The sequence below is a fragment of the Ostrinia furnacalis genome, unplaced genomic scaffold (assembly GCF_004193835.3).
Source record: "Ostrinia furnacalis isolate ACB-3 unplaced genomic scaffold, ASM419383v2 OfSCF0267, whole genome shotgun sequence".
In the NCBI taxonomy this organism is placed as follows: Eukaryota; Metazoa; Arthropoda; class Insecta; order Lepidoptera; family Crambidae; genus Ostrinia; species Ostrinia furnacalis.
In genome coordinates, this window is record NW_021130506.1 from 548,510 (window position 1) to 620,598 (window position 72,089).

General features: G+C 38.0%; 1 protein-coding gene across 3 annotated transcripts; it reads right to left on the bottom strand.

Moving 5' to 3' along the window:
• Window positions 1-32,001: 32,001 nt before the first annotated feature.
• On the bottom strand, window positions 32,002-49,354 carry sty (sprouty signaling antagonist). 3 transcript variants are annotated; one of them, XM_028311886.1, is made up of 2 exons: window positions 49,252-49,354; window positions 32,002-33,129 (listed from the first exon to the last, which is right to left on the bottom strand). In XM_028311886.1, exon 2 carries the CDS (start codon window positions 33,070-33,072, stop codon window positions 32,440-32,442), a length of 633 nt encoding a protein of 210 aa, XP_028167687.1. In that variant the 5' UTR covers window positions 33,073-33,129; window positions 49,252-49,354; the 3' UTR covers window positions 32,002-32,439. The 3 variants fall into 3 exon arrangements, with proteins under 3 accessions (XP_028167687.1, XP_028167679.1, XP_028167694.1); XM_028311878.1 differs by lacking the exon at window positions 49,252-49,354 and adding an exon at window positions 36,440-36,723; XM_028311893.1 differs by lacking the exon at window positions 49,252-49,354 and adding an exon at window positions 36,115-36,429.
• Between the last annotated feature and the right edge of the window lie 22,735 nt (window positions 49,355-72,089).

Genomic DNA, 72,089 nt, shown 5'->3' on the forward strand with positions numbered 1-72,089 from the left:
AATATTCACCAATATTTTTCCGTCTTGAAACGTTTTCCAATCTGTAACCATTTCGGAATTTATCGAGGATCTCTAAATCTCTCTGGTGGTTCGATTTCTTCATTCGCGCGTGCGTGGGCGCAGGTCGCGACCGGAAGCTGGACACATGGCATTATCTGCCAGTCAACCACAGGTCGAGCAGAGAGACTAAGGCGGTGTAATAAATATGACGTTTAATGAATATACTTACATAGCATTAGATAAAATAAATAACATACGAATACATATTAATATAATAGACATACACCTAGATACATAAACATAATAATAATATTGGCGTACACATAACACCTGTCAGACATAAGAGAAAAAAAAAAAAGATTTAGTCTTTGAAATAGTTGCGCAGAGCCTTTTTGAATGTAAATTTGGAGGTTGCTTTTCGCAAACTCGCCGGAAGGCCGTACTGCTGAGACTGAGAAGGAGTTAGACATGAAGCCGGTGGTGTGGCGAGGGGTGACAAGCTGAAGAGTCTGATTAGAGCGAAGATTTCTATTGTGAGTAGAATGAAGGTACTGGAACATCTCTTTTAGATAAGGTGGAGAGTCAGGATTGAAGAGAATCGAGTGAAGCATACAGAGAGAACGAATGTTTCTACGCTGTCTAATGGGAAGCCATCCAAGCTGTGAGCGAAAAGACGAGATGTGGTCAAACTTACGGAGGCCGAAAATAAATCTGATGCAGTTGTTCAGGAGGCGGTCCAACTTGTTCAGAAGTTCCTGTGAGATGTCCGTACAACATATATCACCATAATCAAGAATAGGCAGGATCAGGGACCGCACAAGCAAGGTCTTTGTGCTGGAGGGTAGAAAGTTTTTGAAGCGGTACAGTGCCCGCAGTGTGCCAATCACCTTTCTGCTGGTTTCCTTGACATGCTGAGACCAACTCAGAGTGCTATCAATGACGAGTCCAAGATTTTTCACATACGGAGAATAGTTAACAACAACTCCGTCAAAGACAACACTGGGAGCCGATCCCAGATCCAATTTAGCCAGTTGCCTAGAGCCCCCCAGCACTATCGCCTGACACTTACCGGGATTGACCCTTACTCCGAACCTACCCGACCAATCTGCAATACTGCGAAGGTCTGAATTTAGCTGCGAGACTGCATCAGAAATATTAGAGGGGTCAGCTTGTACGTAGAGTTGGAGGTCGTCAGCGTAGAGATGAAAGGATGAAGAAAGGTGAGAAGTTAGGATGTTAATGAAGACAGAAAAAAGGATGGGTGAGAGTATACCTCCTTGAGGCACGCCGGTTGCAAGATCTCTCCATTCCGAGCATGTTCGACCGACTCGCACCGCCTGTCTCCGACCGCAGAGATAAGATGAGAACCATTCCGCAGCCGATGGAGAGACTCCAAGGTGGGATAGAATGGCAAGAAGGATGTCATGGTCCACCGTGTTGAAAGCGTTTGAGAAGTCTATTAAGACTAGTACAGTAACCCGTGACTCCTCCATGCCAGCTCTGACATCATCCACTATTTTTAGGAGCGCAGTTGTAGTGCTATGTCCTGGGCGGAAGCCAGACTGAAATTGGCTAAGGAGACGGTTTTCGAGTACAAATTTTGAAAATTGTTTGTGAGCTGCCGCTTCAAGAACTTTAGAAAGAAAGGGTAGAATGGAGATAGGACGAAATTGGTTTAAGGTGGTAGGGTTGGAGAGTTTGGGCAACGGAATGACATGAGCCAGACGCCAAGCGGAAGGGAAACACCCACTGTCAAAGGAGGAGTTAATGACATGGGTGATGACAGGAAGTAAGTTATCCAGGATCATGAGTATCATCGCTCTACTAACCTCATCCGGGCCAACAGCTTTCGATTTAATAGAGAGGATGATCTTTTTGGTCTCATCGACGGTGACAGGGGAGAATGAAAAGGAGATATGTGTGGAAATAGGAAGAGAGTTTAAATAGGAGATCGTAGAGAGCTTAGTAGTGACGTCCAAAAGAGTGGCCGAAGAAAAGTGTATATTCAGCTCGTTGGGAGTGAAGGATGAGGAAGGGGTAATACAAGATGCCTTGCCAAGACCAAGTGATTTTAAAAATTTCCAGACATCAGAACTAGAAGAGGAGAGCATGAAATGAAAATGTATTTGTACCTTGTATCAATGATACAAGGTACAAATACATTTTGTACCTAATATTAGTTCAGCAATACTTACCTTTCTTCCAAAACAATACCTCTTTATAGCCTAGCTAACAGTGTACAGCCACCTTAAACCGATTAATTTTCTCCCATCAACTCCATATCTCACGTTGATTAACATATTGTCTACTTTTTACTATGTTCATAACGTTTCAAATAAATATCTACTTTGTTGTGACAGTTTCATTATAATATACTCCTGGGCAATGTTCGAACCGTGGAATTTAAAACTGTTTTCGGTCGTTGTCGACATATACTAGTAATGTATGTTATTTTTATGTTAAAGTCCGACTTTGAATATGAAATTATGTCAATTTGCGACGTTTAATATGAATTTATGTATTTATTAGGGAGTTCTGTTGGGTATTATGTTTTAAAGTGTCAATATTATTAGATTGGATATCGTGAGTTTTATATTAAACTGTGGTTTAATAAACTCTAGTAAGAATTACGTTTGTAATACGTTTGACAGCTGCGTTAACTTTTTACTATAAATATTTCTATCCAATTAAGCATTGCGTTTGATGTTTGTCTAATTAATCGTTAATTATCTCATAATTAATCGTTAATAATAAGTACAAATGTACTAGATCAAACATTCGTGCAACTTACATTGTTTTGTTGAGTAAGTACTTTTAATTTTAAAAGTGAATAGTAGTCGATTTGTAATTTAAGTTATTGGCAGAATCGATTATAAAAATGCGATTTACTATAAAAGTATTTAATTAAACCCATTGCTGTAAAGCCTTCGTTATCGGCGGGCACATTGACGGACAATAGCGCATTATGACGTCACTACGCGTGTCGGCTTATCAGCGACATGCAGTCGTGACGTCATCATGTCGCTGTGAATGCGCTGTTCTGGGATTCTGTGGACATATTTATAATTGTACCAAGGCTTTATTATAAGTTACAGCTTCTCTTCTAAGCTGTCGTTGTGAACATAGTTCAATTATTAGATAGTTACCAGGGTACGTTCCATTTGTTACCTTGTCTTTAGCTATGTCATACTGTCTGAAAACTCGGTCTTGTAGTTTTGAACCTCCTGGAGGTTCTGCACTTGGTTGACATCGGTATCATCATCATCTCAGCCATAGGACGTCTATTGCTGAACATTGGTATAATTGTGACTAAACAACTAATGTCTGTCTGATGCCTGGATGCGAGCGGCGCAGGATCGTTCTTTGTGGAAATTCTTGGGGGAGGCCTTTGTCCAGCAGTGGACGTCTTTCGGCTGAAACGAACGAACTACTTACTTATTGTAAAGAGCTTTTTGGTGTGATTAGAGCTTACTTAATTAAACGTCTCCCATTGACCTTATAAAGTATGGCACACGATATTCTGCATGAAATACTGAAAGCGATTAAAAGCTATACATGCTTCGTAAAAATACAATAATAAAATGTCTTTTCGATCACTAGCTGTTGGAAATAAGATTTGATAAAACGCCTCTCTAATTGATAGACAGTGGCGTGGGATATGCAAGGAACAAACATAAGTATAGATAGTATTTTTTGTTATTGCCTTCACTCACCCAAGTCGCCAATCTTCCCAACTCCCAAGGGCCACTCCAAATTATCCATTTATACGTGCCCTAATGAGATTTCTGCGTCCTAATTACTAGCCATCCATTGCGCGGCCTCAGAGGCCCCTGACATGTGTATTATCCTGTCAACACGCAATAGATATCTACTAATGTGGATATGTCATGTCATCTATTGGTTCGTGATTGGAGTAGGTACGATAATAATGTGTCGAGGACACTATAATATGTATAATATCGGGTTAAACTATATTATATGCTTAATCAATCTCTCAATTAACTCTACCTTGATCCTAGGGCTTCGCGAAAAAATCAAATACCATTGACGCCTAGACAACTAACTTGTACTGTGTTTTAAACCCTATTTATACGAAAACCAAGAAATATAACTTTTAAATAATTTTATTATAACTAAGACACTTACCTAACATAAACAGAAATATCTTGTTAATTTGTTTGGTTGCCATTTACAAACAGGAGCTTAATCATAATATATTTATTCAAATGCAAAATCATGTTTGAGACTATGGTATTATTGTGTATGCAAAAGAAGGTTCATTTGTGAAAATACAATGGTATCTTTCATAGAAGAAACTGTAGTTTTATTAAATGCGATTCTTAAAGAATTTCCATAGTTTTCTACTAAGAAAAGGATCATGGTGATGATATTCGCGATCTTCAAAAGAGATCATTACGTGTATAATTCATATCCAACATCATGTCGTGTGACGTACCAAGGCTTTATGGTATCAAGGAGCGTTTACGCAGTCCACTGGTCATGACAGAAATATGTATGGTACAAACTATGGGATATAAGCGGTCAAACTCTTGCAATGTTTTTCCCGCAAAGACAAAAACTTCATTTCATAACTTCCCTTCTCAATGGGCTTATCAAAAATACGGAAATTACATTTTCAAATGACAGGTTTTTTTATGCATTCCTCTTCCATTTTGGTCTTCTAGGAATATTCGTTTTAGCTTAGTTTGTCTCTTATTAAAATAATACAATATATTTTTATTTTATTTTATTTTATTTGTTTATGTAATTTGATTTGGCTATTCTAGAGTTGGTTAATAATAACTGTGGGTTAGACAAATAGGCAAAAAGAAAATAACTATGGCCTTTTTTGAAAACAGTGGTGAAAGTTGATAACAATTTCGATGTTATCGATTTACTGTGTCACAGTTCTGTGGGTTGATTTATTTTTGTTAATTACTTTACATTCTTTAGTGTGGGAAGGTCTCGCACTAGGTGAACCGACGACCAGGTGAAGATCATGGGAAATACCTGGATGCGGGACCGGTCGTTGTAGAAATCCTTGAGGGAGGCCTTTGTCCAGAAATTGACGTCATTTTGCTGAAACGAAAGAACGAAGAATATTTACTCCGACTCAGCTCAGTATGCGCATCTGGAAAATCCTTTGTCCTGCAGTGGACGTCATTTTGCTGCAACGAAAGAACGAAGAATTTTCCCCGCTTCAGCTCATGACTTAGGCCACGCGTCAAGTCGGAGACAATTGGCACGTCACCGGCAGAGCGCGCCGCTCCGACCACAAATCACCGCCTCTGGTCAAGCCCCGGCTGCTTGTGCGACTCCGAGACTAAGGTGTAGGTCGCTGTCTTGTGTACTGCGTAAAGGATCTAGAAGGTTTTAGGGCGAATATTATGAGTCTAGAACTAACTAACTTCTAACTAAGTCAATCAAATAAAGTTTTTGTTTAATATTACATTTCTTTAAGTTCATACATACAGTACAGATGTATCACATAAAGTAGGTAGATTAAGTTCGGAATTAACACATTTTTTAAAAAAAAAAACAGCTCCAAGGCTATGTTCTGACGAAACCTTTTAAATGATTGTTATTCCCGGCCCGGCATAAATTGAAATGATGAATTTTAATTTCTGTGATGGGTCTTCTGGGTGTATGTATGTATGTATTTAAAAAGTATATATTGTAGTTTATCCTTTAAGCTAGCACCCATAACACAATCATATATTAATTGCTTTCTTTGGGACTAGATAGCGCAGTGTGAAATTGTCCAAAGATTGTTATGTATGTACTTTCAGGACATTTTTTTTGGGTTTTTCACGAATTTCGTGCGAAAAGAGTACTAAACTTTTTTTTTATTAAGGCAAACATTATTTACATTTTACTGAAGGCATATAAATACATATACTCTTATTAAACTCTTACAGATCCCGCAATATTTCCAGATTGATGATCTGACTCCCAGTCTAGCTAGACCTCATAATAGTCCCCAGTCTCCAGCCAGCTCGATCACACGTCTCATTACAGCACACAGTCGCCTATTATTCAGTTTCGCGCCATCAGACTTTAATCTGCGTTTGACGATCGCAGTTGCTAGTCTGCGGGCGCCCTTACGTCATTTTACTGAGACTCTTTGTCTTCAAACCGCACTCTCCCATTTTCCAGTGCATCTGATAGGGAATTTATAAGAAATCTGGTGCATTTTGTTTTGGTAGAATAACTTTAGCAACAAAATTAGGCTCATGATCGTGTAATGGACTTACACAGTCTTGGTGTCGGAGGCTTTATTTCAAGACATGTCAAAAGTCGACAACTCATGGCGGATTTGGTGTGAGCATTAAGATAACTTTTAGCGCGATAAAAAGGTACGGGACTCTACATAAATACTACAACAGTATAACCTTAAATCAAGCTCTTTTCACTAAAAATAATACTTTAGCGTACACCAGACCAAACACAGCAACTCTGAAATCCAATTAACCACCCCTGAAATAAATAAAAAGGCCAATTAAAGCGACCCCTTTCGGAGCCTCACTGACTGGTTGTGTAAATCTTTGGGGGAAGCCTTTGTCCAGCAGTGGACGTCTTTTGTTTGAAACCTAACAATATCATACCAGCTTAGTATGCTCCACACTTTTGGTCTCAAGCTTCCTCTTTCCGAATATCGTCATGCAGTTTAGCAGAATGCCGCTCTAGCAAGGCCAGCGAATCACTGGTTGAATGTGGATATCCTTGGGGAAAGCCTTTGTACAGCAGTGGATGTCTTTTGGTTGAAACGATACACAAAAATATCATACCAGCTTAGTATGCTCCACACTCTTGGTCTCCAGCTCCCTCGCGAGGCGCCGGCCGCATATCATCATGCAGTTTAGCAGAATGCCGCTCAAGCAAGGACAGCGTATGACTGGTTGTGGAAATCCTTGGGAAGCCTTTGTCCAGCAGTGGACCTCTTTTGGTTGAAACGATACGTTAACAACATCATACCAGCTTAGTATGCTCCACACTCTTTGTCTCAAGCTCCCTCGCGAGGCGCCGCATATCATCATGCAGTTTAGCAGAATGCCGCTCTAGTAAGGCCAGCGAGTGACCGGTAGTGTAAATCTTTGGGGAAAGTCTTTGTACAGCAGTGGATGTCTTTTGGTTGAAACGATACACAACAATATCATACCAGCTTAGTATGCTCCACACTCTTTGTCTCAAGCTCCCTCGCGAGGCGCCGCATAATTCATCATGCAGTTTAGCAGAATGCCGCTCTAGTAAGGCCAGCGAGTGACCGGTAGTGTAAATCTTTGGGGAAAGCCTTTGTACTGCAGTGGATGCCTTGAGATAAAACGATACACAACAATATCCTACCAGCTTAGTATGCTCCACACTCTTGGTCTCCAGCTCCCTCGCGAGGCGCCGCATATCGTCATGCAGTTTAGCAGGATGCCGCTCTAGCAAGGCCAGCGTATGACTGGTTGAGGAAATCCTTGGGAAGCCTTTGTACAGCAGTGGCTGCCTTTTGGATAAAACGATACACAACAATATCCTACCAGCTTAGTATGCTCCACACTCTTGGTCTCCAGCTCCCTCGCGAGGCGCCGCATATCGTCATGCAGTTTAGCAGAATGCCGCTCTAGTAAGGCCACGCGCGCCGCGTGCCGAGCGCACACGTCCTTCAATCTGCAAGGAAGTAAAGCTGTTTGCAAGTACATACGTACAGTCACAGAATGAAAAGGTTCGTCACCTTAGTGTCGGTTTTCGCTTGCACTAGGTAGGTCATGGACCTATAAAAAAAGTCGGACGGATTCTCATCAACAAAATACTGTGACATTAGGATACACCAGCTTGCCTGTACGTACAGGCCGGCACGCACACNAGAGAGTTTGAAATCACTGAAGCATATCTCCTACAATATAATGTTTTTACTTATAATAACTATTAAGAGCTTTAGAACCCGTATCAGTAAAGATTATACTTGCCCATTGATGAAACTTGAAAGAGTTTCTAAGCTTCCACCACTCAATTAAGTTCTATTCGTATTTCGTATTTTATGAAGCGTGTATTAAATAACCCAAAATATAAGTTATAATAGATACTACACATAAGTATTTGTTTAACACCAGCTTAATACCGAACTTTTAAGGAAGTTCGACAATCTCGCGGCACCACTTTCACAATCAATTGTTTTGATTGCAGCGCGGATCGCGAATACTATCCTTCTCTCTCTCACCACGGCAGAGGGGGGCGAGTAACAAGGACGGCTAGCGGAAGTGTTAAGAATGGAGCCGGGGTTCATTCATTGATGTTGTGTCCGCCATCGAAACAATTTCGTGACTCGGCTCGTTATAACGAAACTTCTGCTATTCTTGGATTTGACGTCACTACAACACGTAATACTAATATCGCACAACAGCTATACCGATCGCAGTTTTTCTGCTTAGTCACACAATTTATTATTTTCTCGAAGGTTAGGACTCTACGTTTTCTTTTTAATCACAGAGAAACTTACAACCTGTTTTATTCAAATTAACCATTAAGTAATCGCTGAATGTTACACAAAAGGGAAGCTCAAAGCAGTTATGCTATTAGGTACCCATTAGACCTACCATTAGCCGGTATAAATAAGTAAAAGCAATTTATTCGGTTCTCCAACTTGAAATTGTTTTCTCAAACATCAAATGCCTCTTAATATCATTAATGACATCCTCTATAAATTGCCCTACCCACTTACCCGAGATTTTATTAAAGGAAAGCGTCTAAAAATAAACCTATCCGAGCTGAACTGTAGCTATCCTTCAAATATGTCTCTTTTGTCTAAGGTCGAAGTTAACTTTGCCACAACTCGAAGTGTGTTAATAAGTTTTTGCGGTGCGATTATCGCTCTTGTTCACACGTGATAAGGCATGATAGTTAGCGATAGTTGGCAAGCTTGTGTTGGCGGGGTGTGACGTAATATCGTCCCGACTTTCATTGAGATGTCGTAGCCCCAGGGTTGTCGACTAAAGCAATTTCTCCTTTTAAGTTCAAGCAAAATTGTTATACCTTCGTATTTCCTCATTTTTCTTCATATGAAAAAGTTGGTGTTAGTGGAGAAAATAAACTAATCGCCGAGGTACCTAAGCATACATTTTGTGAAAAGTAGAGTTAGGAGTATGTATGTGTTGAGGTTGGATGGAGTTTGTAAAGTCTCTTTTTTCACGATTTCGGAGTCTCCTGCCTGATACACAATTTCAGTTTGGCAAATATTCATCAAAATTACCTAAATGAATCGTTAGTTTTTTCAGGTATCGGAGCATAGCAGTTATGTACTGTGAAACGTCTACTGCAGTGGTTCCCAAACTTATTTAGTCTACTGCCCACTTTGAGAATAAATTATTTTTTAGCGCCCTCCATTTTTGTAGTCAATAGTCGAGCTCAGTCGATGTCTAAGAGTCGTCCTAGTAGATGACGCCTCCCAAGCCTCTACACAACGTCCCGATTTTTTTTTCTGGGTCTCTTACCGCCCCCCTTTAAGCCTGCAGCGCCCACAAGGGGGCGTTATCGCCCACTTTGGGAAAGACTGGTCTACTGTGTGGCTTTGGTTTAAATTTTTTGATAATATTGTAAACCTGCATTGATCCAGCAGTTGGCATCCCTAGAGGCCCCCTTGCCCCTCCTTTATCTGGTTAATAGCCCCCTCGCCTACAACTCGTGTGACGTCACAGCAGTTTGTAACGGCAAATAAAATAGCGCTTCTGAACTAACTCGCTTATTCCATCTTCATTAGGGCGACGAGATAGGAGATAATGCATTTTAATTCAATTTCTTTTACTGTCATAAACGAGTTTATCGAGTTATTTTCAGAATGTAGAGTCCTTGTGTTGTTATTAACGCTCCGAGGGATGCTTCAGCTTAGTAATAGCATTTTTCATTCCATTATAAAAGCGAAATAGCGAAAATTACCTTTTCTATAAATAGTGTTTGCACGTTCGGTATTAAAAGGTCTTGGTTCGTAGATATTGATGACGTAGGCTGATGGCGTATCAGTATTTAAGAGCACATTATCAGATGATCCAAAAGCGTAAACAATGGAAGTCCATTATGTAGTTTATTAATAGATTATTAATATCAAATCAAAGGTATATTATGGAACTTTTTCACCACTGACACCGTGACATAGCTGATATCTGGCAAAGTAGACTTTATTAACTGGTGGTCAGCAATATTTGTTTGTCAGATAGTAGGTATACCAACATCCTGCTAATATTATAAATGCGAAAGTTTGTGTGGATGTTTGTTACTCTTTCACACAAAAACTACTGAACGGATTTTGATGAAACTTTACAGTATTATTGTTTATAACCCAGAATAACATATAGGCTTTAATTTATGACGACCTGTGACAAAGTAAATTTCACGCGGGTGAAGCCGCGGGCAAAAGCTAGTTAACCTGATAATATTTCAAGAATCGATGAAGCTGAAACCAAACGCATGACATAAAGGATTACTGACGATTTACCACAGAGCTAGCTCGTCACATCACAGGGCAAAGCATGACGTGTCTAGACGAATTGATAATAGCTCGTCGCTAAGTAATGCAATTAACTTATAAAATTGAAACCTGGTTACAGTCAGTTCGTCAGTAAAGCATGTGTCAGCACGCATCGTTAGCTGTAAGTCACTCAGCTGACGCCAACACAACCTTTGTTTTGGTAACGCCAGCTTCCGGACAAAGTTCAAACTGTCCGCTGATAATGATTGGGATTACATAACAGTACCTATTACATATTAAGCGATGTTTCACTATGATTGATGATGAGTGATAAATAAGGCTGCATGTAGGTAGCGCGTTTTGAAACAGCGTTAGGCGTTTTATTGACAGACAATATTAAATATCATCAGGCGTTCTGCTCTCTTCCTCCCATATTGCTTATTCTTGTCTCTGTCAATATTGCGCTGCACTACCACGCATTGTGTGGGCATGCCGCAATAAAGTGCAATGTAGGTACCTAACCTATTAGATAATACTTTTATGAAAATGGTTTCCATTGAAGTTCTTAAAGATAAGGCATGTTGCTGGTGTTATCATTTCTTTTCGAAAGCTCAATAATACATACATAATTCCATTTGTTTATTGATATTCAAGATAGGAAGTGAGAACTTTAAAGAATTATCAAAGTTTAACCGATTCACAAACGCAGCAGACTGCAACATTTGTGAATGAACGTTGTAATCGCCTCGTTTTCCTCAAGCGACGCTCGTCACTCATCAACCCATTCAACGCACCGTAACCCTAAAACACCATGATTTTCCTTGCATTAGCTCAAAGAGTTGTGAATGAAACAGTGCGCGTCCGGCGAGAGGCGAGCGCGAATGGGAGCGGAAGCGCGCGGTTAGTCCACTTCCTGTTTCCCGCCGTGCGCGAGCGCAGCCGGCCGCTGCCGAGCGCGCCCGATGACGCCCGACCGCTGCCGACGGCGCCCGAGAGGTGCCGGTTTCACTAGCACAGTGTTGCCAGAAGGTTACTTTTGTAACCTTTTTGGTTACTTTTAGGTTACACTAATGAAAAGGTTACTTTTAGGTGATTTTTCAGAAATTGTAGAATTAACTTTACAGGTTATTCAGTAAAAAAATATTAATAGTGACAATTTAAAAATTATGTCATAAAGTGCATTTAAACTTGAATTTGATTTATTANTTTTTTTTATATATCTGGTAATTTCTGACTAGACCCGACTGGCAACACTGCACTAGCATGGAAAATGCTGATCTGCGATGATACTGGACTAGCCCTAGATATACGATAGCTAGTTCAACAGAAGCTGAGAAATATCTACGCGTATGCAGCTAGATTTAATTTATTTGAAGATTATAAGGCTCTACCTGCAATATTGAGCGCACGCAAAGCCTATTGAGAGCTTTTTCTTGTTGGCGATTAAATTGAATATGCTAAATTCAAAACGAATAATATCTGCTTGGTTTTGGCCCGTTTTGATTGTATGCTTATTAGGGTATATGGGTACGCATCACTTCACATGCATACTTAATAGGCAAAATAGATTTACAATCTCACGTAACAATCAGGATTTCGTGCGCCTTGTTAAAGCGTATATTATTAGCAAAGGTCATGGAGCAGACAATGTAATAGATTTTATATCAACCAAACGGACCTTCTAATGCTGTTCAAATGCGCGTTAATGTTGAAATGTTCGTTAGCGAGAGCCGTTAGAAAGAGTGGTGACGTCACGGCCATCGGCACACGCACATTAATTGCCGAAATGCGAAAACATTCGCTTATTTTGTAGATATAGCCGGTCGCCCACGCGGCCGCCCACGCGTCGCCCACGCGCTCCCTCGCGCCGAGCGGCGTAGTAGTAGCGTAGGCTCGCGGGCTACAGATTAGTTACCTCCTAGAGCAGAATACACAATGACAACCAACTAACAATATAATATAGGTATCACTCCGACTCCAACCTAGCTAAAGTAAGCTTATTTATTTATAGCCAGCACTATCTACAGAAGACAATGATATGATTATGTCCCAATCATGCAATATATGTAGATTTCAATATTATACATATATGTAGAAGTACAAGACCAATTATTTTGTGTGCAATCACAAATTATAAGCAATTTCGTGTTCGGTAGAGTCTGCCTCTCTCTGACAAGCCAGTTGCAGCCTTTTAAATGGAAAATGAATTCTCGTTCCAACTGAAACTAAATGAAGAATTTAAGTACCCGTGATAATAAACTCTGCTGAAAGTGTCAGAGATATCTCTGACGCTAGTTGTAGAAGATAGTCGTTGGACTACGAATACTACTACGACAAAATTGTAAATGTAAGTATGTATTTATCTCGTGCTTGGGACAATTTACCAGATTTGGTGAAAATTGAGATTTTAATTATTAATTATAGCGGCCGCCCGCGACTTCGTACGCGTGGACCTCGTTTTACTCCATTAGGGGTGGAGTTTCGTAAAATCCGCTCTTAGCATCTATAGCGCATACATTTTAAATTTCAACTCTCTTACTTTAAACACATAGGACTTTCATAATATAAACTTCCAACCCTCCTTTTATCTCCTTAGGCCCAGTAGTTGATTTCTAATGATACATTTTCACTATACATATGTACCACCACCACCACCATCATTTTAGCCATAGGACGTCCACTGCTGAAAATAGGCCTCCCCCAATGCTTTCTATGTTGATCGATTGGAAGCGGCCTGCGTCCAGCGCTTCCCTGCTACCTTTACGATGTCGTCGGTCCACCTTGTAGGTGGAAGTTCCACGCTACGTTTTCCGGTACGCGGCCTCCATTCCAGAACCATTCTGCCCCATCGGCCATCAGTTCTGCGTACTATGAGCCCTGCCCATTGCCACTTCAGCTTGCTAATCCGTCGCTATGTCAGCGACTTTGGTTCGTTTACGGATCTCCTCATTTCTGATTCGATCTCGCAAAGAAACACCAAGCATAGCCCTTTCCATAGCACGCTGTGGAACTGAGCTTCTGTATAAGGTGAGAGTGAGAGGCCACGTTTCCGAGCCATAAGTTATCACTGGTAACACACATTGGTTATACACTCTAGTCTTCAGGCATTGAGGTATTTTGGACGATAAGATGTTGCGTAGTTTCCCGAACGCTGCCTAGCCGAGTTGGATTCGACGATTGACCTCCTTCTCGAAATTGGACCTACCTAGCTGGATCGTTTGTCCGAGGTAGACATACCTACTTGTCGACAATCTCGAGAATTGAGCTTCCAACTGAAACTGGTTAGGGCGCAACATGGACATTCGACATAAGCTTCGTTTTGTCCATGTTCATCCTCAGGCCTACCTGTTGGGAAAATCGATTAAAGTCTTCGAGCATTGTGCCAAGATCTTCCAACGATTCTGCCATGACCACAATATCGTCGGCAAACCGATGTGTACACAGTACCACGATGTACCGAACATTTAAACTTTCAAGTCTCTTACTTTAAAAACCGAGGACTGCAATACAAACTTCTGACCCCCTTTTTAACTCCCATAAGGTTTGAATTTTGCAAAATTTCGTTTTAGTGACTACCTACGTTCTACAGCGACAATTTAGTGTCCTTTGAATTCATTCTGTGCCTTTGATCACCCACGGATACCATGTCCTAGGTGAGCCAAGTGGACTCNATTTATTAAATTTTCAAAATTAGGTATTTACGAACAGCGCTATTCATAGCATGTAATATTTAGTTACTAATTTACTAATGATGTCGATAGATGGCGTTTGACAGCTTTGCCTTCATGAATATTTACGTACCTCAAAAATGTTTGTCAGGCGCAAGAAGATTTTAACCAATGACGATAGATGGCGCTTTTCCACGTCTTATGAAAATCCCAAATATTTTACGGGACCCTATTTTTTTCCAAAATAAAATTAGGCCTATGTTACTCGTGAGTTATGTAGCTTTCGAATGGTGAAAGAATTTTTAAAATCGGTCCAGTAGTTTTTGAGCCTATCCATTACAACTAAACAAACAAACAAACAAACAAACAAACAAACAAAGTTTTCCTCTTTATAATATTAGTGTAGACAAAACACAAACCCTGAGCTGCACCATTTTAGTTTAACTATAACAAACATCTAAAATCTGTTTAGCTGAATTGCACAACCTAACTTTAACTGTAACTCTAACGATAACCGGTGTTTTTGTATGGAGTTTGACAGATTTTTGACGTTTGTTATAGTTAAAGTAATATGATGCAACCCAGCCTCAAACTTCATTCAAAAACGACGGTTAAAATTGAGGTGATACAATTCAGTCTAAAAGGACGAGCTCTGTGTGTCGACTCTACATAAATTATTCTTTGCCACTATCCTGAGAGCGGGCTCCTCGTCAATTGCGCCAACGCGAGTTGTTTTCAGTCTCAAACGCAGCACTAATTAAATTGTAGAACGCTCTTATTATGCTCCTAGGCTCATCTGATGAAGTTCTGTTGACACACTTGCTGATTGTCGTGACTGCAGGCTAATGGCTTATGACATGATGCTCAATCATAGATATTAGAGATCTTTTTTCCGCAATGTCTTTAATAATATGAGTAGACGTAATCAAATGTCATAAATGTTCACATTTGAACTGAACTTTTTGGTAAGGATTCGAGGGTCCCCTAAGCTTGGGGGTCCCGGGGCATTGCCCCACCTTGCCCCTTAGTAGCTACGCTCCTGTCGATGCGACTCTACTGTCAAGAATACATACTTATTTAATGTGTCCTTTTCATACGCACCGAAAACTCGGGCTTAGTTTTTCTCTACTATCTTATGTTGCCTTACCTCTGTGAATAGATACCAAGTCCTCCGAGGAGGCAGTCCATTTTCACCATCAATCCCTAATTTTTAAGTGATCCCTATGACAACAAAATGTGTGTTATGTGTTACCATAGGGGTCACTTAAAAATTTGGGATTGATAGTGAAAACGGGCATTACTCTCTCTAAGAGTACTTAGCGTACGTGGAAGTATCCACGTTATTTCTATATCGAATAAACTCGTACCTTTCAATTTATGGGGAAGAAAGTGAATACACAATAATATTACCAATATTCATGTTGCTACAACCTTGCACCTGCCCAGGCAGTGTGCGTACCATCTGATGAATGAATTACCATAAGTCAAATACCATTAAGAGATAACATATTGTAACACAATGGGTTCTATAATGCTTACCTCAGAACATGTGTTTTTCCACTGTTCAATAATTCCGGGCTGGGCCGTGCGTTTATTCCACGAAGTGCACCAGCGCTCACGAGGTTGATGCTCGCTAGCCTGATACCTGCGCTGCGCGTGCGCACGTAAGCCCATGTTTTATGTAACAGTAATTTGCAGATGTCAAACACTTCCTGTGGAAAACGGTGACGTTTACCTCTGTATAATAAATTATATTACATTTTCATCTGTCTTGGCAGTTGTAGAGTCAGAAAATTACTATAGTATTTCGGATGATCAATAAGAGCGTATAGTTAGTACGAGTATCATATTTTCTTTTGGTGTTGGGAACAAGCGATATTTTCAGGAATTTTCCCTTGAATATTATTCTTGAAACCAAATTGTACACAGTAGGCTGACTTACTTGACTTATGGTCCTATGTCCCCTAGATGGGGCAGACAGAGGGCGTCCCACAGTAGGCTGCATGATTCGTATTTTTATTTTTATTAGTAAATTGATAAATTCAGGCAAAAAGTAAGTTATTTTTTCATTGAAATAAACGTTATATAAGCTAAAACCTCGGTCACAACTTCTCAATTGAATTTTCTTATTAATGGAATCCCCATAAAGTAGAGCTGCACCATCATTCACGTTACGAAATCGTGGCAAGCTTCCACGACCTAGGTCTTGACCGGAGGAGGGGGCAGGGGGTCGGTTGACGTACACCACCCCCTCCTCCCATTCACAGGGTCGCATCGGGAGCACGATTACGTTATGAGCCACTATTTGCATAATCGGATTCAAAAACCACAGTCGCAGCTGAAATCCTGGGGACAAATTATTCAGGCTTGTTTTGCGACGTTCATATTGTTGGGTAACAAAAAATACTGTGTTTTCCGACGAAAATAACGATGTTTAGTTCAACCTTGAATCTGCAAGTTTAATTCTAAGCACATTATTACAAATCTAAACGTGAAAACAATCTTTATTTTTTAACCCTTTCACGCATATGGGACACATTTGTCCCCGCATAGTTTTTACGATTTACAGTAATACTAGTTAAGTTAAGCCCTTTGTAGTTTAATATTCTTTAATTTTATTATTATCTTTTATGTTTATGCGCTATAAATAATAAAAAACGCGATTCCTTGTGTAAAAAAATACTGGCACAAAATGTGAAAAAAAAAATCGTTACACGTCAAAATTAAAAAATATTTTAATATTACTTAGCAGCTTTTTGGCCATTATTTTTCTTCCGATTTACATTCACTAATAAGTATAATTATCGTTTTGTTACATATTTTCGATTTTCTTCGTATGTATAATGAATATTATGTAAAAATCTGTATTGGGACACGGGTGTCCCTATGTGCGTCAAAGGCAACTTGGTTCTTACTAGGGATATTGTTTACCTCAGTATAATTTGTATGTTTATATTGATGTTTTATTTATAATTCATACGTATTTTTGTACATAATTTGTCTTCAAATCGGCTTGAAGAAATTTCGCTCAGGAAAAACGAAATTGAGAAGTCATGATGACTGACAATAGTGACAACGAGGATGGTTTCCTCCTTGATGAAAGGGTGTCTACTGCTGGACAGAGGCTTCCCTGAGGATTTTTACACCAATCGTTCTTGTGCTGTTCGTATACATGAATGTATATGAGCCGCACAGGAACATGAGGCCTGCCACACCACGTCTTCCTATCCGTGGGGGCCATTAGAGAAATTTTCTGCCCTAACGGCCATCTCTTCTGCGAGCTATGTCCCCTGCCCATTGCCGCGAAAGTCTGGTAATTATGCGGGCTATGTCTGTTACTTTGAGCCTCCTGCGGACTTCCTCATCACCCTTTTGGTAACTTTAAGCCTTCTCATAAGGCTCATAGTAGTAAGGAACACGTCTCCGTTCCGTGCGTCATCGCCGCCAAGCCAACACACATTGGTCAAAGACTGTCAGTCAAAGGTCTGACTTTCAGACACTGCGGTATTTTGGATAAGAAGATGTGGCAAAGCCTCTCGTATGCTGTCCCCCAAGTAAGATTCAACGATTGTAGTCACGGCACGGCTGAGACCTTGGAAGACCTAGAATCAATGCTCTATGGCCTCAGCAGAGGCTCTCAATAAATGGGATTCAAAATAAACATGGACAAGACGAAAAAATTATGTCAAATATCCGTGTTACACGCACCCCTCTAAATGCTGGAGACTCTACACTCAAAGTTGTTCTTGAAACTAACAGTCTAGTTAGGTAGTTCTAACTTCAAGAAAGAGGTCTATGATGAGATGAGGATCAAATACAAAAATACGTAAGATATGATGCTATCTATTTTAAATTTCTTATTATAAATATTAAAAATAAGCTTATTGATTAAATTTGATGTGTATTTTTAGTGTGATTTGTATTTATTTTGCAATAAAAGCGTTGAAGTATTTATTTTCAATATATGAGGCAATGTATACCTTAACGCATATAGGGACATATGTGTCCCCGACTGAAAAACACTGAAATACATAGCACTTAAACTTTCTGTACTACTTTTATCTTAAATTAGGCTAAAATAAATAGATATAACCAAAGAAAAAATAATTTTATGGTTTGGAATAGTTATAAGCGTGTAAGGGTTAAGTAAATGAGCAATTTTTTTCTCGCGCCGAAATATACAAAATAATGTGAGTCGATTTAAAGTTATCTATATTAACTTTTGAGAGCTTGCTCTGTGACTTACCTATTAGGAAAGCTTCATAGTACACTTATAATTTAATGTAGATCCTGACTACATAGGACTTCACAGGAGTTAGAGCAGTTGTAATGAGTGGTTCCCATAGTCTCGTTATCAATTCTTCTTTTCTTTCTTTCTCAAAAACTTTTCTCGAGCATTGCAAAAGCGACCTTACTGCAAGTCACTTGCTTTTTACGGCCTGAGAAGTCCTAGAAACACAAGGAGCTGGGGACAGGGGTGGCGTGGGCGTATGAATGAATCGACACGTCACCACCCGCCGGTCGGCGCGAGTTTCAACATCATTGATCAATAACGTAGTAGAAAGTGCATCGTAAAACGAACTGTCCTTTTATGGCTGTGATGATTTCAGATCGTACTCTGAAGTTGGAATTGGTTGTTTGTTTTAAATATTCGTTTATGGTCATAAGATGCTTTGTACTTACCTATATTCTCTTTCTAATAGACGCGCTTTACGACAAGTGTTTGCATGCATTTGGCTTTTTGCAGTTGCAGATATCTGAAGCATTCGGTTAGTCAACTCTACAATGACAAATAGAGAGAATTTCCAAAAGATTTTCCAGAAGTCATTTTTTCTTTCTTTCTTTGATTTTTTTCAGTAATTAGGTACTCGTACCTACCTAACTACGAGTTACCTAAAATTAATATATGTATAATTACGATAAAAAATACAAATTCCTTTTTGTGTACCCATTAATAGTTTCTCTGAACTTCACGTCGATAACACCCACTTTTTGACTAAACATGACGTCAAGAATCCCACATCTAAAAACCTTAATTTCTAGGAATCACATTGTTGTTATTAAATATTTCCATAACTTCAAAGCTCCATGTGTTTTAGATTTACTTTCAACCTAAGCCAATAAGTTTTCAAATAATTTCATTCATGTTACTGAAACGTTTTACCGTAAATAACCCAAATCTGACTCTAACTCTAAAAATTTGAATTTAAACTTAGAAATTGAATTACTACGTAAATACTTTTTTGTGTGTTCAAGTAAATAAAATCGTCAATCTTAATGACTTCCTATCAATGAGTATCACTCTCATGAGTAAGTAATGCCGAAAACCTGTTTGTGTTTAGTTGGTGAGGTAATTATTATTTAGCTTTCTTGGCTCTACATGCACGTATAAGTTGTTATAACTTGAAACCAGGAATGGATTCCATCCAGTGGCGTCAGGATTCGAATTGCCGACCCTCAAATCGGCAGTTTGTCGCTGACGTCATTAGGCTATTGTCACCTCAAGTCCACTAGTTCTTTTGTTGCATTAACTTTACGCCTCTAAACACTAGCAGTAGTAGTAATACATAGACAGTTCATAAAAACACGTCTAGCTGTCAGGAGAGAAGAAAATCTTTCTCCTTCAAATCAAATCTCAACATAAGCAAAGGAAGTCATCTTTTGAAAACAAATTAGCGTGCTGTTTAAAAACAGTGGCAAAGACATAAAGGTAGCCAACTTTTAAAGACGAACTAGCGTACTGGCTGGTTTAAAAACAAACAGTGGCAAAGGCATCCTTAATGCGCCGCACTTCCCGCCAGATTCACAATCAGATCGGCAAGTCCAATTTCCCCGTTCGAAGTACACCCTCATTCCGTAGACAAGGTTCACATTGTTAGCCGGCCGGATGCGGGCCGGCGCGCATTATCTGCCCTGTCCTGTCCGGCAGCGGCCGGACGCGCGTCCGTTTCGTGTGCCCACATCCGATTACGGTGGAATTCACACTCGCTTTTGTACTCGTGTTTACAATCGCTGAAAGCGTCACGTGGCTGTAGTGCTGTAGATGACCTGTCCCAATATTGATGCTAAAGCGCATCTAACAGAAATTAACGCATCTTCTATCTAAAGCTTAAAATTGTTGTTTAAAATTCAGTTTTCAGGAAGAAAGATATAGTTTAATAGCATTTTCTTTTGCATATTTAAAAAGATATGATACTTTTTTCCTTTGGACCTTAGGTAGAGTTAAACTTGGAACTTTGACCGCAATCAATCGTAAAATCTCATCATCTACTACAAGAAAATTCTCATAGCAGGTGAAACTGATGGTAGAGGCAGGTGTTCTAGATGGTAGAGCCTACTCTTTACAGGTGCCTCACTTATTTTGATCTTACCAGCAGCTTAAAGCATGGATTTTGGTTATCTAACTCAAGCTTAACAAATTGAGAAAGATCATATTAAAGAAAGCTCTTTAAAGTTTTCTTTGAAGTTTTCCATGTAGGTACTCTATGAGAACCGATCTTAGGAACTCCGGTCGTTCATTCTAAATTACTAGCATTAGATCAATGCACGTGTGTAACTATGAGGTACCTACACATGGCTAAAACACAGAGTACCGTAGTCACAGTTATGTAGTGTCGCAAGCGCAACACGATCGCTTCCTGCGCTCCGACACCGATGTGATGCATTGTAACACTACACCGTAGCAGCGGACAATACAGTAAGCCCACAAAGCAATAAGTAAACCGTCCTATTTAGACGATGAGCTCACATAATTAGTCGTCTAAATCGATAAGATTATCGTGGAGCACATCCTAGGCCGGCTGGTCATAAAGCATTATGCGATCTACACTGGTTAGATTTGACATGCTACGTTGCAGTAGATTTTGCCAAATTAGGCCTGATTTTTCAATCGTCAGATAACTTTTAACTGAAGAATAAGTTTGGCACTTTGACAGGTTAGTATGGGAAATATGCCGAGAGAACTAATAAAAGATCTGGCAATAACAACTATCGAAGAAAAAAAAGTAGGCCTGATGCATTTAAACAAAACACTGTCAAATTATTATTTTGCTATGACGAAAAGTGATAAACAGTGTTTTATTACAATGTTAAATTACGTAACCTACTCGTATAAACAATGTGCATTTAAGTTTTATATCACGTCAAGTAATATTACGTTACGTCATTGACGCCATCCGAACTTTGGGTAGGAGGTAGAGGCTGCCTTATTAGGAAGCGCTTTTACATGTTCTTATGTTAATTGGTTGTTAAAATGCGGGTTTTAGGTTAAAATATTGCCGATAGAGCTATTAGGCAAGCCACTATCTTAATGTCTAGATTTATACATAGGAAAGTAGGCCCGAAGGCAGCGCGGCCGTAACCATATCTTCGTCCCTAATTGTGCGCTAATGTCGACTAGTTATCGAGTAAAGGGCAGCTTTTGGCCGAAGCCGAAACTGAGTCTACTTAAACAAACCCTTGGGGTTTCAAACAAGTCCTGAAAGAAGATCTAGCTAGAGATAAAAGCTTACGGGGCGTGTTTTGAAATATTATAAGTTCCTGTTTAAATGGCACTTTTGTTTTATTCTGCTGTGACATTTTCGTATCATTTATTCCATTTTATATCAAAATACATAATTTTCTAAATTCAATACATTCAATATGTACAACATTACATTACCTACATTTAAAATAAGTAAATACTTCACACATTTTCAAGTGATACGGCTGCTGCGGCCGAAAATACCTTTTTTGAAGGTACCTTTTCGGCCAAGACATGAAAGTCGAATCCCCGGCCCGACACTAATGTTAACTAATCACCACAGACTTGGCTCGCATAATGACCCGTTACCGCTGCGGCTTGCTCTTACCGACTGACTTGTTGTCAAACCAAAATCTGATATGTGCAAAATTTTTAATTTTGAAATATTAAACAATATTATTATAAAAATAATTAAAAAGAAACATAAATAACTAATCAACTCAAAGCAAATCAACTAGAAAATATTTATTCAGTTTTGATCAGTATTCTGGCACTTATGATATAATTTTGGCACAATATTAAATGAGATACTATTTTGATATTTTATTTAGAAATATTGTAAATTGTGAAAATTTTGACTTTTATAATAACACATTAGTGACTATTTATGCCATGCATGTTACATTTTTGGATTGGTATCAATAGCAAAATATTAAAATTTAAAAATGCACATAGCAGGTTTTAGATCGACGGCGTCGTTGCGCAATGCAAGTTAGTACGGTTTCTGGCAGGAATAATGCGCTACATTTATCACTTTCTTTTACGGTAACTTACCTTCCAGTAGTTTATGACCATCGACTTTTCAATAAGCATTACCTACATTATTGTTCATCAGTGTGTGTAATGAACGCCACGTGAATACTCCCAAATAAGGAATGGTATTATAGAGCTTTTACATCACTTTAAACTGAGTATAGATGACCTATCAAATAGTCATTCCGATGCCATGATGATTGAATGATCACGCACCATATTGTCATACATGATCCATCAAACATAATTGTAAATTCATTTTATTCACTGAAAAAACTTCCGATTATATTGGTAGTACTATTAAAAATAAGTAAGCTATGTTCAGCTACAGAACTGTTATTTGTCTTGTATTCTAAAAAGGTACACGAAACATAGTTTTCCTTTGACTTTAATTACCAACTCAACTAGGTAACTAAAATAAAAAGCACTAAAGTTCATTGAAAATTCCATTTCACGAAAAGAAAATCTCGTAGTCTATTTTCGTAGACCATTCGTAGTACGCAAGAACCATTTTTGTTCTCATAATTGTGTTTACCGATTTCTATTTTATTGAAATCGCTACGATTATAGCATCAGTATCTCTTTTTATACAACCATAGAGCATATTTATTCTCGTATAGATCCCAAATGACATCATCATAAGTCAAACTTTGCTACGGATGTACGAGTATGAGCTATACATAATATAATATGTAGTTATGTTGGCTTACACCCTAATATCATAGAATTGAGCAACAATACCTACTTACTAGCTTACAAATTGTCGTCATATGTTTTAAGTCTAAGTCTAAACCTAATTTACGAATGTGCACTTTATTAAACCCTGGTTAAGAATGTTCATTAATGAAATCTAAACAAATACGTTTCATTCATGGAATCATGTTGCCGGATATGATATGTTCGGCCGTATCTCAGTTGTAAATAGTGGGTATGTGGGAGGATAAATAATATCGATGAGTCAGATAAACTACCATAACTATCTATGAGTATATTCAAACAGTGCATGAAAAAAGAACATTTATTTCCACACACATTATCACTATCTTTACAGGTACTTCAACATGTCACGTTCTTCAAACGTTCCTTGTTACTGAAACTTATGCAAAGCATATTTGAAAGGTTTTCTCCTGTTTAAAAGTAGTGCAGTAAGTCTTTAAAAAAACTGAGCCTTCATGGGTTCAGGACATAAAAGTGCAACGAGAACGAATCGTGACAATTAATAGTAAGTTCATCTACTTATTTGACGGAGTTCGTGTGCTCCGATGACGCGTCTATTGCGTGATATAGCATTGAGAAATTAACTCTGTTGACCCAATTCTGCAGTCCATTCATGATCAGCACGCACACAGCAATTTAAGACTCTTACTAACCAATAATCTTGAATTTGTACCTATCTACTCGTATATACGGCTAATCTGTTTACTCGTTTACGAGTATCACTTAACAATAAAGATACAATATTGTAGATGTATCGTATTACACTGCTGTTGGGTCATCCGATCTAAAACAAGTAGGTATAAATAAGGTTATTGAAAGATTATATTAATCACAACAGGAGACAGTTTATCCCATAAAAATCTTGCACATTTTTTCCTACTCCAGCATAGAAATACTAGGGAACCCTCCCTAGGGGTAGTCATTAAATGACTCCGAAGAAATAGGTTCCTCATCCTAGTCTTCAACTACTACAGGACAACAAGAAGATTATGATTTTCATTCATTCCTTTTTCAGATCTTTTTAAAACCTCTATCAAATTGGTAGGGTATTGTAAGTTTCCGCGCATCTGCCTGTTTTCTAGAACTAGAAGTAAAATCATACGCATGGTACTTTAACTTTTAAAAATCAAAGCCATGTCTAATCAGAATGTAGAGTGAGATCGATTTAACCAACTATTAATCTTCAAAAATGAGTGAAATAAAAATCCACTGGCATTGTATCTGACGTCAGCCGAGTGTAAGCGTCCATGTTTTATTTATAGCGATTGATTGATCGAGCGAGAAGTCGTGCCTATATGAATGAATCGATTTATGGTCGCGCTCAGCGGACGCTGTTTATGTGTGCGGTTGACGTCAGGAATCCTAAATGGAAAAGAATACATTTGTCTCCTGAATCCATAATGTAGAGCGCGGAGATGGATAATTCGGTAAAGGCGGCACTCCACTGAGCGTGCGTCGCTAACTGATCAAATGTAGAGTCGGTCGATATGAAGTTATGTTAGTTGTGTATTAGCAGTGAGTAGTCAATGTGCGTACGTAGAAAATTATAGTAGGACCTAGATATTAATTTAATGTCTGGTAAAGTTTCTGATTAAACTGTTTTTTTTTAAATTAACATAAGAATATCTTATAGGCATTTGGTCGGTTGGCATTTATTTCAACAAAAACCGACAGCAAACTTATCGTTAATTGCTGTATTAATTAAAAACCGTATCGGAATGGATACGCTAATTAATGACTGCCATAAAAATCTGTAACGAATATCTACAATATCGAAATTTCAGGTCGAACAGTCGTAAATACACGTCATCAATTAGCGTCCGTCGTAAAAGTGGCGCCTCAGGAGTTTGTGACGGTCACCTTTGACCTCCACCGGCGTTTATGGTCTAATGTAGGACGTATCCTGCACAGATATTTCGAATTGCGTTACCCGTCTCATGTTGAGATAGGGGTGGGAAAAAGACGGTTGGAGTGGATGTATCGATATCGGTTTTCGGAGTAGACCCGGCGGCGAGACGATTGCCCAACACGTTATCTGTGGCGCTGCGTTTGAAGCGCTCGCTTCCTGCGCTGCTGACCCGCGTTATCGATGCAGCGATGCAACCACCGAACACTGGCCCCGTTCTGGGGGTCAACGAGGCAGATCATTTCTTCTACAACGCTCTTTTATACCCAAAACTTTGGAACTTCTGCTGGTCAAATTGCAACAGGTTTTCTGCATATAGGATTAAGAGCGAAAGTTCCAACAAAATGGAACTTTACTCTGTTTAACCGTAAGGAAAATCACTATAACATAATTTTCACACATTCTTATAACGATTTCTTCAACAAAGGCCTTTTGAGATTATACACGTGGCATTGTTATTAGAATAGGAACTACGTATTCATATTAATTATCTACTCTAGTGGTGACTCTACATTACACCTTTGTCAAAACTCTTTGGTGCTCAATGAACTGTAATCCAGGATTAGCCCAACTCTTATTATCTGTTTTTATCAACATCAAACAAGGATAGCTACACAACGATGGTTTAAACCCGATTTAATCGCAGGTTAAATAATATTGCGCAAGTAAATCAACAAAAGTAGTTAAGGTATAGTTTTTTAAATCATTGGAATTATTGCTTTCACAAAATGGAACATATAAACTTAAAAAGCACCTAAAACAAAATAGCATCGACTCAAGTCTTTTGAAGTTAACGAATGCCAATAAATAATGAATTAACTTTCGAATAGAATCATTGAAATCAAATCGTATTTTGTAAACAATCACATTGTATCGGTAATTTCAATTGCAAATATCTAAGCTCGTCATATCGAATAATTGAACCTGTTAGAACACAATGGGTGTGTCATCGGCTCGGAATGCTGGCCAGTGGCCGAAGGCTGGCCCATTGTGCTCTATAAGGGCTTCTTTCGAAGGCCTAATGTAACAGTTCTACGAAACCGCTGTAAAAATCAACCCATGGTTTGATTTCTAATCAGGTATCCCTTTGCATACTTTTTAAGGTTCCGAACATAAAGTTTTCAGAAATTGTTATGGTATGATATACCTAAGTATACACTTCGGTAATACTGAAAGAAAAAAGTCGTAAATAAAATAGTAGGAAGAATTTATGTAACGTTAGAAAGACATGAAAGTTTCTCATTGCACCTATCTTGTTGTGCAAGGCAGTCAGTGGGCTCGCAATTAATCTTCAAAACTGTTTCTTAGAGGTATAATATTGAATAACGGTATCATCATGTACAACCCTACCTGCCTTTGGAGCTTCATTTCCAATTAAGGCAACTTATATCCACCCGCATGTGGCCGAGAGCAATGCAGTATTGGTTTTATAGTAGGAAAACGTTTTTCCCATCATGAATAAATGATCTTTTAATCTTTAATCTTTTAATCAGCCAGGTACTTATCCTCTCGACAAGGAGTGGGCCCACTGTATGTGAGCAGTCCATTGTGATGGCACATTATGGTTGAATCAAACGCCGCATGATGTATCCCGTGGCAGAGGTCGAGGAATGCGCCTGCGCTGATAAACAGCGATATTTGACAGTGAAATAGCGAGTGTCTTGTCTGCCAGTGGCCGCAAACGGCTGGCAGCCCACCAATCAACCTTACGGAGCACGAGATCCCAAACTTTATTCTGACATTTCCTTAAAAATATAAAATTGATAAAGTTCTTACGTCTCACTGTTGGAGGATTAACCTACAGCAAGGAGAATGTATATTATATCGGCCAGGTCTTTAGTCTGATGTAACTTAAAAAGATTTGTGCTCCTTCAGTGGAGCAGTGGAAACTAAATAATGATGATTGTGATGACGTATGCCCAAATGTGACGCTATCAACTCATCCAATTTTTAATACAATATCTGGGATAATTTCCTATAGTCTTTCATAACCCAAGCACCCTACAACGTTCAGGGGCCGCCGGAAAACATTGTTGGTAACCATTGTTTAAAGCCTTCGGTGATCTATATCCCTCGTAGCATAGGTCAACAAGCCTACACCAGACGCCTTACACTTTTTATTTTATCCAACAAACATGAGTTCACCTGCATCCGACATGTTTATCTATTGTAACACATCAATTGTCGTGACTAAATTCGAGGAGCGTTTACATTATAATACGAGTTCAGAATGGCAATTTTATTTGTATGACAATATAAATTGGCTACCAAAATTTCAAATGGTTTGTGAATTTTTTGCAGAATACGTTACTTACACACGACATGTTACAAGATATCTACATAATGTATTAACCTCCTGTGTAACAATAATGTAGAGTTTTGAATCAAGATAATATTTTTATTGGCAACGTATTTTATTAGATTACATTGGCTTCCGAATAGCATATATTTTCCTTTGGGAACAGTGTTTTTCAGATTTCCCTTACATTACAAGTATTAAATGAATTTTCAGTCGACCTTATCCTTGAACACAGGAGACCTCAATTCGATTCCAGATCGAGTCAATGTGATCGATTCTTTTGGTTCAGATCTGAATGTGTGAAGTCACTTGACTGAAGTTGTAGGTCATGTTCACATATTATGTAACTACTTAATACGTGATGATTTAAGACAATTGATGCACGTTATATTCGTATTTATTTATTAATTTACTTAGTCTTCAAGGTTGTTTTGTCCTTAGTAACTAGCTAACATACGATGTTAGTCATTCTAACCAAACTAGGGCGATAAAAAGGCAAGCAAACGCCTTATTGTTTCCGAATCGGGCTCGAGCTCCTAATCCACCGACCTTGCTGTAACTAATGTCATCTCCATAAACGTCTCTACATCTATTTTAGCAATCTATTGTTAAATGTAGAACTGATGTGAATAGGATCCAAGATTTTTGATGCAATTTTCAGCTGGGCATTCCTTCAGAGCGGGTTATCTACTGAAAGCAAGCCGTAAACTGTGTGTAATGCTTGCTCAAATATAGGCACAATAAACCTGAGGATATTAATATGTTTTTATTTTGTTAATGCCACAGAAATAAATACTTGTTGCTCTATTATATCGTTGCTCTAGCTAATCTAATCTAATTCATGCATTTCTTTTTTATCGTGAACCATTTACTGTTTACTTGAAGTGCTTTTCAGAATTTTTGAGACAGATAATTTTTTCTTTGGAAAACCTGCCTGCAACGACATACGAATCTAGACAAATAAAAAATCATTAATGATAAATTGATTTCAAATAAAAAATAGTTGCTATTGCTACTGAGTACAACGCTACACTTCAGTTAAGTCAAGTCAGCATACCCTTTTATCACGTCGCCAAGCCCCATCCGGCCATCAAACGACGTCGGCTGTCAACAGCTGTTGCCCCAATTTAAACGATCTAACACTGCCCGACCGCGCGAGCAGTCATCTATGAACGCGAAAGGACGCTTGTGTACTTAGTTTTACTTACTATGATTCGATACCGTCCATGATGTCATCATGATCTTCATTGGCTGAACTAAACTGTTGATTTTCAGTTTTCAGGTTCTCTTCCAGGACCCGTAGATCCTGATCGATAGTCGTCGTCCCTTTTAAGATGTTTAAAATTCTTCTTCTATGTTTAGTTTTACCGGAGATACGACCAGCCCAAAGCCCATCTACCACTATCCTCTTGTTTTTTTTTTAAGTTTTAAGAACGGACATTTATTTATTCTAAGGCTGGGTTGCACCTTCATACTTTAACTTTGACAAACGTCAAAAATCTGTCAAACCATACAAAAAGCACTGTACTGGTAGCCTAAGAGTTATTTCGCTCGCTTGTGAAAAGTTACACTGAGAACTTAATGGTTGCAAATCGATGATTAGCGATACTGAATAAATATCAGTACCTTTAAAAACACGTGTATCATAAGAGACGTTTTAAATAAAACATCCTCATTATGTATCTGTCACACCATATCGAGTACTGATAGAGCTGTGCGGCCATGATTAATGCGTAGTCTTGGAGCTAGCTCGTTTGGTATTCAATCCTAATACATCTGCAGCAGGTCCCCACAACAGGCCAGGTTCCTTAAGGGTTCCGTATATGGCGGGTTCCCTTTCAATCATGTTTATATAGCTAATTCTAAATTGCATCTGTAACAAGAAATTTGCTCTACAACTACATAAAAGTTAACAACTACAAATAATTTGTAAGTTCAACTTTAAATTAGCAAGTTGTTTTTATTACACACTGTAAAACCCTGGTTTTCCTAAATAAATAAACTGTTTCAACTTTAATTGGTTCTTATTGATAAATAAATATATAGCTATTAGTGAACTTGAAACATAATGTGGAAAAGCATAATTACGTAAGTGGGTAATTCTTATCCAAACCTGTACCTCTAGTACGAAAAACTTTCGAGTTCGTTTCGTTGCGTATTCAAAGTGTCATCGAAAAATTTTGTATGAAAAATTAAACAGCGCCCCCTATATTATAGCCGCCCTAGGGGGCGCTGTTTAATTTTTCATACAAAATTTTTCGATGACACTTTGAATACGCAACGAAACGAACTCGAAAGTTTTTCGTACTAGAGGTACTGTTTTAAAGCGTGTTTTACTTTTTAAATTTCTTGTAAAATGACACAAATTCTAATTTTGTCATCGACTACTCGTGTCTAAATTAGGATTTAAGATAGGCATTACAAAATGTGTTGGAAAATGGCTTTACTGTCTGGACTATGTCAAATATTTATAAAGCGATTACCTACATATTTTGGCGATACGTTTTGTTTACAAGATTAAAATATAATCAAAACACTTTTAAACATTCATATTATATTCATAGTTTATAGTAAATATATGTTTTTTTAAATTTATTATAAAATGACCTTTTAAATATAATTAGCGAAATTATTGATTCGAGTTCAAATGGATTTAAGCTTGCAAATCTTTATTTTCGGATAGAAAATTTTATGGTGCTATATCTTAATTGAAAGGTAAAGCTCTACGTATTTCTATATGTGTAGAAAATTCAACGTAAGTTACATAATACCGTTCTATTAGTGGTGTGTTTTGATTTATTGCCACCTAAATGTAATTTTTTAATTCATAAAAAAATTCAAGGGTGTGTTTTCATATGAAATTTTCTCATAGTAGATTCTAATCTGATCCAGATTTTGTATTAACGTCATCGACTGCAATAAGTTTAGCCTTACCCTTGTTATACTTACATCTTCGTCCGCATCCGAAAAGCACGTACAGTATTTATAATCCGCTGTATAAATAGCGCTCATTGAATCATCTCGAGGAGGAAGAGTGACAACAGGAGGCGCATCCCGGATGGCGACAGCGGAGGAAGCGGGCGCGACGCACGCGCTGCCGTTTCCTCCCAGGGCTGCCACAAGACCGGGACACAGGAATACTTAAAAAAAATGATAATGCCTACTTGTACAAGTTAACGAAGATTTGGGAACCACTTCCTTTTTAAAAATAGTTCGCTCTTGCGAAAAGTTACACTGACAATTTCAAGTGAGCAGAGGATAGTGACAGCAATAAATTTTTTTATGCCAAGATTGTGATAGATTCAAGAGTTCTAATAATTATTCAATATTGATGTATGAAATCTAACAGTTAGAAAGGTTTTACTGTATTTAGAAAAAAATAGTGTTGATAGTTTGCTTGAATGTTATTTTACACGCACATGTAAAATATTGCAAGCTTGACAAAATAAATGGACTAACATTTTCTAAGCAAACCTTTTCCTAAATTACTTAATCAACACTCTTAGGCCATTATAGTCCCGGTATTCCAGGATGCACTGGCAGCCCTGCGGACGGCCGGCGCGGCTTCCGCCCTGCGCTCACGCACTCGTCTGCGGCTCTATGCATTATTTATACGCGTCCAAACCTGACCACACTCGCCAATAGAACATGATAATTTTGAAATTTCATAACATTAGGCTCGAGCTGATGGCTGAATAAATTTCTTCCAGCCCCTTCGAGAACTCTACATTAATCTTGCATGTAAGTTTATGATTTAAGTTTCATGATTGGAAGTTAAAATAAAAATAATAATTACATTCTGTTACTCGATCGATACAGTAAAATTAATCAGAACTGGGTATTTGGTAACAATAATTACTATAATTCAGTGATTTTACAATTTAAATTACAACCAATTTGTGGAATTGATTTGAAACCTTGTCTTTTGCGATTCTTCTTTATCTTCGCTATCCAAATTAAATAATTATGTAAATGACAATTTGATATCTGCCGTATGTTATTCGAGTAATACCGGCACACATAAAGTTTTATGGCTGTCATAGTTTATGTATTTTCATGCATTCTTCAAGTAACCACCTGCCACTACCGTATCACTTAAAAATGTTATATAATAATAATTTCATAAGTGCTAACCGTTAGGTCCAGTCTAACTAGTTTGTTGCATCTAACATTTCTAATATGACAGGTTCCTGGCGCTTGGTTAACTCAAGATTTGAGAGAGATCCTTTACGAATAGTTAATTATCTATCTGTTTTCAACATCAGTTATAAAATGATGGGTTTCAATGCTGCCACCGTTATAATGGTGATTTTATAGTGCAGTCTAATTGTATTAAAGAATAAAATATACGTTGCCATGATTTCACTTTGTAACAAACTTTTGCAAGGCTTTTAATACTGCCAAGTTTTTTATATATTATTTTATTTCACATAAGTAGAAATGTCATCCACCATTAGCGCAATTCTTATAAATCAATTTTGTAATATGGCCATCATCTAACAAGGAATGCTTGGCAAGAACATTCAAGGTGGGTGAACTGTATAACATTTACTTTGTGTCTGATAATTTCATTATCTTAGGCCAAGATGCAACTTTGTTGAAGTTGTAAATTGGCAAAGGGGCGAAAAAAAAACATAATAGTAAACATTCGTATTATTTATAATATAATTGCTGTCGTTTTATTTACAAATAAATACAAATTCAGTTAATAAATAAATGGTAAATTATCTACATCTTAATAAGTATGTTTTATATCTCATTTCTTAATCTTCTCTGGATTTGTGTGGAATCCAAAATACTAACGTTATCGTTTTCTTATGACACGTTACGGTCTCAAGAAAATTTGAGACTTTCGACGTTCAGCGACACGTTCACGTACATTCACACTATACGACTATATTTACAAGGTAGATAGGTACACGTAGAAGATTCACTCAGTGAGCGCGGGGCGCTCGTCCGTGTCGGCCCCGCGCCCTCACACCACTCAGCACTCGGACCAGGCACAGATCACTGAGTCCACCCCCGCGCGGTCCGAAGCTCTCCGCTCGCCAATAAATATTTGTACAACGCAGACGCACTCGCGCCGCTCGACTCGGCGCTTCGGAGGGCGCGGGCGGCGCGGCGGGACTAGATAATACTGGAGAGCCGCGGCGGAGGCTCGGGGCAGCGGCAGCCGGAGCGGCGGCAGCGCGCGTACAGCGCCGCGCCCGCCGCCGCGCACCCGCGCAGCGGCCAGTACAGCCACAGGCACGGCAGCGGCAGCGCCAGCGCGCCCACGCACGCCAGCCGCGGCCCGCACGCGCACGGCTCGCCCGCCTCCTCCTCGCCGCTCCCGCAGTGGTAGAACAGCGCTTTAACGCAGCACATGCACGACGCGTAGTCGACGCACGCTTCGGCGCTGCAAAGGCACGAGCCGCACAACCAGCGGGAAGGTAGTGGCCTGGGCCGCGCGCACTGCTCGCATCGACAGCGACCGCACGTATCGCATACGATCGAGTCGGCCGGGCCGGCGCGCCGCTTGTCGGCCGCGGCGGCCGGCTGCGTCGTCACCGGCTTGAGCGGCTGGTGTGCGGCTGTGTTCGTGGCTGGTGCAGCGTGCGCTCGCCGCGGCGCCTCCACGTAGGCGTTGCGCTCGCGCTCGGCCTCGGGTCGCGGCCGGAGCAGCGACACGGTAGGCTGGCGCGCGCCCGTAGGCCTGTGAACGCGCGCCGCCGGCTTGGGCGGCCGGGGCGGCGCCGCCGGCCCGCCATACTCATCCATTGAGTCCGGCTAACGGCTCTCCGGGCCGTCGCCTTCCTGTTCCCTCATCGTCCCCACCTGCAGACAACAGAAATACATTCATTAGTTACAAGGTTCATTTGAAATGGGACAGCTTGCTTGAAATCACAATATGTCCCAAAGGTGTAAAACGGACCTTGACAGGGTAAAGCTATCCATGCATATAGGTAATCATTTGAATGCATTACAATTTACATTATGCCATTGCATTTCCGAGAAGCCGTAACGGTTCAATAGATTTGTAATTGATCGATGCATAAACTACAAATAAACTCATGTTCAAATCCATTCATATTCATCCATTCCCTCTAAAACCATAATCAATTTTATCACTGATGTGTGAGAGGAGTACCTAAGATGTGTGTCTTCTTCGGAGAAGTATTAAGGAGACGTGTGTTGATTTTTTTACTGTTTTGATTGAGTACATCCTTTTTTGTAACGAAAATACCGTATCCCAGTTTCTATTATAATGAATCATCTTACACTAAAGCTATACACCCAGGCCAGTGACAATCATCTAGCTAGAGCTCTTAGCACCTTGTGAAGTTGTGACCTTTATCCTAGACAAATTTTCTTTCAATGTGGATGTAATCTGATGTTTTTTTCAAATGACCATATTATTTGATGATACATGGTCAAATGACATCAGACTATATTTTATGTTGCAAAATAGCATCTATAATGACTGCATAAGACACCACAGTAAAGCATGATGTGCTATCGTCTTGCCAAAATTATGGATTAAAGAAATTGTTTCGGAAGTTGAACTGGTCTTTATATACCGACAACTTTTCATGTTAAGTGTTACATCTCAACGTGACTGCTGTCTTCCTGGCATAAACGTGAATTTAACATTCTTTATGTAATAATTTATTACCTAATAGACTTTCATCGTCCGTATCGATTTGCTCTTTTACATGCAGGAGCTTTTAAAGACTTGAATGTTTACATATAAAGAAGTAGAATATGGCTTATTAAATGATATTAGTTGTATCTTCATGTCGTTATGTATCTCCATTAAAATCTGCAGTATATTTTTCTTGATCAAGTAGCCTTTATGACTTAGATAAGTATATTATCGCAGTAAATATGTCGATGATATTTCCAATAAGTGTTTTGTTGACTTCTTCTTCTTTAATCCAAATCTTCTTAAATTACTATTAATTAATCATAGTTGTCTCATCATCTCGGTTGTGTATTTACGTCTTTATACCATATTTTTCTTGTATTTGACGCTTAATTTTAATAACTTTTAGTTGAATCAGCTTATCAGTCTTGCTTGTAATGTCAAATGTAATATTTTTATAGATAAGCCTTTTCGATAATCGTATTCGGATCGGATCGGCGGCATCTGATTCATATGTTCAAATAAGATGCTACATGTAGGAATATGGTTATCCATAGGGTATGATAAGGTATTTCAATATAAACTAGAATCAGGTTTAGGTTATTTCATGTCAGTATATTCTTCTTGAGGTTATAATTCTTGGTTGTGTCTGTTATGAATTGATCGATAGCAACAAAGCCATTATTTTTTTAAAAATATGTAGAGCCAACTCATAATGGTTGGATAACATGTTTTCATCGATGTAAATATTTGCTCTTCAGTAATAAATTTCAACAATTTCAAACAACGTATCATGCATTTTTCGTTTCAAAACATAATGCAATGAATCGAGTTTACTGAATTGTTGTTCGGGCATGGTTGGGGCTTTCTTATTGCAGTGGTTGGACCCCTTTGTTGAAAGCCACCTTTCATTTTCGTTTTTATCTTCTCTCAGAATAGATTTCATTGAATCCTTCCTGGAATCTTAGAAGCTCTACAATAGGCTTTATTTCGATCACAGCAGTTACGTGAAATCAACAACATTACGTTTTCGACTTAATTGAAATCACTTGTAAAGAAATTGGAAAAAGAAACGGTATCATCAGGATCTATGGTAGGTAGATGTTTATGAGATTATATTCTCCAACAGCACCATTGCTGTTTTACAATGAATGAAGTAATTCATACTCGAGGAATGATATGGTGAGTAGCAGTAGTATACGTTCAATAAAAGTTGTTTTTCTTGAATGCTTGTGCTTGATTTGGATTAAGCTTTCAAAATCGTTGATATTTGAAGTAGTTTCTATAAATTGTTCTGCAATTCTTGACGGATAAAATGCTTAAGTTTAGGTAATGTGTAGAATACACTGGAATTTTCTATCATTATTCACTCTGGTATGGTATAAAGATTAAATGGTACCTATCTACTTAAAAGTGGAATATCCTTTTGAAGGTCTTCGTATTGTCAATGACTAATGTTGTATTTTATATCTCGTTCATTTGGCTTTGAAAATGGATTCTAGCAAGATTCAGATTTAAAATCTTCGAAAGACTTCAATTTAATGGTCTTATTTTGTTTTGTCTAAATAAACGCGTTATCTAAATAGTTCGTTACAAGATATAAAAGAGTTTAAATTGCCATTGTTTACAATAACTCTTTATCTGTGTTCACGGTTATCATTTTTTGTCGAAATTCGTCCAGCAGTTGCTATAATAAATATATTCTTTTCTTAATATCTGCCTGATTGCGGGTAGTTTTGGATATTTTTCAAATTAGGACTCGTTGCTTTCGCTGTTTAGAAACTCGTACTCGAAAGTGTTTTGGTTGTTTTAGAGTTTTGTAACAGTCTCATTGCATGGTCCCGGTTTCCAAGCAAGTCATGTCTCGTTACTTTCGTGTCGTTGCATTAGATGTTTTTGTTGGTTCGGTTCCATAAATGAAAGCGTTATTATGTGTCGGCGGCGACCGCGGCGGACTCGCGCACGTGTGCCGCCGGGCGGCGCGGCGCGGCGAGGCGTCGGCTCTCGTCATTCATGTTAGCTCGATTTCTTCGCAAATGTAATTACTACCCACGCAAACCTATGTGGTCTAAATTTAAAATCCGGCCGTTCCGAATTAACACAAGTTCAATCTGCTATCGGGGCACGAGCGATCCAGTCGCTGTGAGGTGTTCCACCTCAGGATGTCATGTACTTACGAACCAGACGGTCCACGGTCACACGTCTCCTACACACATCTTTCCACAAGGGCACTTGGACCGTTTGGTCCCACACAACACTGAGCTCTCTTCCGCTCCGCATTGCGGCGGCTTAGGGTACCGCTCCGACACCGCGCCGGAAGATTCACTAACACACAAAAATACGGTATGACCACCGAATTTCAGTCGCGCAAATCCACGGGAAGGTTCATAAGACCGGCGCGGTCCGGAGGGCACCTGGCGCGGGCGGGGGGCGGCCCACGCACCGGCCTCGATTCTCGTCCGCCCGCCGCGCGGTTATCACTGCAATATGGCCGCTACTCACTTCCTCGCTGAAGTTCTTCGTTGATTTCTACTCCTGATCTCGACGACGGCGTTTTTTGTAACCGTTCCGAACTCGTGCGGATTCACTGCACTTATTCTTATACACATTTTAAAGGAAAACCGGGAGCGCTAGCGCTACGCTCCGACGAAACGACCGTTCCGTTCGCTGGCACATTCCGCACTGGCGTCGGCCGCGGGCGCGGGTCGGCGGGAGAGGCCGCGCTCCCCCCGTCTCTCGCCACGCCGCCCGCGCCTCGCCTTTTTATGAATGGAAGGCGGCCATACTGAATGAACCGCGTACACGGAGCGGTTGGCCGCTATTTTCGCGGGCGAGCGACGTTAGGGGTCCGGGGGGCGGGGGCCGGAAGCGGGCTGCGAGCGCTCGCGGTGCCAAATTTTGCGGCGCGGGCGGCGGCAGCGGATGTGCTCGTTTACCGAGCTTCCGGCGAGATCCCCCCGCACAGCCGCATCCGGGAATTGGGTTTCCGGTCGGCGAGAGTCGCGCCACCGGGATGCCGCCCACTTTCGTCCTGCAACGGCCATGCACTCACATTTCACAGGCAACCGTACGTTTTTTCTATAACGAATACTAACGTAAAGGTCAAACGTGGCACTCGAAATCAGGAGGTTATTTTTCACTGGCACTGGAGCGAAAGTGTTTTAGTTTTAGGAGTTGGGCTGTCTATTTTGGATTGCAGCCGTCGGAAGACTGATGGGCGCGTATGTAACGCTTCCATTCATTCACAAATATAGGGTCCTTCTAAATCAGCTACGTTCCGTTTAATGGGAGCATGTATACGTCACACTGAATACGTTCCCAAAGTTTGAGCCAAAAATTCAGGCTAGTTTCCGAGATAATTAAGGAAACAACTTCATTTCTTATCAACCCAATACAACACCCTGTTCAGCTGATTCACTACTACACTGACAAAAATCCGCACGCACACGAGCTTACGTAATGGCCGCCATTGCGCTTGTGCTGCCGTTGGGCCACTGGCCGCGAACACAAGAGTGCCGCCTGACGACGGACCGGGCGCCACACAAGCTATTCTAGGGCTACTACTAGTTATTTAAGGAATTAAATTAAGCAGAAAATTAAAGTTTATTTATTTTTGGTAACATAAAAAAATCTTAGGATTGCTACCATGTACCTTAATTTTGAGTTTCCGATATTTCGGCACTGTTGCAAGCGCCGGAAATATCGGAAACTCAAAATTAAGGTACATGGTAGCAATCCCGTCAGTAACAATGATGACTATTCCAAAGATTATGATTATATCAAAGATATTTAGTCCTACCCACCTTATCTTCAGATGATTATTTGAATCTCAATACTGAGTGTCTTTTCATCTTTAATTTAATTTCTTGGCGACCTATTTTCAAATCTTCAGCTACTTAAACTGAGTTGCGACTTACACCACAAAACACAAAACGCTCGCAACAAAGTACTCGTTAAGTCCTGGAGTGAAATCCAAAAGACTTGTTCACTTCTTGACCTCTTCTATTGACTTTGAGTTACTTCAGTTTTACCTGGGTCTGGGCAAATAAAGCCGAGATCTAAGTAAAGGCTGAAACTTTGGTTTAGTCTTTGAAGGTAAATAGGGCTCGGGCGGGATTTGGTCACACAGTTTTATTATTGACTGGAATCCTAAAGGGATAATGTGAACCGTTTTATGCTGATCTTTTATTAATAAGAAGTGTAAGATATATTTTTTGGAGTGAATCCTGAATTTATTATTTGACATTGAGTAGGTATTCACTAATGGCCGACCGTTTCAGCAAGTGGACTGTCAGTAACTTGCATTTAATATGACTATGTTGGTAAATATGAGTGACTAAATACAAGTTAAGACACCTATGTTTAACTTGCATATTTTTAATTCTAGAGCACATTTTGATGAATTTTAATTATAATTATCAAAGCCTAATTTAGATTTTAAAATAACGCCACCGTGGGTTAGAGAATTTGATTTTCTAGAGAAGAAATGAGTTAGCAGAACTTGGCTAAGCATTTATAAAATGAGTGAGTGCACCGCTGACTTTACGCCTCCAACTGTTGACTCCATCTCTTGTATACTTGTAAAGTAGAATACTGATATAATAATAGTGTCGTAGCTGATCTATAACTAGCTATGTTTCTTATAATAATGCGTAGATGACGTCATGGGTGTTCGGTGAACTTATTTGTACGTTTCGCTTACGATTGTAAAGTTTGTAGCGAAAGTTCCAAAATGTACCTTAACATCTAAGGTTTTAGGATCTTTTAATGACTTTTGCTGCGGACTGCACACTGAAGATTACTACGAACGATTACTTTGTTTTTTTGTATTTTGTAAATACATTGTAACGAGAGAAAAGGGGGTATTAATAAATATTATAAAAAATGATATGGTGTTTTATTAAATACTATTGGCTAGCACAAAGAGAAAGGAAGAAATTATTTCCAGAAATTTTGAAAAATCTGGTATTACCTCGTTGTTATCACATAATACGGTGTAGGTAAGTGGTAGGTACCATCGGCAACAGTGTTACTTACCATTTCCTGCCATGTCGTCTCGTTCTATCGCAAAGAATCACCATTTGATGAGAGCGAGAGCAAAAACGGAAATGGATAGTTAACAGTGTGGCCGTGTGTACATGATCTTCAAAATCTTCAGGTAATTGTGACCTACCAAAAAACAAGTGCAATACTTAGCGGGTTAGAACCCCGTAAGGACTTATACATTATGAACTGAAATTCTTCGATATTCTGCTTTCTTTCAGCCGGTTTCAGCTATTTTCTTATGGTTGGAGGTTAATGTAAGTATTTATCGTTAAGATGAAAATGTTTCTTATGACTCAACTTTTATGGATTTAATCATGTGTAATATGTAATTCGTTTAATAATCAGATTAGGCACGAACGAATAATTCAGCCCAAATAAAATAAATCTGTTCCCATAAGCGTTTGGCGACAAAAATATAAAGGTACCTACCTATTTTCAATCTCGAGGCGCACAAAAGAAGTGTATTACATCCAACATCTGACAATTCACATACAAACACTCGTCTCTCATACGAAATGATAAAAGCACATCGGAGTAATATTAGGGCGTGTCTATAATGGAGTACTGAGTTAAAATATTACTATAACTAATGAATTCTATCAATAGACAAAAATACTTTGGCAATTAATAGTAATATGTGAAATAGTTTTTGAGTTATGAGGGGGTCAAAAAGGCTCCAAATGTTTCGTGTAATATTACACACGGTGCTGCTTGCCCAGTTCTGTTACTTGAACTTGGCTTGATATGCTAACGCGTGTCTAAACTCAATTTATTAAAGAAACAAAAGATCATACTCAGTAGAAGAAGCAATTTTTTTTTAAATTCTTAAGCAAATAATTTGGACAGCGTTGGTATCAATTAACACTAGAAAGGCCGCCGTCCCATTTTTGTCCCACTAGCGAGTTTGATCAGCTCTAACTTTTTTATTTTTCAACGAAAGTCCATGAAACTTTTTGACTTTTTCTGATTTATTGAATTTTATAATTTTTTAATGTTTTTGATAATATAACATTAATAGAAATTTTTTTAAAATCGGTTTTACCTAGAAGCGCCACTGGGTCAATTTTGTCCCACCCTGGTATTTGCCACAATAATTTGATGAAGAGTCCTTGTTTCAAGGAGATACGAAAGTGGAGAGGTGAGGAGAGTTTAGGTGACTCGTGACAATGCAGAAATGTAAATATATTGTACTAGTTTTTGCCTGTGACTTCACCCGTGAGAAATTAAGTTTATCATAGAAAGACCTAATTTCTTGACACTTATCGTTGATTTTTGACCAAATAACTGAATATTATTCTAAATTATAGCCTATATTCTGTTATTCTGAAGTATTGACAATAAAATTGCAAAGTTTTATTAAGATCGGCTTAGTATTTTTTGCGTAAAAGAGTGAAAAAACATCCATTGATCTAACCATGAATCCATACTCACTTAGTTCAAGTTCCAGGCATATATCCACCTATTCATCCATCCTATCCATTCATCAGTCCATCCATCCTTCAATTCATCAATATTTATTAACTTTTAAATTTATAATATTAGTAGGAAGATGGCATCTAGACATAAGCCAGTTCATACATTGTATGATTTGATACATTTTTAAAATGTGTGACTTATAAAATTTTGAAGATTAAACATACATACTTTTCATTGTAATTGGTCAAAAACTTCGTTGTTTGTGTACAGATAACAGAAAAATAACCATACCTATAGAAATTACTAAACACATATTACACCAGATAGACCAAAAACCATAAAAAAAAAACTTTGTGCAAAATGTGCACTATTATTTTTAAGATATTTATTTTTTCTTTAAAAATAATAACGACTAGTTAAAGTAGTAATTTCATGATTTTAATACAGTATACCACCACGTAATATGTGACAATTTTTAGATGAAACCAAAAATATCTAAATTTTAATAATTCCAAATTAAAATTGAATACATTATATTTTTAAAGAAATAAGTACATATTGTTTTAACCACATAGATAAACCTTTTTTTAAGGATACTACAAATAGTTTTAACCATAATATTCATGCCTGAAACTAAAAAATGTTACAAAATACATGCTGGGACAAAATTGACCCAGCGGCGCTTTTAGGGGGGTCGTAATCTTCGGCACTTCTAGTGTTAATCCGTTTTACTGTGATTAACATAAGATAATAAGGATAGACAACGATATGAGAGTAGGCCTGCAACATTTTAAAGTGATAGCTCGCCCAATCAGTCGATCAGCTAATCGGCTATCAGCTGTGACGACTGCTGTGAGTTGTTATGACGTGAGTGTAAACAACAAAAAAGTGTGCAGTGGTAGTGAGCGTTGTGTGTGTTGTCTCGTGTTCCTGTGCAGAATGAATACACTACAGCTTTGTTGTGTGAGTAAAAAATACAGCATGTTCCATTATGTAAGACGAAATGAATTTTTATTTTTGTTAGAAAATGTAACTTTGTAAAATCATTATAAAACACATACTCAAATTTGGTGAACTTGTTCAGTGTACCGTATAGATGCCCCCATTAAAAGGAATGTAGCTAGTTTAGAAGGACCCTGTATAATTTGGCAGCGCGTGATGGAGGCGCGCGAGCGGGCGTCGACGACGTCTGTTATCGCGCCGGTAATTTTCGCAAGGTTGCAGCGACAATAAGGCGCGTTGTACACGCGTGTCTCTGTGTCAAGGACGAGCGATAACGCCGCACACGGCAGCAGCTGGGCCAGGCTGAGCGCGACAACACGGCCCATCACCTAACTAACAACTACACTACTTACGCGCCCCTATACCTACTTCGACTCGTGCGCTCCGGGAGCGCGCGGTCTTGCGATCTCTACTCATTTTGTATCTAATTGAGTTGATTGACATATGAACTTAAAACCTTCTTTTTATCGCTCTCAAAGACGTCTGAACCACAGACATGAGATAAAATTAATATCTCAATAATAACAATATGTACGAGTATGTAATGTAGTTGTTTATTGAGACAAAATTACTTGGTAAGCGAAATGTATGAGGAATCTAATTAAATATTATCATAGTCTAGGAATGTTCACGGTGTTATGCAATGTATTTGGTGTATCATCAATCAAACGACGGTACAGCGTTAAAATATCTGATAAAGATGCAAAATGGTATGAAATTCAAGAGATTTCAGCAGAAGACATGATTGATCATATTATTATGTAAAGACAAATAATTCAAGCCTTGGGCAAACAAAACAAATGAGTTTTATCGCGTTGAATGAATAACCGGCGGAAAAGTCACGAGGAAACAAAAAGTAATACACTTAGAACAAAGAGCGGTCATTGCAACCGTGAATGGAATCGGAGGGACGGCAGCCATTATGAAAAAAATCTACCTGGCCCGTTCATTCGTCTGAGTTCTATTGTTGAGATGCAGCCGCTCGTAATCGTCACAGTCCCAGACCTTTGCCGGTTCAGGAGCCCAAACGACATTACCGGCCCCGACTTCAATGAAACACACGTTATCGCGATCTTGGTACCCACATTGATGAATCTTGAAATAATAATGGCGCGTTTTTTGTCCAAGAACACGCCATTACGGCATGCGAAAATTAGTAGAAGACACAAAAAGTGCATCCTAAGTTTTTGTACGTCCGTTAACGGTTACGAGTTCCGGTACAAAATATTTATTTTTTAATGGCGATAAAATGGTGAACACTTCGCCGACACTCATTCATTTCAGGGAACATCGTATTGAATCGATATTAAAGTTGTTACGAAACGCGAAACCAATTATGGAGGAACAATGGGTGCGACAATGGGGCCTAAATAGGAGTTAGTGAAACCGATACCTCTTTGAACGATGCATAGGAAGGCTCAGGCTTCTGTAGTTCCTGGACATTGTACCTACAATGAGCTTAACCAGAAACCTGACAAATGTTTTCCCTTTTAATGACCATCAACAGTTACCTCCGATTTTGTTTCCAATAATGATGAAGCAATGACTCTACATTTCATTGAATTATCTATTTTTACTGAAGTCACTGTAAATTAGGTGATTGAAAATTATTTTTAAAGCTTTGAATATTATATTTAGTATACTATTTGGTAAAATAATATAAAATATGAAAATTCACGTAGACTCTACACCTTTGCTTCAACTAAGTCAGTAGTTTCTTGCGCTACTTCTTCTCAGCACTGGCCCATTTATTTTCCCGAAGAAGTGGAAGGGTTAATACTGGGACGTGTATAAGTCCTTTTGAAAAGTCTACTTACAAAAATAAATGAGGTTTATGGGTTTTTTAGCGTCCTATGACACTAAGCTTTAGGTAACTGAAAAATATTGAAAAGCTTTAAGAGTAGCTTTGATTAGTGAAAAAACATGACTTATTTTAAGTTTTGAAAAATGAGATCTAATGCGATTAATTAGGTTTGGTGCCTTAATTCAGGCACATAATAGATAATGTTTTGAGTTAATTAATGTAAATATTACTTAATACCTCATAATCTTTACTTCTGTGTTCTATTACTAAGCTTTTAGCTCTACATACTTTCAAGAGTGAATGCTAGTTCCCAGTAGTTATTCCTGGTACATTACTTATGCAACAAATAAATTGCACTTTATGAATTTGTGATAAGATTAATATGTAATACTTTTCAAAATTATCTAAATGACCTTTACAAAATTTTTATATTACTTTGTAAAGCTATTAGTTTTTATTCGAATGTTGGTAGAGCATATTTTTATGTGGTGTTTGGAGTGGGCACCATTATCTGTGGCGATAGAAATCAGGTTTCGTTTGTTATGCAGTGGGCGGCTGACGGCGGAAGCGGCGCTTTCCATCCGCCTTGCACCTACTATGCACTTAAATCGATCCCGTACGCTCTATAACTCGATTCGCTTATGAAATCACGCCATATCTATATTATCATCATCATCTATTCGAGATTGCTTATTTGCTCTGATGAAATCAACTCTACAATTTGTAAGTGTATCAGTTAAACTTTACTGCGTTGGATATTTGTTAGGTACAGGTATTAAAAGAGTAGCAGGAATAGGCTACGAAAACAAAATAAGTTTTACTTATCATACGTCGTAGATATTAAAAATATCCCATGTAGAGCTTCAAGTAAATTTTTCAGAAACTGATAACTGTCAATTTATGTTTGTTATTGTAACGGATACTTACTAAAGATTATACAAAACTACCAACTATATTACGAAATAATAAGTCAGTTATTTAATACCGATAAATAAATACTAGGTATAGGTACCTACTGTTTTGAACGCCCATTATCTTTGCGAGTTAAAGAGCTGATAAACAGTTCATTTGAGAGAACTGTTTGTCTAAACTTATTATCGTATTGTGTACCGAATCGTTTGATAACCATACTGGAGTAGTAACGGCGTGGGTGCGTTAAAAAATAATACCGGATGTTTGCCACAGATAAAGCAAACGTGAATGAGATCGAGCGATCCGCAACATAATATTCGCTGGCCATGTTCGCCGACACGACTCGCGTGGACTCATTCCAGCTCTAGAGACGAGCAGGCACTGCGGCACGACGCGGCTCCATGTCACGTCCGACGTCGCAACGATAACCGCACAACGACGCGTCTGTTTCGCCGCACGTTAAATTAAATCGTAAAATATGAAGCGCTATTACGTAAGAACAAAAGCTAGAATGAAGGATCTCATTGAATGGACGGGTGTCGCGCACGACTCGGCCCATTCATGGCACGCACTCATCGCGGTGACCTTAGTTCGTACCGCTCCATGTGCTTATTTAGTGAACGGATGTGTGTAGTAGCGAATATTTGTCGACCGCGTAATTAGGATGATAAACACATTCCTATCGGAGGCGCTGCGAGTACTTTGGCAGTGTTGGTGGTGCCGAAGATGGTGCGTACATATTCTCGTTTTAATTGAAGACAATTACATAAATTCCACGTAGCGGTGAGGCAGGGGAGTGCGGGGAGGAGCGGGCGGCGCGGCGAGGCGGTCGACCTTCCACGAGGCCGTTGCAGCCGCGAGCCCTGTCCACTAGCCCATACTCTCAGCGCTTCCCACCGGCCACCTCGCACTACCAACTCTGACCACTCTAACGGCTAACGTTCTTGCTATCAACGGCTGCGACCACGCCTCGCTTTTAGCCCATCCATGTTGACGTGGATTGCTATCAATATCAACGATTGTGACCGACCTACATCCGTCTATTATGTCCAGACGTCATCAATGTAATCAAAAACAAATTAGTATTACAATGATTACCTATATCATGTGAATTTTAAATATTCGGATGATGTTTTTGTTTGGATTACACATTTTGTCATATTAGCTTTTTCTAAATAAAAAATTATAGAGATCCTACATATTTTGTAAATACAAAGTTACAAATCTTCTAAGTACCTGGGTAATTGAATTAAGGTAATTTCCAACTGCACAGAAACCTTTGTTATTTGCTAGGTATTTTAATGTTCTTTTGTGTCTGAGAATTGGATGTAGATATAATATTTGAACTCGATTCACAAGAAATGTCCACAGCACGTCATAATGAATGAGTGTAATTAACTTTATGTCCTTATATCGTATGTGAGTCAAGGGTAGAGTCCATTTCAAATATTGTTCAAATACAGCTTTTAAAACTATAATTTTAATTGAGAGTTTCCAATACGAGAAACTCTACCTGTTCACAACAAAATTATATGAAGTAGTAACTAGGAATACAAATGCCCACAAGAGTTGTGTTGTACCAACAGCGTATAAAGTTACATTCGTTATTATACATGTAAATGAATATCCAACAAATAACATAATAGAGTCAATTAGCCGACAGCAAACAGAGAGCGTTTGTGAGCGAACAAGGGCCACCGTTTGCCGCGTCAGCTTTTTACGTTCCCTTAACGTCGCCCGTGATTAGAAAATACCAAACTAATGACGCGCGTCCAGGATGTACAATGTTCACTCGAAAAGCAAAAGTAGCTGTGACAGAGAGCGAGTGGAACGTTTACAGTACGGAGTCAGGCCAATGACATCGGGCCCCACCATCGATACGCCGTAAATGGACCAGCACTGCCCTGGCATACCCTACTCTATCATAAGGCCGCAGAACCCCAAATCGCGGAACCGACACCACCCGATCCTCTGTTTCCACGCCAACATCGGCCACACCATGATTTCTACAGTGAAATTAGGTGCGTCCTCTGTTGAAAAATTGAAATTGGTGTAATAAAACATTTGTGTAAACAATGTAATCGTTGATTACTCGATCTAATATTATTGACCATGTTCAGAAATTACGTGTCTCGCGTGTTAACGCTGTCGTTTCATTTGAATTTAATTGTGGCAATTTACATTTTGTTGAGGTAGATGGTAGAGTTTAGATAGTTTGGTGTTATTATCGGGACGTGCAAATGCTAAATGTTTAATGATAAGTTTAAATACTAACTATAGAAGGATATACGGTTATTTTGTACAAATTCTTGCATTTTAAATTTCAGAAACGACATTTATAATTCAGCAGCGCTCTGTATTTTTGGATTTTGCTGAAAATATATCCTATTTCATTTGTACGTTTTCATATGAAATGTAGGTAAACATCTCATGGAAATCAAAAACCCTTGTCCCTTAGGCTCTCTGAATAACTTATAGTTGTACCTAATAAGTACCTAAGTAAATTCATTTGCATTATACTTGTAAACTAACAAGACATTAGTAGGTACTCGTAGAAATTCAGCACATAATAAAATCCTGAATATTTAGGCACAGACAACATCCACTGATAATAATTATGTAATTTATGGCCAATTCCATTTTCGATTTCCTCTAAACATAATTATTGTAATTATTTTTTCTCGTATTAAGTAGTTTCTCTCAACAGAATGCTTCTATACTAACATTGATAACAAATGGACATATTTAATACGACATTAACATTTGCATCTCACTACAAATTATGAAGGTTGCGACCAACAAGAAGTGAGTTGCAATGACAAGAAAATTATAACGATAACGAAGGGGAGCTGGTCGTTAGTCATTGCATCCACGACAGCGCTTCGCTTGAATGCTTTTTGATTGAAGTTAGAGATGTACGATTTGGATTGTATTAAGCTTTACTTAGAATTTCTCCATCCTATGAGATCGGACACTATGTACCTGTCCGTTGAGATACTTTTTCCAGCTGTCAAAACCTTCTTGGCTACTTCTCTATAGTTTCGATGGAAATACCAACGTTTGTAGTTGCTTTTAGGTTCTTTTGAAAAGTCAACTGACTAAATGATTATTGCTTTTACTTCTAAATCAATTACAGTAAATAAACGGAAAAAGTCCATCTTCTCCTACATAACATGTTGTCTTCGTTTTTGTTGAGTTAGTTCAAGGAAATAATTTGGGAAAGTGTCCTCTTATCCCCAATATGGGCATATTCTTAAAGATATGGTGTATTTGAGATAGTTCAAAGTATTATTTGTGAATAGTGTCATCCATATTGAATGTACAGACCTAAGGTTAATTCCTAGAGACACCAGCTGGAATCTTTTCATATTTGGTATACAGCTGGCCCAAATCGGGTGTTATCCAAGTTTGGCGAGACTCGTCTGGTGGCAACCGGGACGCTGGTAGTGATTTACACCTTTGGCGACGAGGTGCGGCTCGTGGGCGGACCGCCGCCCACGCGACGACCACGCGACGACGCAAATTCCAAACCCACCGACGACCGACCCACACCTGCGGTTAGGGCTGACACCAGTCTACCAACTGCCATGTTTGTCACCGGTTAATTGCGAAAATAACCTAATTATAATTTTATTCGTGCTTAGAATTTGCAGCGGACCAGGAGGGCTTTTGCGTCTGGTTTGTAATTGAAGTGGTGCTTTAGAGTATTTAAATATAAAAATGATTTTGAAATAACTGAATGATGATCTCTACATAGCAGTTCTATGTAAAAATAATATAAAATAATTAATTATGAACCAATATTTATGACCACAATGAAATTGAATATAAACGATGCTATAGGTAGAGCATACACATTTTAACACCTCTACGAGGAAGGAAATTTAAAATTATTATTAATGAAGAGTAGAGCAAAGCAAATGGCAGCCCTGTGCGTGCTCTTTGAGGAACACCACATTTACATGTCATATGATTTTAAATATCATTCGAATTTCAACTGTATGTCGTCACACAATCGGTTCCACTACTGCCGTTATCGAAAAACTAAAATTGCCGTCCACTTTTGTACAATTTCACCAAACTAGGGAACTATGACTGTGTCACGTCAAAGCTAGGTTACATGAACTTCGAAAAGCCCGTGAATAACTGTTAAGTTAGGTTAGTTACAATGATTGTACTAGACAGACTGGACTACTTTCATTTCTTTTGAAATCTAGATCAATCGTAGTTGTGGTGTTATTATGGTTTTATTTTGGTAACTCTATCTTTTAACAAATCGCAAATTACTTAAATACCTCACGATTTTTTGTATTTGATAAATGAGTATTAATAACGAAGATTTTCCCTGTTCAATGGATGGAAAATTTCACATGAAGAGTTAGTGGAATCATCAAGCAAACACCGAGCGTATTTTAATGCGTAGTACCACTTATGATCGCCTCTCATCTGTGCAACAATACCTTCTTTGACCATTATCTCTTTTACATTGTGATTGTTATTTTAGTCGATACTTGCGCAAGAACGGGTTATCGTTGGTTTTTTTATCGAAATGACGGCACTACCGGGTGTGTACTGTGTATTCGTCGAGGTCAAAATTGAATGAATGGCCTGTTATTACTTTATGTGCTCGTTTAAACAGCACTATGTATTAAATGTGTAAAAAATAAGTAGGTACAATGTGTTTGTAACAAGTAGCAAATAAAATAACATAGAGGTTGGTCTTTACGGCGATGAATTTTAATATATCGATCTGATTTCATTAAATAAGATCCTAATAAGAATACATTTAAAATATTTATCTTTTTAAACATATGAGTTCTTTAAGTTCGTTTTTGTTATAATTTGGATGACTACGATTTTCCTTTTTGTGGATGAATGAATATGAATAGAAAAGTTATGAAGTTCGCCAAAGGCCATGACTATGTCTTTGGTTTGGCTTTTCATTTGATTAAGTTAATGTTAGAGAGACCTTGTAAAAGATCTAACTTCGTACTGAAAGGTTACATAAGGATGTGTACGTACATGTTACCCAATCGTAGGTATTATTGGACATAATGTGATACTTTATAAGTTAACTTACTTCATTCTTAATATACTCAGTATGATAACAGTAGTTAGGTCCTCTTTCACTTACCTACATGATACGTGAGCACAAGCAAACTGCACCTGCAACAAAAACAAAAAATACATAAAAAACAGGAATTACCGAAATGTAGGTTTCATCATGTTACTTATGAAGATGGAAGCTATGGACATGTCATACCATAGTAATTCAAATATGTAATTGATTTTCTTTGTTGTTTTCCGAGTTGTCTTAGCAAATACATGTGCCTAACCTACCTACATCTTGTCTGAGATCAGTAAATATTATTATCATACATTATTTTAGGCATCTGTGTTACACAGAACGGACGCGACCCGTGAACAGGTGAGAGAGCTGTACCGAGAATACGCTAGCCGCGTAGAGTTTCACTCGAACGAGTGCGAAATATTGAATGCGGATAACAAAATCATTTGTTTGAAATAAAAATATTCATCATGAATGAATAAACAATTCCACGTTCATAGCGTTAATCAATGAGTTGCATGCAGGCAAGAGTCCGAGTGGATGGCGAGCTCATTGATCGATCGGCTCGATAGCTACCACTACAGGTACAGCGCACACTGGTCGAGCGCTCACGCGCAGTGTTGCCAGTCGGGTCTTGTCAGAAATTACCATAAATATAAAAAAAATGTAACCTTTTTGAATAAAAAGTAACCTGGGGGGGGGGAGCGATTGTGTAAGGTTGTCCATGGATGGAAAATGAATACAATTGATCATCAATCGTTTACCTAATTGACCATGAAAACCGAAAAGTGACCGGTCGTATAAAAACGTTTCATGGATTGATTTAAAAAACATTCGCTAAACCTCATTTTTTTAACAAATAATAAATCAAATTCATGTTTAAATGCAGTTTATGACATAATTTTTAAATTGTCACTATTAATATTTTTTACTGAATAACCTGTAAAAGTTAATTCTACAATTTCTGAAAAGTAACCTAAAAGTAACCTTTTCATTAGTGTAACCTAAAAGTAACCAATGCAGTTCAAAAGTAACCTAAAAGGTTACAAAAGTAACCTTCTGGCAACACTGCTCACGCGCAAAGAAAACCGGATGGCGCACACAGGCGCGCGCGCTGGTGTGCGTTCGTGCGCAAAGGATTTCCTACCGCCCCGCGCCGCGCCCGCAGACCTGTTGCGCCGCTACCGGAGTTACGCCGCATAGTTACCGACTCGCTATGCCTCCGCGGCCCGGCCAGTGCCCACGCACGCACACAGACGCGCCCGAACACTTAATGAGGATCATTTCGATTTTTAGCTGTGAATGCAGATTTATAGGGCTAAGAAATCCTTAATACACAGTCCAAAAATTTTTGTTCTACGACAAAAATTGACGAAGTTATGGCCAAATTACTAAAAAAGTTCACTGACCGCCCGGCGCGGGACCGTTGACGTCATTGTATCCGATCCGAACGCTGCGGGCGTACTGCGTGGATAGAAAATATTTTTTTCTAGCCAAACTATCAGTTTGAGAGAAAAACTTGTAATGACATATATTCATCAGAATAAAGTGAGCTATCGATAGGTAATTTTAAAAATAGAAATTGTGAAAAATAACGCAAAAAATCCATACGCTCATACGATTCAATGGAACGCAGAGACGCGATTGGGGTCTCCGCGGTGGTATATTTGCCGATTTATTCAAATAAAGTGTTCATAAGTGTTGTTAGAGTCATATCTTCTTCCAAGTAAAATATAAAAATGTATAAGTATTAATTTAATTTTATTTACTTCTAACAATAAGGTATAGCTGAGGCAGATACACTCTGCCTAGGCTACAAGACATTTCTATGCAGATCATTTCGATGTACACGCAATACCTACCTGTTATTTAGTTTTTCTGAGTTAAACCTACGTACCTACCTATCTATTCGCCGTTCCCATGGGCGGACCAGCTGCTGCAGGAAAGGACAGCTGCTCCCTCCTGGAAATCTATTTAATCTTAGCCTAGAAGCTGGGTATGACCCCCCCCCAGGCCAGAAACTGGGTATTAGCATCATATTATTATGTTCAATACAATCATTAAGTTACACTCACCCCAACCGCGTCTCCGCATTGCATCGAATCGTATGAAAATGTGGTTTTTGGACATAGCGATACTTAATTTTCACAATTTTTATTTTTTTAAATTACTGGTCGATAGGTTACTTTATTTTGATGAATAAATGTTATTAAAAGTTTTTTTCTAAAACTGATGGTTTAGCTGGAAAAAAATATTTTCTATCCCAATAGTACGCCGGCTGCGCTCGATTCGGATATAATGACGTCACGCGGCCCTGCGTACGTTGACTTTTAGCGGCAAAAACGGCCTATGTTTATTACTTAATATCTTCGTAAGTAATGGTCCGATTTGGATAATTCAAAAAGATATATCTTTCTTATGTCTTAAAGATTAACGTAGATACTAGTTTTATTGAATTTTCTACAACAGTACTGATCCTCATTATCATCGCAGCACTCGTGAAATTGCCGTGCATCTCGTCTGGACCCATCGACATCTTTTATTAATCTGATATCTTCCATTACCGGTTGCACCGAAGTAAAATATCTAACCCGTTCGATTTATAGCCCCTCTTATGGATGCAGCCGGATGCATGACATCATGGTGATGCTAATTCACTCCGGCGGCGCTATCATTTGGAATTATAAATCTTCTAAAAAATCGGTCATTAGATTGACCGTTTTATTAGGGATCCGCTTCTTAAAATCTGCTGTTGCTAGTTTGCTTTTTGCTACTAATGAACTCGCCTTACTAAATAATACTTTGATGTGAATAATTTTCTTTACATGTATCGCGTTTATGTCTATTGAAGGGGAAAAGCCGGAAAATCTTATATTTATTTTATTTATTTAGCCATTAACTTAAACATATTATCTCCCACCTCTACATTATGCGTCGATGATGTATATTATTTGATATCCTTACACCAAAACACATACGTATCAGTAAATAAACTGTGTAAACTCGAATTACACTGAACCCCGAAGTAAAAACCGTTAAACCTAAAAAGGAACAAAAATACAGCTTTCGAACTCTACGCGTGGAAGAGTTTTTGAAAAAGCTTGAAGGTTTGCCAGGGCAGCAAAAGGGCATCAGGACGGTTAAATGATAAATATCATGACTTGGTAGAGTCAACATAAGTGGCCGTGCTGCTATTACGTGGAAAAGTGTGCGTCAACTTACACATGTGTGTTTCATCTTTCGCTATTTCTATAAAACGTGCTCTAAGAATCTGATAAGTGATAATAGAACTTTACAAATACACAAATAACAAACGCCGAGCATACAAATGTTAGTTAAGANGGATATGACTCCCCCGCCTCCCTCCTCTCCCCAGGTCATAAGCTGGGCATGACTTCCCCCTCGGCCAGAAGTTGGGTATGATTTCCCCCCCCAGCCAGAAAAGCCAGAAACTGGGTATGACTTGACCCCCCCCCTCCCCCCAGGCCAGAAGCTGGGTAAGGCTAGCCCCTCCCCCCAGCCCATAAGCATAAGCTGGATATGACTCGCCTTCGGCCAGAAGCTGGGTATTGTAAAATGCTTAAATCTAAAAATTTTCTCAGATAACTATTTGCCCAAGGATCTATGCTATAGGATATAAATGTTTGTTAAATCGTTTTCACAGTATTTTTATAAAAATTTCAGCTTGTAAACTGACGCTAAAGTGGAAGTTTACAAAACCTGTGTGGACTTATCTTGATATAATTCTTGAATACTCTACTAATCGCAATATTTTCTCAATTAACTATTTAGACGACAAAATTGCCTAACTATTTATGCCTATAACATATTTGTAGTATTACTGGTTAATGATTGTAACGAGTTGAAAAAGTACTGTTTTTGCGCCAAACGGCGTAAACGCTCTTAATATGCATACAAACGAGGTCTTTAGAAGGAAGTCAAGCTTTATCTCTACATATTTTATTGTTCGCGCTAAAGTTTAATCCTTGAGATTTCTTGATAGGCACATTTGTTCATTGGCAGAATGGAAAGACTAGCGTTAGCTCTAATAAAATAATACAAAAATATTACGTTAGTATAATGTAGTTAGAAAAAAACTAAATTATAGTCAAGTTAAATTCTATACTTATCTTCAAGTACAGTTTGGTAATCACGAATACGAAATTAAGAAAAAGTATATCTGCCCGGGGTTCAAACCTCATAATTTAAAACCGGTACTGAAACCACTAAACCACTGTAGGTTGAGCGTTATCAGATATTACTTGTAACTCTACTTGGTTTCTTCATTATCGGATTTCTTGATAAGTATACTGTAATGATTTTTCTCAATCGTAAGGAAGATTCTTGAAGAAATGTTGTAAATTACCTAAATTATCAAGTAGCGATTACTGATTCATTTAATTGTGTGGTTATGTATATTAAATGTCATATCTGGTAACCTGGTCTTTCGCAACTAGTCTAATCTTATTAAAAATCGATTTGTGTAAATACTTATTAATTAGAAAAGCAATGTTTGCTCGAGAGAATGTCCCACGTCGAATGTTTGTGACACGGCAGCGCTCGCGCAGGCCGCGATGAAAAAACAGGTAGCGCCATTCCACCGTATCGATCTTTATGTTATTTATCTTTTTTATCTGGGGCTCCGCTCCATGCCTCCGAGCCAACGGAAGTCGTACCGATTTTTAATCGCGCCAAGTATCTCGGCCCATTCGTACAACGAGTTTAATATATATTTTTTTGTAAACAACCACCGGAAACCGGCGAGAGCGTAGCTCTGGAACACATATCTTCCATTACGTATGTCTCGGTTCCCAGTAATAATGATAAGGTGAAGATAACGAGCAACATTAAGAGGATCTACGAGACTCAAAATTAAAGGAAATGTTTGATGAATGTCATTGTTCATTAATATTGAACTATTTGAGCTTTGTTTTAAGTAGGTACATAGTCCAAAGTTAGATAAAATAGAGACATCAAATAGTACAATTTTATACTCACAGTAAATAAGAAAAGCTTCTGCAATATTTTCATTAAAAGTAGTAAGTTCGCACTTGACGTTGATACTCGTATAAGTTCAAAATAAACAATTCCCAGTCAATACTATTGTTGTCTTTACACCTAAAAATATTTGAAAGTTGGATGTATCAGTTGGATTATGGACGGTACATCAATATGTGTTATGGTGTCGTTTCCACAGCCACAACAAGGAAAAGGATACCGCATTTACTAAGATTTGTTTCGAAATTCGGTCGTCAGAGTGCAAATGCGCCACAACCATCGTAGAGTCGTCACGAGCTAGTATCTCAGACGGGGAGAGACAGAGTCAGTATCCCTATATCAATGTCAGCAGATGACCCCGCTAAACGCGAGTAAACGCCGATGTATTTCGGTAACATTTTTCTGCCAATAGCAAGGCGTAGGCGATAAAGCCCCGAAATACCCGCTCTACACGCCCACCGACTATCCAATATTGCTCTACAGATAAATAATTTATGCCGAATTGAGAAACAACGGTTAAAAAATAAAAAAACGTCCTCAAACATGTCACAATGGGCCAATCTCTCCAACTCTCTTTTGGATCACGAGCAATGCAGTCTTTCCTGACATAAATACACTACGGTAAAATAAAAACAAAGTTCGAATTAGAATATCGATGCATAATTTATCATAATATACATTGATAACGACGGAATGCGATATCAAGAAATTATCTCAGATTTATCGATACCTTTATCTTTAAAGGTTATTTTACATAATACTTCTCGAAGTATCTCCGGAGATTTTCTTGTTTATGTGCCACTTTGATAATGAATCTCCCTAATTTAATCACTTTACAGCCGCTGGGGGTACCTTAATTTCTTACTTAGAAGATTCAGATGGCTTTCTTTTTAGTTCCTATAGTTTTTTTAAACCACGGAATCGTTGAGGCATTACTATGCACCTACTTACTCTGGGAAAGGCAATTTTAATGAATCCTGTCTGTCGGTGTCCAAGCATCAGCAAAAGATCACGTTCGGCACACATGTTCTGAGACCGGTTTAGCTAGATAAACTGCTCATTTAAAAAAAAACATTTGTTTGGTTAAGGTTCAAATGAAAAATCATAAAAGTCCTCTTCCAAACCAACACTCCCTAAAGATGCAGTCGATTTCACTAGATTGGTTAATGGTTTAACATGACCAGATATGGTGCATGTTATTCTCAGCTTCTTAGCTGGTTATCCGTGCCTAACGAATTATAATTACGAAGCATAATCTCATTTACATGTCTTCCAATTAAGCCATTTCTTCGTCATATAGCTCTATCATAGTTTATGTCCTGTTATGTTTATGATAATGGATAAACAAAATGCTTCTAGAATCAACTCTACATAATGAAGTTGCTACTGTATAATCGACATAACTAGATATGAACCAGGCTCTACTTAGGCTTAGGTGTATAATCTAGATTCTAACGATATTTATATCCCAGGTTACTATGTACTTACAAGTAGGCAGCCTGAAAGATTGGCTGTCAAGACGAGTGTTGTGCGCTGTCGCTGACAGTCGCGGTGCGCGGTGGCGCCGCCTATTTTTAGCTCTTTGAACTAGCCGCTCTTAATAAAACATCGTTATATTTTTTGAGACTTTGCGATGTGACCCTTTACTCTTCAGAATGTATGTCATCAAAAATGTACGTGACAAACGCAGACTTGTAAAAGAAAGTATCTCTTTCAGGAAATCACTTATAACAATCATTTATCATCAAAATCTAATCACTTTTTTCATTTAGCAATAAAATACTGTGAAAATTAGCGGCACTGTGACCAAGAGCCAACCTTGTAACACAATCAATCCGCTTAAAATTCGTCAAGTGTTGCTGACGTCTAATTATTTCGTAACGTGGTCAGTAATCGTCGGCCACTCGTGCGCATTACTTAACCCCGAGTTGCAAGCATGCTAATCGGACAATTGCTCGGACGCAAGCTAATCGGGGCTGCATCTTGAACGGGAGCAAATGCTGCTCACTAGATCTTGCTATATGTACGGCTTGCAGATATTTTATCGCTCTACAAAGAACTGGCTAAGATCGGAGACAATTTTTTGTTCACTCAATAACAGGATCTGCTGCCTAGGTTTCTAGTCACAATAAAACATCTGTTATGTTTATTTGTTTATTTGCATCTGAATATAGAAAGCTTTGAATGCAGCAGTAGAAATTTTCACTATTAGCTTCAGAAAATGTGGGCCAGACAGAACAGCATATAAGTCCCTATTTCCACTACCTTAACTAACTTATTAAACTTTGTCGCATAAACTAACTTTCATTCAGGAACCAATTGTGAAGATGAAGAGGGCGACAACATTGTCTCGGTCACGGATTACTGCCGCCAATCGATAATCGCCGTGGTTTGCATCGGTCGAGCCGACTGCGCTAGCTACATCTGCTCACCTGGGAGTCGCTGCACTACGCACCGTTCCATCTGACAATATTACCTACCCGGTACACTCAGCAGGAATTAAGCGTAACTTTAAGAAATTGGAAACGATATTTTAAAAAAAACTCATTGGAAAAAAGTTGAAGCTATAATATACAGGGTTTATAAGGCCAGGCAGTTGACGTTCAAAGCTAAAATTTAGGTGTAAGGAATCTAAAGTTTAGCTTTGAACGTCAACTGCCTGGCCAACCTGTATATTATAAGTACAGTACAGAGTAACTTCTGTGTACAGTGACTGCTGGACTGTTATAATGAACCCACTTCTAACACAGACAATGTGAAAGGGTTGACATATAAATTATATCAATAATGTAACTACATTTTTGTTCTGCATTATTCCAGTGACAACTTCACCTACACTAATAAACGCCATTCCAATAGTCTTGGTCTTGTATAACTATTGAAAACTTTGAGACTATTGAAACGGCAGACTCTCGTATATTTTCCACAGTATCAGTTCCTATATAACGCTGACTGTACACGTGCGCGATATGAACAAGCTTCTAGAGTTTCAAAATTGAGCTTTACCTCCTACGCGTTATGGAGAGTGAAGTAGTATTCCGCGTTGTATGTCGAGTAGAATGTCTTCTACACATCGACGTCCCGGCAGCGAGCGGCCGAAGAACCAGTTTCATTTAATCATCATAATTGCGTCCTCCGTTAAGCCTATGCGCACGGGTGTGTGGGGCACAGAGCGCACACATGCGCAAGAGACTCTATGCAACGAGCAAACGGATCAATTTAAACCTTTTTTTAAACAAGTGCATTGGATGTATGTATCTGAAAACAGAATGCGCTTTTATATTTGTGTAGGTTTTTGCAAAATATTAGCGACGAAGGGAGCATCAACGAGATCAATATCTTGTAATAAAGATGATTGTGGAAAAGTCATAAAAGTTAGGTTACATAAAACTGGTATTAATTCTATGATGTCGTCGCTGAGTATAAAGTTTAAATCAAACTTTAGATAAATTTTGTACGAAGATCCTATCCTTCAGATAAGAATGCGTGACCCTCATTTTTTTATAATGGTTTATTTGAAAATATGTAGTTGGTTGTATTGTGAGAACACGCGAACATGGTAGGCATTAGGTACCTAGGCTGAGTTTTGGTTACTTACACCGATAACACGACACAATGTGTTATCTGTCGCCACGCTGCGCGACGATGAGAAAAAACATTTGATCAACAGCCACCAAGGCCAAGCCTTACGCGGAACTCCAATTCCTTGCTTGAAGTATAATCAAGGGCACAAAAATGCGTACACTTTTGACAGCTCCTCAACCTTATTTTCGTGAGATAAGGCTCAATATGTGACAAGAAATTTTGCCCTTGACTGTACATCGGAGTTACAGCAATGTCAAATATGTTACAGAGGACGATTTAAGGGTATGTTGGCTCGATTGTTTGTCCATATAACGATGACGAAGCACTGAAACTTGCCGGCGTTATGTAATATCTTAAAGTGATATATCCCATATGTTCAGCCAAACAGGAAAATCCAAACATATTTGCGATGGTCCTCGAATCACTAAATTAGATAAACATTTCGCGGAACTTGACAACTTTTCAAAGAATCGCATGGGATGTATGTAAAAAATGTATACGGGGAAAAATATTCACAAATAATATGTGCATTTTCAGCATATTCCGAGAACTGAAGCTCCGAAAGCTACAGGTATGATGTAACCATTACAGATATGATGTAAACATTCTTTCAGTAATGTAATAAATTGTGTTTTATTCACGTGAAAAAAAAGGAAAATGATGTTACATAGTATGCAGAGGCAAATATTAAAATGTTCCTATTTATGATCATGTAGGTAAATTTCATAATTGAAACAAAACATTAATCTGCAAGTTTTTGGCGACACTGATGAAGTCGATATTTTCTGATTAAAATGAATAATATTCCTTCCTGAAAATCAAGATTTTCGTGATTTTGAAGACATCAACATTTAAACAATTTCAGGTCGTATAGATTTTTCGTGTATAAGTTCTCAGATTCACGATGCCCCAGGTCAAAGCTTCTCGTGTTATAACTGCCTTGTAGAGCCACAATGAGTTGATAGCAACCGTAACCGGACGCGTGAAGGGTGCGCGCGCGCCGCTCTTGTTGGGGCGAGTCACGACGCCGTGGACCCGCTGGGTTCACTCTTGTTACTACTCTTTTACTTTTTAAATAGCAGTTTATTTCTTGCCAGAGCTATGATTTTAGTGGTTTGTTTGAATGATCAAACGAACTTACCAAGTGAAGTTCGATCTAAATTATCCTGTTTTCGCCGAAGAGATTTATTTTACCATGTAGTACCCCTGTACGACAACCCAATCCGCACACAAATGTGCGGATTGGGTTGTCGTACAGGGGTACTACATTTATTTATTTATTTATTTATTTATTTAAGGACAACCAACAAAACATACACCATACATTCACAGTTTCCTTATAAATAAATTAAGCTAAGGTGTTGCCTTGCAGAATCGCGGAATATCCTGTCTCCTTGTTTTGCTTTCATAGATCGTTTCCTTTAAGTCTTAGAGTGGGTGCTTGTGCTTCCTCCTGAATAATGAGGTCTAAATGTCTGAGATTCAGAAAGAAGTCAAGTGATGCCGATAGAGTGGTTCTCATACAACCCATGGCCGCTATGTTTGCTAGGCACTATGCATGTTGTCGATATGACTTGCCCAGTTCAATTTATTGTCAAGGGAGATACTCAGATATTTCACCTGTGTTGGTTTTGTTTTGAAAAGTTCAGTGGCCTAATTCACGTATCTTGACAGTCAAGATCTCTCTGATGTTCAGAAGTCGTCCCATTGAAAAACAGTTGATGACAGGATGGACCAAATCAAGTTCCAACTACCCCGGTATTTCAATAAACGTGAGGGGATGACACAGATCTAAAAGGTTCCACCTCGGTATTGCATACTGAAAATAAAACCTGTTAATAAAATAAAAAATAATAATAATAATAATATGTAATCGTAGTCATTTGGCGTATTTTTGTGATGATATTATTAATATTTAGATGCAATGAAAAGTTTAAATTGTGTGTTCCATCTGTGTGGATCTCATCAACTTTTGTTTCATGTTACTAAAATAAAACCAAAAAATCAATCAACATCAAAAATATTTTATTCAAATTTGACCAGTATTTTGATGTACAACATATTTCAAAAAAGGTGTAATTATTACTTACATTTACTGGTGTGCTTGTTTTGTATGTTCCATCTATGTCGATCTCATCATCTTTTGTTTCATGTGACTAAAATTATCAAAACAAAAAAATCTATCAAAATCATAAATATTTTATTCAAATTTGACCAGTGTTTTGGCACTTATGAATGTCAAAGATAACTTTAAAAAAAACCGACCAAGTGCGTGTCGGGCGGGGGCCACGCGTTCACCCCCACTTTACATGTACCTACCCCTAGATGTAAAGCAACTAGCTACCGTAATAATTTTTTTTTCAAAATTTTATCTTACTGTTTTATCGGCGTGATTAACCTTTAACTATGGACGTGAAAAAATAATCACACTCCCATGGACGTCGGGTCTCACAGACCCCTATCTAAAATTCTTCTTATTTTCATATCTGAATTAATTTGAATTTATTAAAGAGTTGATATACATCTAATAACTATTAGTAAAGGATTTAGTGGTAAATGTAATCAAATTTTAACCATCATTTAATTATTTATTTGCAAATTTAAAAAAATTGGACATTTTTCAGTGTTAATTGACTTGCCATCACATAAAGGCTCCTTGATTACAGTCGATTATTAATAAATGTAAGTTATATTTTTTTCCTTGCTAATTAATAACCATGTAACATAAAAACCTGAACAAAATTTCTGAAGGACATAAATTAAAAATTTTGACAAGGGTTAAAGTTACTAAAATTATACACAGTGGCCTAGAACACTAAAAACAAATTATCTCTACAGGCATGTGTTATCTTTCTTTGAGAGTTTTGATAGACAAAATGTACACCATTCAGAATCGGAATCTGCAGCAATGGTGAATTCTTAGACATCTAAACTCAAAAGAAGAATCGTCTACAAGTAATACCTTACTCCTGAAATGTTCTTTAGATAGTTGGGCTAATAATATAGCTGATGTACTCAGATACTTTCTGCCATTAAGTATTCTTAAACTAGAGCAATTTACTTAAGATTATAATAATATAATATAAAAAAAAATAGTTGACAAGTCACATCCATACAAGTATGCTTGTATGGAAATTATAGTCATCGGGTCTCCCAGGCCCGGACAAAATTTTGGATGGTTATTACTCACGTAATAAGTGCCGGAAGACGCGATTTTATGCCTCCTCGGTCCTAACACAGTTAAAACTGAAGCTACTGAGATGGTCGAGAGCAGCACGTGGCGGGAAGGTGTTTAAACCGAGAAATCGGAAAGGGGGGTGGGCCTCTGAGACCCGACGTCCATAGTTAAAGGTTAATATATATCAGATCTTTGAGTTGCAATTTGGTTACCATAGTGCATGCTCGAGGGATACGAACTGAGGCCATTACGTTTTTGTTTTAAAAAAGACCAAAACAGTTTAGGGTTTGCAGTTAAAGAGGACTCGATCGATGCAATGTATTTTTTATAATTCATACGTGTGAGTTGTGTACATCTCTTCTTAAGTAAACGATATGTTAAGTCATCTAGCGGATTCAAATATTTGGAAAAAAGCTTACGATATTTATTCTTTTCACGGAGAGCATTAATTAAACACTTACTGTACCACCTTGGGTATTTATCTGAGTTAGACTTAGACAATGGAACATGTTTCCTAATAATGTCATTGATAATATTATAAAATGCAGATACCATTGTGTCAATACTAGAATACTGCGAGAACAAATCATGCCACTGTATTTCCATTAATGCGGCAATTATTTTAGAGTAGTCTGCTTTATAAAATTTAAACCTAGGTTCTTGTTTAGTGAGAACACAGTGTGAAGTGCTACATTGTAACTCGCATTCCAATGGTGGGTGATACGTATCGATGTTAGTTAGAGGGGTTTCACTAACGCGCATACCGGACACCGACATATTAGACAAAATTAAATCCAATATCCTATCCTTACTGTTCTTGATCCAGTTATATTGATTTAAATCGTGATAAGCAATAAAGTCAGAGAGCATATTTTCATACACACTTTTATGGCTAATTGATGCGGTAAGAGACGACACAGGCTGACCATGCCAGTGTATACCACCCAAATTAAAATCGCCTAATATTAACGTTTTTTTAAAGTTTACAGATATTCTATTCACGTTGTCGAAAAAGTGTTCAATAATGTGTTTTTGAATAGGTGGTGGTAAGTATACGCTGCATATCATTAGCTTATCTACCTGATTGTCTACACAAATATCCACACTAACCCACAAATCCTCACAATTGCTCTCGAATTGCGGTTGACGACTTGATGTTAACCAAACTTGTTGTTAGTTTTGTTTTGCTGTTTTTATAAAATATACTTAACGTAATTCCCAAGTAATATCGTTTACAGGGTTTTATCAGTGTAGGTAACTTAATTAGTTTATAGCACGTCTAAGTACGTATTGTATTTCTTGATACGAGGAAGTCTCAGAATTACTAAATAGTATCCTAATTTTCAATATAAAATAGTCTCAAAACCGGTCCCTAGCCTCAAAATCGGTCCCCAGCAATTAATTCCGCGTCGCAATGACCACAATCAACACGGCTCAGCAGTACATTCTCAAAATATCTCATTAACCGAATATAACTGCGCAGCAAAGTTAGATTGGAGCGCACCGGTTTGATTACTACCAGCCTGTGATAGGCAATTTCCTGCTCTTTGTACAGGCCTTCCTGTTTTCTGTATACGAATATTTCGAATAGATTTTAACGTTTGGCGGTGTTCTGTTTTTGAGTTCCCTTTGAGGTTTGTTTGGGAAACCAGAAGGTAAAGAAAGAGTGCCAGTTTGATTTTGTTTTGGAAATAATGTTACTTGAGAACTAAAGGCGGATGGTGATCCGACTGTATTCAAATGTAATTTTGTTCAGCTTGTAGATAACAATGACTCTTTTTTTAGGTATAAATTTTCTCACTGCAAATTCATGCGTGACAAATTTAACAGCATGAGATTTTTTTTATTATCCTGTTTAAGTCCATAGGCATACTAACAGCGAAACAAGTTATGTAAACTCTAGTAGTTATGTGAACTAGATTCTAGTTCACTTATTTCAGGTGCACACAGCAATCATTATATTCATCAACCCACGTATAAAAAACAAATTAAAATGAATTATGATTTAAGTATTAAAAAGTCAGTGTTTTTTGCCGTTGTTATAATGGAACGGTTAAATCTTCTTCTTTTCGTGTCGACAACAAACCTACACAGTGTCAGCCCAAAACTCCGCCACAAGAGTGGCGTTGTCAGTAGCTCTCATCAAATATTCCTGAGTGAGGTTGAATAATTTGATTCTATTAAAGCTTAAAAAGACAAAGCAAAAAGTTTCAAAACAAAAAACACCACTCTGTATCAATTTGCGAAACTTTAAAGAATAAAATATTGTAGTGGTCTTCTATCACCGAGAACGTTCTCGCGAGATTTATTTTCTTAACCCTAAAAAGGGGTATCTATAACGCGATGCGGTAAATGTAAAAACAGTGTCGGTACGACCGGATCTACCTACGGGCAGCGTGATCATTTATAATGTCAAGATGACACTCTATTACCCGGACTTTAGGGTTGCCGCTTGCTTTGGACCGGCTGACTGTATCAGAATTCAGGATGGATTTTAATCCGGGTACAGTATTAAAGTGACAAGTAAAGTGTGCAAGTTATAGGTACCTATTCGAGTAGGTACACTGCAATAAAGAAGATGTTGCTTGACAATAATTGCCAGTCAAAGGCTGTGCTCGTTAATGGCACTTTAACTTTTAACAAGTAAAGTGTGCAAGTTATAGATATTCAAGTAGGTACACTGCAATAAAGAAGATGTTGCTTGACAATAATTGCCAGTCAAAGGCTGTGCTTGTTAATGATACTTTAACTTTCCCTTGGGGAAAATTATGGCCTCCACAACTTGAGTTTTTATTGAGGCTTCAAATAAGACATTTCTGTGGTAAGCGTTGTATTCTAGACATTTGAGACTTGCTAGTTATACTGTGTGCATAAGGTAAGACTGTTTTTGATTATTTTTCTCAACGTTCTCAATATAAATGTGGCAGCCCTACATACCTTCCCTTATCATAGTCACATAGCCGGGAGGGCGACGAAGGACGCGACGTTTTTGTCTGAAGCCTGCAGACTTTGAAAAACTTTCAATTTGTACAATCTATCTATATTGTAGCTAATTCGATACCAAAATATTTATATCGGCTTATAAGAATTTGTTAATTGCCTTAAAAAATTGCTAAAAGCAGATTAAGTTGTTTGTTTTGTAGCGATCAAGAAATTATTAAATTGGGATAAAGATTATGTATCCATGGAGATTTTCGCTTTATTTGAGTATCGATCATTAATTCTAAAAGCTCGATAAAAAGTAGCTACTTACTGGTTGTTTCTTTGTTCTCGTGAATTGTAATCTATCACAGAAAATATTTATTTCCCATAAAAAGAAATCGTTTATCACATAAAAATACAGCACAGCCAATATTTTCTCAATTTAAAAGATCTATTTTTCTGAAACATTCAAATCTTTTTTATTTTCCTAGGCCCCACAAATATGACGCTACTATTTAATAAAATAAATCCCTAGTAATTGGTTTCAGATACGAAAAAGCTGTAAAAGCAAAACGCCCGATGAAAAACCTGTACTTTTCCATGGAAACAACGTACAAAACTACATAATACGAATATATAGTATAGATTCGCAGACATGTTTACCTCGTCCCGACAGTTAGACAAGGTTAGACGATTATAGAATGCGTAGGNAAAGTTTACAGATATTCTATTCACGTTGTCGAAAAAGTGTTCAATTATGTGTTTTTGAATAGGTGGTGGTAAATATACGCTGCATATCATTAGCTTTTCTATCTGATTGTCTACACAAATATCCACACTAACCCACAAATCCTCACAATTGCTCTCGAATTGCGGATGTCGACTTGATGTTAACCACTTTGACACTGCTATCAAAACTCCTCCACCCGATTTGTTGCAGTGAAATCCACTAGATTCGCGATCGCGCCTATAAACCCGGTACCTGTCACAAAACAATTCAGAATCCAGTATGTCACCGGCCAGCCAAGTCTCACAAAGTACAATTATGTCATATTCGCACGTTAACATATTAAAATAAAAATCATTAGTTTTGGTACGTAATCCTCTAACATTTTGAAAATATAACTTTATTTGATTATCGAATTTAAATACAAGAATACCAACACTAGGTGAAAAATAAAAGCTACTTATTTAAGATTATTTAATGTATCCAAGTCGCGAATGAAAACAGCCTCTGAAGTGTCCGATTTACGCACGTACACTCGACCGCCACGCACCCATACATATTTGAAGGACAGTTGTTTTGCACGAAGTCTAGCCGCCGCGTGAAGGTTTTTATTTTCGACGGTCAAGTTCTCNAAATTAAATGCCAATATTAAAAGTTGACCGCCACAAAAAAAATCAATCTTTAGCTTAACTAGTTAACTAAGAAATGCTAGGCAAGTAATAAATCGTGCAAGATACGGTTTCGAGCTAGATTATTTCCCCTAAGCAAAACCTTATACGTGAAGTAGCAGAAAATGGCTTTCCGCGGTTGTTTATTGGGACACTTTGATCGTTAAACTTCTAGGCTTCTTGCCACTTTAACGGGCAGGCTTTATTTCACGCTTAGTGGTTCAAAGAAAACTATGTTGTGTTGATAGTACTTTGTACAATTTAGTTTATAGTTGCTTGACATACCTACCTATATGAGAAGTTGAGAATGTTGTCTACAAAAATGAAAATAGACACTTTTGTTTTAGAGACAGTAATCTGAAGATGGTTTGACCATTTAATAAAAGTTTACGTAAACGTTTTCAATGTAGTTTAATTAAGCATTTTCATAGCTGGTGCTGTAAATGACAGTCTCACATAAAATGAAGTTATAAGAAGAAAATTGAGCAGGCAGAAAACCCCATTAGATGTTTTAAAGTACCTACGTCCACTAACATGACAAACGTGCGAGGCTTCAAATTCTATCAAGAAAACATCCCAAGAGCCTTTAAAGTCTTTTCTTCATAAAACTTCCAATTATTAATCAAACGAACATAGCCTAGTGTATGTCCGCTCTTAATCCCCTAGTTTGCCTCAGGCCATTCATTATCAGCAGCAGATTCCCTAGACAGCTGCAGACTCAGTCGGAGGATTCTAGGATTGCCACCGTGATTGGCATTGACTAAATGCTGGGAAATCTTTGCATTGGTTACTGCAGATTTTTGAACTTGGGTAGATTTTCAATTTTAAGACGAAAAATCTTCGTGTATGATTTCATGACTGATGTTATGGTTGATTGTAATTCTTAAATTCTTTTGACATAGAAATAAAAAATCAATTATAAAGGGTGTTTGGCGGAAGGTTAGACAAACTTTGTGGGTGTATAGGTAAGGTCATTTTAAGAATACAAGTTCGCCCTTTTCACCCTAAGTGAGCTACTATCCATACAAAGTAGATTTTGATTTTTTTTTACTTTTTTCTTCATAATGTGGTTATTATTTTTAATTTGGTTTTGAAATAAAACACACAAAAAAAGTTATGAAAAGGAGTACCTATAGTAGAAAATATAACGATGTTTGAAGAAACTTTGTATGGGTAATTGCTGCTTGTTGCAATAAAAAATAATGTAGATAGAGTCTGATGTGCTGTCGGTTCCTATTTACACATCAGCATAAGATTGCAGTGTTAGCTCCTTTCTTGTACACCCCGTATGTTTTAGATTTGTATCGACATTCCGCTATCTCCCATACCTTCACCCCCTATATCCCCCACAGCTTACGCGTCGTGAACAAGCACGTGTCGTGGATTATTTTGTTGTGCATAATAACTACGTAACTACTCCGCATAGCCGCCATTTTGATTGTGGCGATGTGCGAGCGCAAACGCTCTCCATAGATTGGTAGATAATCGTGATGGTTAATCTCGTACTTTATTATATGTAGATTAACATAAATATTTACCAGACACGAATCGCTTGTATCAATACCTAAAGCATTATTTATAAGGTAAAACGAGATTAAGAATTTATTCATAATATTCATAGCGTTTGAATTTCCATCATGTCACATCACTCCATTTACTATATTTCAAAATACTATTAAGCATAAACACATTTTAGAATTTCTGAAAAACTGGTCTTATAAATAGCTTTGGGACCAGGGAAATAATTGGTGTCTTGCTCCACTAATTCCACTATACATGTAAACAAGTGAACAGAAAAATTGCGTATTGATGTAGGTATATTATGTATTTTGTGGCACGTAGAAATCATTAATCGTATCCTAGTAGACCTAGAGTACGAGTTTTGTACCATACAGACATACTCTTTTGTACCTTTCTATATTCCTAACTTAGGTAAGCTCAACGTGCTTTGTATTCAATGGACAGATGATCTAATAAAAGGTTTTACTCTAACTGGCTAAAAAGACGGTGTGACTTTTAAAAGAAAAGTTTACTCCTAAAGTTTCATCATAAAAATTGCTTATCACCAATTGAATAAGGTAGTTGAACTGAATTCATAAGTGTTATTTTATGTTAATGGGCTTAACTTTTAATTATTTACACCTACAGGGACCCAGTATTTAGGTCCACAAACTTCTGGTTCATTAACGTCAACCCTGAACACACGTGAGCATTACAGCTACAAATGGCGCCCCCTAGCGGTGGTACATTCCGATGCGTGACAATTGGAGTACAATATAATTAACTTTTAAAAAAAATAAAACCGACTTCAAATGCGTGAACACAAAAAAAAACTAAAAATTAAAAATATTGCGTATAAAAAAGTTCAACCCCAATTTTCCACCCTTGGGGGTGAAATATTTTCTTCAAATTCGCATGAAACCACCCTTTTGATAATACCTATTCAACAAAAAAATAATCGTTCAAATTGATTTATAATCGGCGGAGATATTGCGTATAAAAAAAGTTCATCCCCAATTTTCCACCCTTGGGGGTTGTTTTTTCTATTATTAAATTTAAATGGGACCACCCTTGAGGTATTACCTATACGCCGAAAAAAGATTTGTTCAAATCGGTTCATAATTGGCGGAGTTATCGCGTAACAAACATAGAAAAAAAAACATACGGGTCGAATTGATAACCTCCTCCTTTTTTGAGGTCGGTTGAAAATAGTTAGCAGGCCGGCCGCGTCGGCTAAATTAAACAATGCAACGCCATCTTTCCCCTTCCGTAGGTAAATTACTGAATTGTGTATTTGGTACAAAGATGTCGTTTCGCTGGATGAACTGTCTACTGTCCACATTATTACATCATCATCATCATTTCAGCCACAGGACGCCCACTGCTGAACATAGGACTCCCCCAATGATTTCCACAATGGCCACATATCACATACTGAGGTATTATTGGAAAATGAAGCAGAATGTCATCGATAACTTGATCAAACTAAAAACTAGTTAAAAGCAAATAGAAGATTTTTAATCACTGATTTACTTTTGCCAGCAAAATTTGTCTTTCACTAATTTATTGTTCTTGCTTAATAGTTGTTATTTTTCACTGTCTGTCTCCTACTTTACCCTAGAGACAAATCGAAATTTCTAGTCATTACAATATTTTAAACTTTCGCAATCAAAAATTAATTAAAATTACGGATCTAAACTGTATTCTATTTTAATTTTAATTTTTATTTCAGTTCTTCGTGCTAATTTTAAATCAGGTTTCAAGAAAGTGAGCTGCTTTTCTCCTTCACTGGTTAGATTTGTATGGTGGTAAAGCTGCGAATTGTGAATTGCAATGGTGAGTGGGGATATTACATTACATTTTTACATAAACAGAGGGTTAATATGAACACTAACAAAGTTAAAATGAAAATGTTGTCCCTTCCAGAGGTGCTAGACCCACGTTCCACCCATCAGCTCGTCTCAATTCAATACAGCTCACATGCAAATGCGTGTTGATCGTCGTCTGTATGGGCGACTGATCACGGCCCCCGACGGACGGTCTAAATGACCATTATTGCCATTGCATCCTGAGCTGCCTTTAATCTTTGTTGATTGTAGAAGGAAATGACAGATATTTTCTTAAATTACGTAATCTACTTTATGAGAAAGAATAAGATTATCTGATAGTCAGCCTTCATTGGTTGGGTTTTTGTGGCGGTCAAGCTGTAGATCCTGGCTACACAGGATTTGTAGTGGTGGGAACGAGAGGTGGGAATAGTCCTGATAGACAGCCAGTACATACCTATCCGTATTGCGTTTAGGAAAGCCTGGTTGATTTGCAACAACTAATTTCATATTGGCGGTTTTCAAGGTCCCAGTCCCTGCAATAGAGCTGCACATTTTATCTTTACTGATTTCGGGATTTAATATACTAGTAGAGCACTTTGACCCTTTAGTCTTTTATGTTTCATTCAACTATAGTTTCTGGTACTGAATAATGTTACCTTTGTAGACCTATAATAATCGAGCATCTTAATGACACAAGCCTTGACAAACTGTCATGGATTGTGTTTATGTTCTCTCCTCGTTATATCATTAGAAAAATGCTGCAACACATACTGGTGTCACATGTTCAGCTCTTAGACAATGTATGCACTAACCGTTTAATCACCGCATCGCACCTGCAAGCCGGGTAACCCAGCTGCAGTGGAATTTGTTTGCGGCGGCTCAAATCATATTAGGGAGTTTGCTTTGGCGATTTTCCAGCCGCGTTAGGCACGAGCGGGGTAAGGCTCTGATCACATGGATAGTTTAGTTAGACCTTCATCTTTTATCGTGTGTCCTGAGGTCATGAATTGAATTTAATAAGACTTCATCAATCGAAACAACTGTTCTGCTTTAAGTGTTCTAATCCCTTCAAAGGTTGGCTCTATGTTACACCTTTGACAATTAAGTAGATAAAGTGTGAGTGGTTTTTTACGCCGGGTACATGGAAACCGATCTATTAAGTACCACCTAGGAATTAACTCGATCGAAGAATCTAACTACTAAACCATGCAAATTTCGCCTATTCTAATTATGAAAAACAAAAATTAATATTTATCTTTGTGGGTAGGTAGAGTCGTTTAGATTTCTTCAATATTCAAACAACTTTACAAATCATTATGATCGAGCCCTTAGAAAGCTGTTCACGTGTTCAGAATTTGCACAGGAAACAGATTTTGTTTCATTTAACCTAATTTCCCTAGTTTTATTTAAAGTTATCCTGGTGTAGTTGGAAATTGGGATGTATCCGCGGAAATTTAGAGCGAAAACGAAATTCAAACTAATTTGGTAAGTTTGAGATTTTTACAATAAACTGAAAGTTAGGATTAAAATTGGAAACACGAGCGAACATTTATTAAAAGGTTTTTATAACAATATGCAACTTAAATTGTATGTTAGCTAAGTTGGCTTTTATTTAGTACTAGCTTTCCGCCCGCGGCTTCGCCCGCGTGGAATTTTGTCTGTCACAGAAAAACTTTATCGCGCGCGTCCCTGTTTCAAAAACCGGGATAAAACTATCGTATGTCCTTTCCTTTCAAACTATCTCTATGCCAAATTTAATTAAAATCGATTCAGTGGTTTAGGCGTGACAGCAAGACAGACAGACAGACAGACAAACAGAGTTACTTTTGCATTTATAATATTAAGTATAGATAGACGCTTAACTTTTTATTTTGGTTTTCAGTACATTTTCTCCATCTACTTATTTGCTTTAAATCTTCCTTATAAAATAAAGAATCTTTAAGAATACCCCAATCCACTTCGTCTCTGGAACAATATCACTGTTCCCCCATTCTGAATGACATTTCAAACCATAAAGGCCAAATTTTAATACCTCGGTATAAGTTTAAACATGAATCTTGAGACAATGCGGTCGTAAAATATAACTTTCTAATGTAACGACCCCTCTGTATGGTAATGGGGCAGTAAATATTTTATAGGCTTTCGATATCGCGGGATATGATATGGCAAAGATCAATACCGGCTGACGAGTTTGGTACTATTGAATTATTTGCATATTTTGTATGTAAGTTTATGACGATGCTGTTCTAAAACTGCCGACATAGGGTTGAGAGATAAAAAAATTAACAAAATATTTTCTGATCTTCATCTGGTTAGGTTGTTATTACTTGCACAACATGAAATTCACTTGAAGTTTGAAGGAATAAGTAAGATTGCCAAAGTCTGAATAAAAACCTTACTATCATCTTCAAAAATAACATTTATGAGAATGTAAGCACCTTTAGATTAGCTGAAAGGTTGTGTTTTGGTGTTAGATGACATACTAATTTAAAAATTACTTACATTAAGTTTTACATAAAAAAATGAGAAGCTGTAAGGAAGCTTTATTTGCAAAACACTACATCAAATAATTGGCGTACCTACTTGACTTGAAAGAACTTGTTCAGTATACACCTACTACAATTACGGCTTAGTTTGCTAATGACTCATTATCGTCGGACAAACCGCATTTTCTCTTTGAATTCAGTCCCAACCGTAGGTGTACCGATTGCAAATATATATGCAGAATAATGCAGATTGTTTGCGTGGGACGAGGCGGCGATCAAATTAAGCGACAGCAAAAAGACCAACCAAATGGCGTGTTAAAATGTACTCTAGTTTGGTTTGCTTTTATTTTTTAGGATTCGTTTTCGAGCGCTGCCCGACTGAGGTGTTAATGCACGATGAAATTTTGGCTTTAAATGGCGGTACGCTATCAAGCTACAGCGTGCAAATAATCTATTTTCTCATGGCTCTCTCACGATATAACAATAGGTACTCCGAAGTCATCAAGTCCTTAAGTCAGATTCAAACGTAAAAGTAAGAAACAGAAAAAGAAGTCCATTTTTCAGGACGTCAGAACTATCCATGTGTTTTATTCAAGGGGTTTGAACACCACGACAAACAATTATTTTTGTCATAAACGAATATTATTAACATTTTGTAGCATCAACTCATTTGAGTAGAGAGATACAGAGGCAGACGGAAATAAATCAGAAGTATTTATGGAATTTTTGGATGAAACTGTATTTAATAAAATTGGCCCTTATTTTTAATTTCACTTTTAACGTTTGGCTGAAACCCGCTCGCCCATGGCCGGGTTGTCCGGTTGACCGGCCTCGTGGATGGCCACCATAAAAATACCATTTAATATGGGCCAGTGCTTCTTACGACGCTTATCCAAAGCTTTTATGTTTTCATGGAGATAAAAACAATTATAGCAGCGAGTTTCCGAGTGATTAATTGGCGTACTTTGCTGTGTTTTTTCAGTGTCGTCGGCAATGAGCAATGGCATTTTA

Coding starts and splice junctions, on each gene's coding strand:
- sty (XM_028311886.1), bottom strand. CDS start 33,072: ATGGATGAGTATGGCGGGCCGGCGGCGCCGCCCCGGCCGCCCAAGCCG.